The following is a 60296-nucleotide window of genomic DNA, read 5'->3' on the forward strand; positions in this document are numbered from 1 at the left end:
TTAGTGCTTTCAGGCAACCGCGCGCTGTGCAACTCGCCCTGCGGTCGCCCGGGCTCTTGCAATCAAAATTCCGGGGCGGAGTTTTTCTCTTTTTTTAAAAAAACAAAAGGCAGCTCGCCTGAGCGAAGAGAGATGCCACCTCTCCCAATCCGTCACCCGCCTCTCTCTCTCTTTTTTTTTATCTGCAACTGCGAAACCCGTCACTTCACCGCACACCCAGCAACATCACAACAGACGCACACACCCGGAAACCGGCGGCCAGTTTGAGAGGAGAGCGGGGCGCCGGACGAGAGGAGAGGAAGGAACAGCGGCAGTTCATTTTTCCTTTTTTTTTTTGACAGCCCTGCTTCGCCAAGGCTTTTTTTCTGCTCCTGTACACAAACAGCTTTCCTTATAACCGCCTCGTATCCTCAAACTTCCCATCTCCGTACATCCGTGTTTTGAGAGAAGCACGCCCTCCTTATGCCCTGCTGCGGGGACGCGGGATCCTTCAGCCGTGTTCCGAGTGGGGAGCCGTGACAGCGACACGAGCGACAGCCGCAGGACAGGACCCCGGCAGATCCAACGCCCGCGGACATGAACGAACACGTCCGAATTGATTCTTTTATTTAACTCGCCTTGCTCTCAGTTGGTTTCGGAATAAAATCCACCCGCGAAGTTTGGAATATAAATATTTCTCCGTGTGCAGTACGTTTAAAACCTTGCCCGGCAGGGTACTCGTGTTGCTCTGCAATCTGTACTGAAACGCATACGATAACCGATTTATTTCCGACGGAGTCGTAGAGGGGACGAAGATCGAGTGGAAAACTACCCGTCTCCTCACCGGAACAGCGGTCCACGCACGGAATATTTCTCTTCTTTTAAATCTTAGTGTTGTTTTTTTTTTCTTCTTCTTCTTTGCAATCAAAGTTTTGGGAAGATACCGGCCACTAAGCATGACGGTGAAACTGGATTTTGAAGAATGCTTGAAAGATTCGCCACGCTTCAGGTAAGAACAGCGGGAGAGAAAAAAAAAACATTTCCGAAAGTTTGTTAATTTTGAGGTTTGTTAATTGCTGTTTTAACGCTGCGGTTTAAAGGGGGCTCAGCTCGATGCTGGGTATTAGGTTTTGAGTTCGAGGTCAGGAGACGCGGTACTGGACAAGATCAGGGTACCTGGGCTGCCGAGACTGCGGGCGAGAACACCCGAGGTTTTAAAAAGTTTGAAACACCGAAAAGTAGAGGCGTCTCAGCTGCCCAGTAGAGCAGGAAACGATCGCGTCGTGCGCGTCGTGGGCTCAGCTGCTCCGCACCGCGCTGTGCGAACTGGTACTCTCGCCCGCACAAGGTAAGATGAGGTCAAACCAGACGGAGAACGCGTTACAGCGCTGGGCCAGTCTGTGCGCAATTTAGCGACTCTGTGACTTTGCCCGATTATCTTCAAACGCGATATTTTTAACAGCGTCGCCAGCGTTTCCCCTCCAGTGCCCCAGTCTGGTGACGCAGCGCTGCCTTTCGGGCGAGACGCCGAGCCGAGGTCCTGCCTGCCTGGTCCTTCCAGTTCCCATGACGCCGCTTGCAACAGCAAGGGTGTTAACTGCAGTGTCCTGGCTGACCCCCCCGCCCCCCCCCGCCACTCGGGGCTTGAACAGTCCAGGCCGTTACAAGGTCCCTCTTGACTGAAGCGGTGCAGCAGCAGTTTCTCTCGCCTCTATCGGGATGGGCTGTGCGGTGGGGCCGCGGTGCCTTCAGGGAGCCTCTTATGGGATGAAGTGTGAGGAATTAGTATGACTGTCACTGCTGAAGTCCGCTGAGTGCGCAGCCAACATCACAAAAATCTATAAAGGACACCAGGCCCGTTCCCCCCCCCCCCCCCCAGAAAAGTCAGTTCTCCACTTTGTTGAAGCGATTCCTTTCGCTGTGCCCAAAGCAGATCTTTGGAGGGCCTGCACCCAGCTTCTCCTCGTTGTTGGTACTGCTTTGCCAGATGAGGCCGTGCAGGTATTATAGACTAGATGTGCTGAAAAAGTGATGGCTCCAAAATCGCGTCATTTCTGGACGCACCTGTAAACAACACTGGGCGCACTGCTGCTGTTCTGTGAAATTCACACCTGAGTTGTTAGCCTTCGTTTGGGTGAAACGCCGCTGCACGGTGAGTTCTTTTCTCAATCAGTCCGCTGTCGCGGTCCGATGCTTAATTAAATTGTCTTGGCTAAGAGGGATGAGCTGGCCAGCGGTACCCAAAACCTAACTGCTCACCTGGGGGTGGGGGTGGGGGGGGGCCGAGGGGGCACTTCAGGGCAGATGGATCCTCAGGAGGAGGTATAAACCCGCGCCACACTGAAATCGGTCCCCCTCCCCCTGCAGCCCTGACTCGAGCAGTGAGAGAGCCTCCCCACAAAAGCACAGGTTATAGGATGTGAGAGAGTTCACATGACCGAGTTACAGGAAGACGCAGTGTGGTGGGGACTTGCTACTTTACTCTGCTCTGAAAACGAGAAAGTTTCCACGGGTTGACCCCCCACGACAGGCTCCTGCAATCAAAAGGTGAATACATATTCTGCTTCTAAAGCAGGTAACAGTCAAATACCAGATCTTCCAGTGTATTCCAGTACAGGATTTACGTCCAGCCAGCTCTTTGATTACTCCAACACACTCACCTGTTAGAGCCATTTGCCTTTGACACACTGTAGCACCACAGGGTGCCTGACAGGAGAGCTGAGAGAAGTGGCGTCTACACAGGCTTTCCCTGATTGAACTGAATGAATTAGTATACCAACTGAACAATCAAAGAGCTGGCTGGACGTAAATCCTGTACTGGAATGCACTGGAAGATCTGGTATTTGACTGTTACCTGCTTCAGAAGCAGAATATATATTCACCTTTTGATTGCAGGAACCTGTCATGGGGGGGGGTCAACTCATGGAAATCAAGAGTAAGGGTATTTGTGACTGGAAACCGAAGGCACTTCTGTTGCTGCTGGATGGGTTCCAGACTACTGGGTACTTGGAACAAACTGTCCAGCCGTTCGGAGGAATTTCTCTGGCTTTGGGGGAAATTTAGGATCTCATTTGGGCATCACTTGGCTGCAAGCGAGATTAGCCCAAAAGCCTCATCTCATTTCTAGCCGTTCTGGTGTCTTTTCCATAATGGAATGCGTCCCTTGTGTGTTTTTTCGCTTCCGGAAAAAAAAACACAGGAGAGGAGGCAATGCTGGACTTTTCTCTACACACTCAAAATTGCTAAGAGGTGGCCTGAGGTCTTGGCGGCCATGACTGGCGCAAAATTGGCACAGGTGTGGTCACTGGGGGCACAGCAAGGTCTTGGTGAAGATGGGTTTGGTGCACCGGCCAGTCAAGTCCACGTGTAGTCGTAATGTGACCCGGCCGGGCTGCTGATGATCTGGCTCATCCACATCACTGTCACGCAGAGTGAAAGGCCGCCATCTCCGTGCAAAATGGGCCGATCCATTTCGGGCTCTTCCAGTGGCAGGAGGCTCCTGGGCCCGCCGACAGGCCGACACCACACGCTGGATGTACTGATACGTGTTTCTAAGGCGGAAAGGCAGGTGTTGTTCAGGAAGGGCAACAGGTGATGAATCGGGGTTTTTGGGGTGTCTGTGTTCGGTTCAGGGGAAGACTGTGCCGACATGCAGCGTTTGTGACAGCTTTCCGGACGTTCATTTCTTACTGCCAAATATTTGTTCAGTTACTACTGGCTGGACCCGCAAGCCACTCTTGTAAAAAATAAAATAAGTTTACTGGGGCATGTTTGTTTTTGGTGGACTGGGGAGCGGTTAGGCGGGCAGGAGGGGTAAGGGTCCTCTGATTCAGTCATAAAAACATTCTGGAGGTTTTTCATATCGGAAAGTTTGGCTTTCGCAGCGGCGAAGCCCGGTTTTTCGTTTACTGTTCTGGGGGTTTCGAGACCAGGTCGCTCTGCAGCGGTTTGTCTCCGTCTCGACTAGTTCCCTGACCACGTTTTCTCTGTCTGTCTTTCAGCAGACATGAGAGACAAAGTGCTTTCTTAATGGAAGTACAGGGGAGCGATGTTAGCTGTGATCAAGTTCAATAGGATGTGCTCTGATTCAGACATTCACCAATTGACTGTGTCTGTCTTATTCAAAGCTGTCCTGTTAGCTTCAGTCTGGCCTTGTCTTGTTGAAAAAATGTGCTTTATTTGTGATTTTATTGTCACCTCACGCTTTCAGACCCTGGGTTTGATTTAATCCTTGGACATGAGAGGGGGAAAAAAAGAAGGCACCCAACACGAGACAGGCAGGCCTAGAGGAAAGATTCAGGACAGTTCGAACTGCTGCAACACATACAGCCTCCGGTTGCCATGCAACCCTGGGAGGGGGGAGTGATGAGTGAACAGGAAGTCAACAGTTTTAGATGCAGCAAATGATAAAAAGGAGACAGGAAGTTGTGTGTGTGTTGGAGGTGGGGGTGTGATTGCTGCAGTGAGTAAGAGACTCTCTGTCAACGAACAGGTCGAGAGTGAGGTGTCATGCTTGAGCAGAAGCACACCGAGGCCATGACAAAAATAGGGAACAGATTAAATAACCCTTATACCACACACCTCGCACCAGGCTCCTTCTGAAAAACCCCACAGAGAAGTAGAAATGTTCATAACAATGGGAGGTAGTCAGGTAATTACCCCTCCCTTGTCATTGTCTGCCCCCCCCCCCACGCCAGCTGTCTCAGACCAAAAAGTTTCTTCAAATTAGTTTTTTCCCCCTTCCCGTCCTCTGTTATTTCGGGAACCTTCATGTCTTCCGCCGTGCACGGACGTGCGTGGGCCTCACTCTCCGGAACGCGCAGCGTCACCGAGGCCCGGCAGGAAGCAGCTCCGACCGCGCTGCAGAAGGCCCAGCCGTGCGAGCGTGTGTGCACGCAAGCATGCATGCGTGTGTGCGAGCGTGGGTACACGCCCTAGCCTGCGTGCGTGTGTGCGAGCTTGTGTGCACACGAGTGTGCGAGCGTGGGTGTGCGTGAGCGTGCGTGCGTGTGTGCGAGCGTGGGTGTGTGTGATGTGATCTGCGAGGTGCAGAGAGGTTCTGAGCGAATTGTCGGGCGCGGCTGAGGCCGAGGCACCCAGTTCCGCCATTGGAGCTGCAGCCAGCGCCCGGAACCTCGAGCTGGGCTTGATTTCATCCGGATCGGAGCGTGTGGGACCCGATCTGTTTAGAATCAGACCATGGAAAAGGGGGAGGGTTGTACCTCCAGCACATGCAATGAACAGGAATGGGATGGGTGCTACCTGCTGGCTGGAACCTCCTGAGCTACTCTGCTGTGTGGGAGGTGCAGCAGGTACAGAACCTCCATCACCAGTCCAACTGACCAGCCTCTCCGTGACACAGGCCCTTTTCCCTGATCTGACTGCAAGCACATGGGCGGCCCTCCTCCAATGGCCAGCCGTCAAAGCCCAGCCCTGGTACAGCCCAGTAAAGGCAGGGCTGAGCGCAGCAGAGCAGAGAAAGATCAATTACAAACCAGACTCGAGCACAGAGTGGTGTGGGGAAGGATGATGCTATATTGGAGGAATCTCAGGGGGGAAAAAAAAGGCTTATTATTCCTCAGATGTAAATTCTAATCAAAGCCCGTGCACAGTCATAATGATGTAAAGATGAAGTATCAAAATATGTGCTGTACAGCTTTTTAAAATCTTTTCGTTCTTGACATATCTGGCTAAAAATAGACGCAGAACTGATGCTGCAAAGTCACAGAGGCTTTGTTCACGTTCATCCGTTCATCACGGTTTCCTCCTGATAAGCCCTTACACATGGCCGCTGGTTACTCCACCTGATATAGCTAACTACAGTGTCCTTCAGTTGGTAAAAACACACTTCAGTGTTTATATGGATGCTAAGTAGCTTTGAAATATAGTATTTACAAATAAAGTGTCAAAATACTGAATGAAGAGGAAAGATTGAACTGTTCTGCTCAGAAGTGATGAGATTATGGCTTCAGAGTTCTAGAAACAAGTACATCAAACCATAAGGTTTAAAGGACCTTAACCAAACTGTAACCCACTAATTTAGTTAAGTGAGAGCTTGAGTTGAAAAGGAAACAGGAAGACATTCTGCTTCTCCAGGAAATGAGTTTGACCATCCTATTCTGCAGGCACATTGATCAGATTTCCATTGTACAGCAATGGAAAGCTGATCAATCAGCAGTCTGATCCACTCCAGGGTTCACGGTGCAGTTAAACTCCCATTGCACAGCAGTCTGATCCACTCCAGGGTTTACATGCTGTCATTGAAACTCTCATTGCACAGCAGTCTCATGTTCTCCCTTGTTTACAGTTTTATCAGTTAATCCCTTATTGCATGGTAGTCTGATCCATTCCAGGTTTTGTAGTGCTGAAAATCACATTCCTATTACACAGCAGTATGTGGTGATAAAGTCCCATTGTACAACAGTTGCATCCATTCCAGACGTGAAACACCCCTTATACAGCAGTCGGATCCTCTCCAGATTTTACAATGCTTTCAGTAAAAGTCCGATTCCACAACATTCTGATTTGCTCCAGGGTTTACAGTGCTGATTATTCAATTCCAATCGCACAGCATTCAATCTCCTCCAGGGTTAACAATGCAGTCAGTCAAACGTTGTACAGCAGTCTGATCCATTCCAGGTTTTGCAATGCTGATAATCAGATTTCCATTGCACAGTAGTACAATTCTGTACATAAAAAAAGTGAATGTACTGAAGGTTTTATGAACCCTAGAGATCTTGCATAGATGGCTGCTATCTTGTATACTGCTGTATGGCTGTGGGTTATCTCGGGGTGTTTGGAGGATATCGTGAAGTATGCTCTGTAACACAAATAGCTGGCAAGGTGCAGAATTGTACATCGACTCTTCTGAGATATTTTATTACATTGAATAGCTTCCATATAGCATCCCACATCCTTCATTCCTGTTTTCATTCCCCCTTCCTCATTTACGGTTACTGCTATAGCTGCGGTTGATACAGTCGGACCTGCTGTTAGATTTTGAATTGGAACTAGTTTTGGTTAATGAACAAAACCGTGAACCTTTAAACGACAAAACTTTTTTTCCCCCGATTTGCGTGTCTTGGCAACTCAACTTGGTTTAAGCAACCGACACGCAACACGAATCCTCGCTCATTAACACTTTTTTTTCTTGCTGTAGGGCTGCGATCGAAGGTGTGGAGAGCGATGTCAGCGAACTGGAGACCAAGCTCGACAAGGTGAGAGCGATCGGTCGGAGCACTGTGTCCTGCCCTGCTCAGTGCTCCTTGCCTTTTATGCGGTGTTTTTTTTCCACACGTCCCTTAGATTTCAGGGCCTAGTAGCAGGGCAGATCTGCACAGTTCATTCCACAGATGTTATTCTGCATCACTGTGAAAGACTGAAGCCTGTGACGGTAATCTCGGCACCCTGCACTTTTTACAAGCTTTGCTGCCGATTTAATAAATGTAATAAAGGGTCTGATAACTTGTGCACCTTTTTCGTCAGCCTCCTCTGGTTTTATTAAACGTGTATTCATGAGTAAATCCGACACATTATGGTGACACTCTCCTAAAAAGAGATTTGTCTGCGTCAGAATGGGGGAACTTGAATTAAGGAACTAGAGAGGCTTCAAAAGGCTCACCTCACATGTTGGCACACGCCGAAGCTTTTAAGCACATAAAAAGCAGAACCTAGCCTTAACTGACATCCTACAGTAAATCTGTACAGTGTCCTATTTTTTTTTTGTCACAAAGCAGCCATGCCTGGGGGAACCCTTTAGGTTTTACATTGAGAAGCTGCACCTGTTCTTCTCCTGGTCTCACCATCCTTGCGTTGTGCGTCGGCTGGGCTTTGCCAGTCTTTCCCCCTGTGATTTGCATCAGAGAGGTCAGAGGCCGAATGGCTAACCTGCCCATCTTGCTTGTTTGCTAGCCAGCAGCTCAGTGGTTCATGACGAAGCATCCCTCAGTGTCATTCGTGTGCTGGTTTTTTCCCCTTTTCTCTGTCCTTGAACGCTCCTAACCTCCGTTTTCACGTACGTCCCTGGGTCCTTGTAGAAGCCCGTACAGCGGACTGGGTCAGCGCCCAGTTTAACACGTGCCTCATAACGCACAGCTGAAACGAAGTGATACCAGATCCCCCCCCCCCCCGCTTACTTCACAGGTGACCGTAAAGGCCTGTCGTTTCTCTCGCCTTCCCAGAGAGTGGGCCGTGCGGATGGTCCGCCTGTGCCTGAGCTCCTAAATGACTGCCGCTCTGCCCTCTCCTCTCCCTGTGCTCCCTCCTAGCTGGTGAAGCAGTGCCACAGCATGCTCGAGGCGGGCAAGACGTACTGCAACAACAGCCGGCAGTTCGTGACGGGCATCCGCGAGCTCGGGCAGTACTCCTGCGGCGACAGCGTGATGAGGGTGAGTGGAGACGTACCTGGCCCGCGCGTGGCGCTGGCGTCTCTCTGGACAGCAGGGGCGGTCGGATGCCAGAGCGTGCAACGTGTTCCTCAGGGGGAATGTTGCGCAGGCAGCTGCTACAGCAGAGTGATTTGATTGACTTAGCCGATGCCAGCTGGTAATTAACAGTCTTACAACGGCAGACACGGGATTGCTAATGCATCCCACCCCCTTGTCCCGACACGTGCGTTGGGAGTCTGCGATTCAGAACAAAGAGACACAACCTCTGTGAAGCGGCCCGATTATATTGTAAACAAGCAGGCTTGTGAACCCATCTCTTTTGAACCCAATAGAAATATTGCTCTCGATTTCAAGACAGTTTTTTCCGACAAATACTACTTACTTGTTAACTCTGCATGCAGATCACGTTGGAACATTTCCCCGGGGAAGTGTCTGTAGCACCACCCCTGTATTTATTTGCATGTACATTAGTCATCACAGTGACTAGTGAGCAGGAAGGGCCGCTTCACGTCGCAATTCTTGGGAACGCGAATGCGAGTTTGCAGCAGCATTGCGACTTACAGTACTTTCACAAAGTTCACAATTTTGTGTTTAATTCGAAAGCTGCAATTTTTTTTCTAGAACGTCAGTGAATTTCTTTTGTGACTTGAGATGTAATAACCGCTCTGAAAACTGGGCACTGCAGTTCCCCTTTTAAGCCTTATGGCCTGATTCAGGCCTGGGCCATGTTGTTACCTGCCTGTGATGGGGATACCCTCTCTGGAGGTAGGGTGCCACCGAGGAAGGGTGGGTGCCAGTGGGCAAGGGCCCCTTCTGCTTCCTCCTGCGACGGCTGGGTGCCTGCAGGGTGGCGGGCAAGGGCAAGGTGTGGTAAAATGTGCTGCCGCTCCAAAGTCCCACGAGGTGTCGTGGACCTCCCAGCGCGACCAGCCCTGAAAGCCCCGGTCGGACTGGGCACGTTTGGGGGTGCGTCTCCCCGGGACCCCACTTGCACTCCCCCCCCCCCTTCAGCTGGACAGCTGTCACAGCTGGCGATCCCGCACTGGGGTGGGCATAGAATGAGGAAAAACACTTCCCCGAAAGCTCATTTTTTTTTAAAAAGTGAAAATAAAATTGCCCGGCTTCTCGCGTGCGAGCGGTCCCACACTCCGGGGGCCAGGGCGCGCAGAGGCCAAGTGCTAACGAGCTCCCTCTCCGTCCGGCAGGACTGCCTGGAGAAGTTCTCCGCCAAGCTGTCCCTGATGATCGACGCCCACGGGGTGAGTTCACTCCCACTCCTCGACCGGGCACAGCGCCCCCTTTTCCAACGCAGCAGCTCGTGAGGAACGGGCCACCTCCCGTTACAGCCGCGCAGATCCAGGTCTAATTTCGGCAGGGGCAGGCCAGCGGTCTGAGGTGTGGCTTCTCCCACCCGGGTGGCGTCAGACTCTCAGGTTCCAGACAGATTGGAGCGTGCTAAATTTACTCCTCTTACTGTCCACCCCGTTCTTTCCTCAAGACTGAAAATTCCCACACTGCAATTAGAAACCTACAAACGTCTACAGACAGGAACTGAGGTGACAACAGCTCCAGCCACTGTGCTCATTTTTACACACATTTTCAGCCTTTTAACACCGAGCAAACGACAGCACTGCTAGTAAACGGTCTACGTTTCCCAACAAGTCACCACCTCCACAGCCTAGCTGAAACTTCCCCCATACATGATATGTGCTGTGGTGCTAAAAAAAACAAAACAGTTTTAAAGTAAATTCCTGCATGATAAATTTACAGAGCCTACAAAATTGCTTTGTCCAAGTCCTGCAGTCATTTTTTTCCCCCAGTCCGCCTACCCTGGTCCTGGAGACAGTCCGATGTCATCCGGACAGCTCAGCCCTAAGCCCACGCTTTCTAAAGATGTCATTTAACTGTCAGTGTTTCAGAGCTTCAGAGGCTACAGATGAGAGGCCGTTTGGCCTGTCATGCCCATATGGTCCTTTTCGCTGTAGACCCATTGGCAGAACACATGCGCCAATGTGCGGAACCTCTTGAAGCACCCAAAAAAAGGGAGTCTTTTAGAACCACAGTCAGTTAACCCGAGCCTGCATGATTTTTTGGAAAGGTTAGGAAAGCAGAAACATCCGGCAAAACCCCCCCCACAAATATTATGCCCATAGAAACAGGCTCCCCAAGCTGGATTTGAACCTGGGACCCCTGGAGCTGAGAGGCAGCAGCACTAAATTGCTGTGCCACCCTGCCGCCCCAGGTTGCTGCGGACTTCAATCGGTTAAGGTGGCCGGTGAAGTCGGGGCTGGTCAGACGCCGTCTCGGCTGCAGGCCGGGGGGCACAGCGCCTGCGCCCTTCCAGCTGGTCAAGGGGTCAGCGTTGTGGCTGGTCCAGGCCTGCGGTGGACAACAGAGAGGGAGCTTCCTGTCACCGGCGCCCACTTTACTTTGCAGCGTGTGACTGTGTGCGACAGCGTTTGTGTGACGGTGAGTGCTTGTGCATGTGTGGGAGTGTGAGTGCGTGATAGTGCGCAGGCATGACTACATTTGTCAGGCCTAGATTTGAGAAAACGTCGTCTTCAAGACAGGGACTCCTGAGAAACAGGTGCTTGCAGACAACCTTTTTTTAGATGCTAATTGGTGTCTTCTAATTGGTGCCAGATGTTTTTTGGAGACTGCCTTCACGTTATAGAACAATAAACAGAAATAGAGTGAGAGCTATAGGAAGGAAGTCCTTTCTGAAAGTGAGGTTTATCGTGTGTATGAGGACGTGATGTGACAGTGTGTATAAGTGTGCACGTTTGATCATGCGTCACTGTCTTTAGATTTCGAGATTATTTGGCCTTGCTGCCTCACTTACAGGAAGAGCAGCTAGTGCTGCAGATTTATAGGTCTTCAGCCACTCTGTGGGCACAGGGGTGCTGATATTGTGGCTAAACTGTCTGTATCTACATGTCTGGAGTTGCTTTAGAACAGTATTGTTCTTAGGCACAATTTTAAATGAGTTAGAAATATGAACCTGGATTAAACATTTCATTCATTACCTTATTAACAACAACTATAAGTTACAACTGCTGTTGTTATTAATACCACCACTGATTTTATAGCTTCTATGTGTTGCTACTTCTACTACTATGCTGATTGTACTAATACTACTGGTAATGCTACTGTTGTTGCTGCTGCTACTGGTCCTGCTACTGTTATTACTGCTGGTACTAATATTACTGGTCCTGCTACTGTTATTACTGCTGGTACTAATATTGTTGGTACTGCTACTGTTATTACTGCTGTTACTAATGCTACTGGTACTGCTGGTACTAATACTGTTGGTACTGCTACTGTTATTACTGCTGTTACTAATGCTACTGGTACTGCTACTGTTAGTACTGCTGGTACTAATATTACTGGTCCTGCTACTGTTATTACTGCTGTTACTAATACTGTTGGTACTGCTACTGTTACAACTGCTGGTATTAATACTACTGGTACTGCTAATGTTATTAGTGCTGTTACTAATGCTACTGGTACTGCTGCTGTTATTGCTGCTGGTACAAATACTACAGTTACTACTATTTCTGCTGCTTCTGCTAGTGCTACTGTAAGTATTACTGCTGGTACTAATGCTACTGGTAATATTACTGACATTGTTACTGCTGCTAATACTGCTTTGAGTCCCAGTGATATTAGTTCTGCTTCTGCTTCTAATAGTACTAGTACTCGTGCTGCTTTTGATAGTTTCTGACAGATTCCAGCACCACTGGCACTGGAGATGCCAGGGAAGGCCTCAGTGTCACATGTGTGAGCTCTGGCAGGCTGGCTGTCTTGGAAAAAGGCAGGCAGATCCGACCACAGCACCAGGAGGCACTGAGTGTCTCAGTGATGTACAAAACCCACTGTGGTGTCCTGCGGTAACAGCAGAGAGCAGTCTGTTAAAGCTTCAGAGAAAGTGGTAGAGCATGACACGAGGACAAGTGTGGCAAAGCCTGTGTATTGTGTACCAGGCAGCATGGCAACGCCAGTGTATTGTGTACCAGGTAACATGGCAAATTATTGTGTGACTGATTATTGTGTACCAGGTTGCATTGTAAAGCCAGTGTATTGTGTTCCAGGCAGCTTGGCAATCCAGTGTATTGTGCACCAGGCAACATGGCAAAGCCTGATTATTGTGCACCAGGTTGCATTTCAAAGCCAGTGTATTGTGTACCAGGCAGCTTTGCAATCCAGTGTATAGTGTACCAGGCAACATGGCAAAGCCAATGTATTGTGTACCAGGCAGCTTGGCAATCCAGTGTATTGTGTACCAGGTAACATGGCAAAGCCAGTGTATTGTGTAGCAGGCAACATGGCAAAGCCAGTGTATTGTGTACCAGGCAGCTTGGCAAAGCCAGTGTATTGTGTACCAGGCAGTTTGGTAATCAGTGTATTGTGTACCAGGCAACATGGCAAAACCAGTGTATTGTGTATTAGGCAACATGGTGTGAGTTGCCTAATAGGGCAGAGTTTTCAGAGCTGTGGTAAAGATTCCTACATGTGAGGTGTAATCATAGACCACAGTGTGCCTTTTTGTTTAGGGTCCCAACCTCCCTGCCAGCCCTTACCTGCCTACCAAAGCATTTTCTGCTTTACATCAGCATGTGGCACAAAGCTATGCATACAGTACATACTGTACCAGAACTGATCAGAATTAATATGCTAGCTATGTGCTGTATTTCTTAGTTACTAGGATAATAAAATAAAACATAAAGCACAACAAAAATTCTGAAACAATGACATGAAATACAGCTACACTATCTGCAGTAGCACAGAAAAAGTACTGCAACTGAAAAAGGAAGTACTGACACTCGCCAACGTTTGGCACGATCTTCCTTGTGATCTCATGGTGCTGTTGTTTCCATCAGTGTCAGTTTTTCCAAAGAATGTCCTTCTGCAATCATTTCTCTGATTCAAAAGCCATGCAGATTCAGTAATGTCTGTCTGGGTTAGGCACTAACAGCAGGCACACTACAAGTCAATCTGTCGCGTCCGTGTGATTGTAGAGCGCAGGTAATTCTGCACACAACAGGGTGCTCTCTGCCGTTGGTGTGTCCACAGGTGTTCTGCACTGGAAACTCATGCGCCTCTGCAAATACACTTCTTCACTTGGGGCACCTCGTTCATCACGCACGTGACTGGTGTTATAGTGACCTCCTCTGCGGGCTTGTTCCCAGCATCTCTTCTCATGCCCAGTAACATTTTCAACTGTGTGAGCAAGAGACCATTATCAGGATCACTAGCATAAAATCCTGGTGGTGCAGCTCCAAAAGTAACGCTGTGATCAAGTGTACCAGGCAGCGTGGCAAAACCAATGTACTATGTACCTTTTGATCAAAAGGTCAAAAGCACCAATGGAGGTCACTAGTTAGCAAGCTTTGTGATTTAAACTGGAGGGACAGTTGTATATTTTCTTGGTATTAAATGGAAGTTACTGACCGAAGTTCAGGAGGGATAAGGACAAAAAGTCAATGACGCTCAGCTGTACCTAGTCACCATCATTATGAAACTAGCTATTATATAAAAGAAAGACAAACGCCCCCCTTTGCATCCATCTCCAGCATCCCTCGTCTCCCCCATCTCCGCCTGGCAGCTGCCCCTCGGTTCACTCAGTCTGAATGGGGTTCGAGCCTCTTCGTCCTGTGGCCAGGGGGCTACCCATTAGCCAAGCAGGTGAAGCCAAACCTATCTCACCAAGTATTCCAGATATTCCCAAAGCATTCAGTTCTTGGAAGTTGTTGACCCTAGTGAAATAATAAATGTGCTAAAAGCCGGTGAGGCCGTGGCCCAGGCGGCCAGCTCCATATCATGGCCCCTGGTTCTCTGCAACTCCCAGCTGGCAGCCCCACTGGAACTCAGCAGGTGTGAGCCTGGCCAGTACCTGGATGGGAGACCTCCTGGGAAAGGTTGCTGCTGGAAGAGGTGTTAGTGGGACCAGTAGGGGGTACTCACCCTGCGGTCCATGTGGGTCCTAATGCCCCAGTATAGTGACCGGGACACTATACTGTAAACAGGCGCCGTCCTTCGGATGAGACGTAAAACCGGGGTCCTGACTCTCTGTGGTCATTAAAAATCCCGGGGCATTTCTCGAGAAGAGTAGAGGTGTTACCCCGGTGTCCTGGCCAAATTTCCCATTGGCCCTTACCAATCATGGCCTCCTAATAATCCCCATCTATGAACTGGCTTCATCACCCTGTTCTCCTCCCCACTGAGAGCTGATGTGTGGTGAATGTTCTGGCACACTATGGCTAGTCCCCATTAGCTGTAAAGTGCTTTGAGTGGAGTGTCCAGAAAAGCGCTACATAAGTTTTATTATTATTTTCCTGAATACCTGCACACACCCACCCCCATGCTCCATAGCAGAACACGTCGTTTCTTAAGGGTGACGTGTTACACAGAATCTGCAGATTTAGTCGGCATATTCATTTCTCTGTAGAATCTGTAAGACCTTATAAGGCGACTTGGGAGTCTAAATGTAAACGTGGCTCAGAACACGGCTCCGTTTAGCCCGGTGCTCGGCTCTGATGCTATCTCTTCTCCCACAGGAACTCATCGAGAACGTCCAGAAACTGGTGAAGTTAAAGCTACAGAGTTTCGTGAAGGAGTGAGTATCTGTAGCGGCCTCTGTGTGTCTGTATCTGTGCGGGCCCACATCAGCGTGTGCCTTGGCATCTACAGTATGCCTTGGCTTGTGGAAGATTGTGTGTGCATGAAGATGGTGTCATTTGTTTTGTGCGTCTATTCGGCCGTAGAAATGTGCCTGCGCGCCCTTTTGCTGTCCGTGTGTTAAAATGTGCGTGTCCGCGTCTGTGACTGTGTGTGCAAGAGTGTGTTCCTGTGCGAGGGTGTGTGTGTGTGCCTACTGGCAGGTGTTTGGTTGCACAGGCAAGCGTGTGTGCTTGTCTGTGTGCGTGGGGGTGAGGTGGAGAGAGAAGTGCGAGAGGGAGAGAGAGATTCGTGATAAGTCTGAGATCCAATTCCAGCAGCTACTGACGACCCCATCTATTAACACCACAGAAGCTGCGCTGTAGTCTTTTGTACTAGAGAATGCTCCTGTGGTGGTCTGAGTCAAAAGGCCTGTCTTTTTTCCTACTGCTTTTGCTTTAGGATTCTCTGCGCAGGTGTGTGCCGCTCACATTAACTATCTGTTTTAAATAAGGGGGCTGAACGCTACCAGTAGTCTGGCTGCTGGAGATTCCACACCTGCTGGTTTTGTTGCAGCCCAGGTCTCAGCCCTTAACTGAACTGATAAGATACTCGATTTAATATAATGTTTCCATCTGTTCCATCTGTTTCCATCTGTTCCAAAGCTGGAGAATGTGGGTCACGCATAGAATGTATATACAGGTAAAAGGAAACCTCTAACATTTACTTCTTTAAAAAAAGAGGTCAAATGAACATTAAAGGGCTTAATTACATGACTTAGAGCTCGAAACCCTGCAGGTACAGCAGGTTCTCAGGATGAGAACTGGGCACCCCCATCCCATCAGGACCGAGTTTACACCCTCTGCTGATCCCGCCAGACTCCATACGGAAAATGGTGTCAACCCCTTCCTTTCTCCCCGCCCTGGCAGGGATGTGAAACGATTCAAGGACACGAAGAAAGAGTTCGACAAGTGCAGCGAAAGTCTGGAAGCGACCCTGAACCGCAACGCCCAGGCGGCCCGTAACCGCCAGCACGAAGTGGAGGAGGCCAGCAGCTCCCTGCTGACTGCGCGCAAGGCTTTCCGCAACGAGGCGCTGGACTACGTGCTGCAGGTGAGGAGCGCGTCGCCCCCTGGTGGCAGGGAGGTCTCCACTGCTGCGCTGCCGCACATTCCCCATAGAAGAGCCACACGTCCGGTCTGGTGACACCAGTGGGGAAAGGCTGTTTGGCACTTGGAACTTGTGGGATTGTTTTCTCCATTAAGTGCCTTCCTCTCTCTCTTTTTCCCCATTGCTCACACTAAGACTTTTTTTCAGTCATTTCAAAGCCTTTCCAAGAATGAGTAATGTATAGAAGAAAGACTGTATACAAAGTGCAGGGTATGTATCTAAACGGTATTTGTGTTTTCCAGATCAATGTTATCGAATCCAAAAAGAAGACGGACATCCTGTCAGCTGTGAGTTGAACTGGTCTGTTTTGTTTCTGGCGGGAGGGCGAGTAGACGCTGTGTAGTTGGGCTGTTGGATGTGGGTTCTGTGGGGGATGAAATGGGTCCTCTTCCATGCGTGAAGTGCTTTGATATCCTTTGCAAAGAGAAGCGCTATATAAATGCCCCAGTTGTTATTTATTGTAGCAGTGAGATCAGTGGAGGCATTCCGGAGTGGTGTAACATTATTTCACGTAGCGCCAGGCATAAAAGTATCTTACAAAGCTCCACATAAAGCGTATGGAAGTCATGACAGCCAAGTAATTTGTTCCCAGGCAGGACGCTTTTGTTGTGATTTCATGGGTCCTCTTACTGCGGACCCCAGCAGGGAATGGAAGAGCCCACCTGCTCCGCAGCCTGTTCAGCATTAGCTCAGGTCACTCTTGCAGGGGGGGAAGGGGGGGCTGGGGGTTTCGCTTTCGGCGCAACGACCCGGCGAGATCTGCAGCCCGAGCTATTACCACCCAGCCAGCCAGCGAGAAACGGCCTCGCCGGCGACCTTTCAACCTGTCGTGGTGCTCTTGTGCGTTCTTGTGGGGGCAGATGCTGTCGTTGATGGACGCCCACGCGATGTTCTTCGAGCAGGGCCACCAGTCCCTCAAGGACCTGGAGGACTACCGCAGGAACCTTTCTCAGGAGGTGAGCGACCGCGGCACAGAGGGGGCTTCTGAGCGTGCAGGTACCGTGTATAAATACCTGCAGCAGCGCGTTTGCGTGCAGGAGGGTTTCAGCTCTAGTGTGCGGTACATACACTCGTACTGTCTCGTGTGTGTGTGTACGTGCAGGCCTATGTGTGCGTGAAGTTCAGTGGAGAGCTGAGCCGTTCGGAAAGACACTGTCCAGCAGTGTGGCCGAAAAACAGGATGTGAATGCTCACAGGAGAGAGAGAGAGAGAGCAGGAGGGAGAGACAGAGACAGCAGGGGTGAGGCAGGAAGAAGAGAAAGAGAATGGAGAGAGAGATTTCTCTGAAATACCATTACTTATTTTGGTTGGGAGACGCTTCTATCCAAAGCAGCTTACTAAAGGCATAATTTCCTATTTTATTCACACCCAGACACGGGCACTAATTTGTGCAAGTGCCATCTGTGTACAGAACCTTGTGTAATGGAACAACACCTGGGAATTGAACCCACAACCCCGCAGATCCTTATCCGCTGTGCCACACCGCCACCCGTGGAGAGATGGGAAGAAAGAGAGGGAGAGCAGGGAGGGCAGAAGGGAAGGAGGAAATGTAGGAGGGGTAGAAAGACATGTAGCGAGTGGGAGGAAGAGTCCGAGCAAGAGGGAGGTGAGTGAGGCAGTGAGGGACAGACAGTTCATTGTGCGGCATAAAATCTGTGAACAGTTTTTACCAACATTTTACAAGCATGGGGTCTCTCTCAGATCTGTCCCTGTTCTCAGATATCAGTCTGCCTGAACAGGGTAAAATTCTGAGCTCCTCTGCTCCTGTGACACAGCGGCAGCAAGCATTTCGTCAGTGATTGAGCAACAGGTCCTGGCAGCGTTGCTCAAGTTAAGGTTTTGTGCAGGGACAGTGTGGCAGGGGTGCTGGTTGATCCCCATGGCCCAGATGGTGCAGAGATGCTGGGTTGCAGTCTAGGCTCTGTCATGAGCTCCACTGTGACCGGCATTCCCCGCATCTAATGGCACACAACCATCTGAGCGCCACCAGGGCCAGGTGCGCTTGAGTCAGCAAGGGCGTGCCCAGCTTGCCAGAGCATGTGCCCCTGAGGGACTTTCCTAGAGCACCTGTGATCTGGCATTTGTCGAGAGCTGCATTGCTTCTCTGGTCTTTATAAGTGTAGAAAGAACAGAGATGCGGCTGTACGGGCTCTGCAGTTTCCGGGCTCTGCAGTCCCAGGCTGTCCCAGGGAACGGGCCTGTTACCTGGGAGATGAGGGGCTGGACAGAGAGGCAGTTTCTCTGTTCCTAGCCTGACACCTCTTACTGCTCCTCTGAGCTTCCTCTCATCTCCAGGAAATGGCTCAACTTGCCTTTATTTCCTGTGTGAGCAAATGACAGACAGGAAATAGCAACTGCTAGGCCCTGTACCTATTAATATTATTTTATTATGCGTGTGGCTGCAGCCATTCTTATGATTTTGAAGTGTAGCGATAGTGGTTTATTAACAGCAGCAGTATCAGACTTAACAGTAGTAGCTGCATTAGAGCAATAGCGATAGCAGCTGTCACAGTAGAAGCAGCAGTACCAGTAGTACTGGCAACAGTGGTAGTTGCAGTAATACTAACAACAGTAGGTGCAATTGTAGCTGCAATAGCATTATTAGCAGCAGTAGAGGTACAGTGGTCATGCTTAATACTATTTTGCTGATACCTTAATACTTACAAGTGGAGAAACGGTACAGTAAGGGCCAAACACATTATGGGTGCAGGATTGGGTGTAAATTCCACTATCCTGCTGTTAAACTCATGCGGGTTTGGAATCCTCTGTGCTTTTCTGCGCTCAGCTATCTCCCCGCCCATCCCCTCAGTTCTCTCCATGGCCTCTGGAGTGAGCATCCGTGTGTACAGAGGAGGAATGCTGTGATTCCTCCCAGTGCTGCACCCCTCCCCGCAGAGGTAGAGCAGTGATAGGGAGAGGCAGAGAGAGATGAGAGGTCAGAATGCCATCTTGAGTGAAATCAAGAGAGAGCTTCCTAAGGACGGACGAGAGTGGAGTCTTTAAGCCTTGACCAAGATTAAGAGAGATGGAAAGTTGGTACCTTCACTACAGTGTATCTCTGTATGTGTAAAGTGTTGCCTTGAACACATCTACCACCTAATGAATGAAAACCCCTCACCTCCCTCACCCCTGTGTCTCTCTCAGCACACTCAACTGGTCCTGAACTCAGCCCGGGAAAAGAGAGACATGGAGCAGCGTCACACCACCATCAAGAACAAGGTAACTGGCACAGGAAGAGGAAGCTGGGGAACTGGCCTCTGCCACAGGCCTTTGCTTACACAGAGAGCAGTCAGACCACAGAGGGAAACAGAAAGCTGGAGTGTCAGCACTTATGGATGAGCGCTCGCACCTTGAGCGTGCTTCCTGCGTGGTCCTGAGACCTCTGCTGTCCCGTCTGCAGGACATCTCGTACGACGACTCCATGATGGAGTTCACGGGCGACAGCCTCAACGGCATCGCGATGGAGGGCTACCTGTACAAGAGAGCCAGCAACGCCTTCAAGACCTGGAGTCGGTGAGCCCCACCCCCCCACCTGCTCCTCCGGCTTCTTGCTCTTTCTCACTCCTCTTCTTCCTCCCCTTTCCTTCAAGCTCCACTCTAAGTGCTATATTGGCGTGACAGATCAGCTGCAGTGCAGCCAAAGAAAATCGCAGTTAATTACTGAGACCACAGCCCAGCCATAGAAACTGGACACAGACCTGGCTGACCTGGTTGTCCAGGGAGGTCAGGCTCAGTGACCACAGTCTGGACATAGAAACTGGACACAGGCAGACTGACCTGGCTGTCCAGAGAGGTCAGGCTCAGTGACCACAGTCTGGACATAGAAACTGGACACAGGCAGACTGACCTGGCTGTCCAGAGAGGTCAGGCTCAGTGACCACAGTCTGGATATAGAAATTGAACACAAACAGACTGACCTGGCTGCCCAGAGAGGTCAGGTTCAGTGAGCAGAATCTGAACATAGAAACTGGACAGACAGACCTGGCTGTCTAGAGACGACAGGCTCACTGAACACAGTGTGGACACAGAAACTGGACACAGACCTGACTGACCTGGCTGTCCAGAGAGGTCAGGCTCAGTGACCACAGTCTGGACATAGAAACTAGACACAGGCAGACTCTCAACCAATAGTATTTGAGTGTTGTACTGTAAATATGTTGCTGAATGTTATTGCTTTGCAACACTGTAATTCATCTGTCATGGCGATAAAGCTCTTTGCATTTGGTTTAGTTGATCTAATATTAATTTAACCCACTTCCTCTCCCCTCTTCCTGCTTCCTTGAATGATTTGTCTTCCCTTCCCAGACGCTGGTTTTCCATCCAGAACAATCAGCTGGTTTACCAGAAGAAGCTGAAGGTGAGGCTGGCTCGAGGTCCACACCTGAAATGCTAATGTCAAGTGCTACAGTGAGGATAACTCTGGCGCCTGCAGCTGTTTTTACAGGCAGCCCTTCAACCATCAGATCCTGCGTTTTATAAAGGACAGGAACAGTGTGTCTGTGATCAGTTAAGATGGGTGGATTTCTTCAATAAATTGAAGATTTTTTGGAATAGAAATCTGAGCACAATTCGTATCTCAAGGATTACACATTGCATAAGTTAATGAATGAATAAATGAATGAATGACACATTCCCTACACATTTTCCCCAATCTATAGATATACTTTACTTAGGGAGATATCTAATACTGATGCTCTCAAGACTCTGGAGGCCCAGGAATGCATGATTTCCTCCTGTACTGCAAAACCATTATGATGGTACAGTATCTAGAGGATGTTTTTTTACATACCTTCATTTCAAATTTCCCTCTGAGCTTGTAATGATTTAATGAAATCAGTTATTGCCAAAGTTCATTTAGTGTTACCTGGATGTGCGTGACAGGCCTTTTTATGTGCTTAAACAATTTATCGTCACCAGGTATTTGTACTTTAACACACGGATCCCCGGGCTGGGCTCTCCAGTGTGGCTGCAAACCAGTCACAGAGACACTTGCTGTTGCACTGAATCACAGAGCTCAAACTAGTAGCAACAATGTCTTAACCACAGGGCTCAACCTGAATGCTGAGCAATAATTCAATTCAATTCAATTCAATTAATTTTTATATAGTTGGCTACAACAACGAGGAGAAAAAAAACCTTTAGGGGTCCAAGGTCATCTGGTTGCCCAACCTCTTTGGGCATGCTAACATTATAAAATTTCAAAAAAGGAAATAAATGAGTGAGGGTATTAGTCCATCCATCCATCCTGTCTTGTGTGTCAGTACTCCATGCAGATAACAGTGAGCAGGTTGCACTGCATTGCTTGTGAGCCCTGTGGTTTGCATTCGGAGATCAGGAAGTATTCCAGCCTCATCCCCGAGCGGTGCTGTCCTCCCATTTTTGGCAAAGGGAAGAGAACAGAACTGGGCTCAGTATCTCACCATGCTTGTATACTCTGTCCTCGGCTGCTCGGAGGTTGTGTTGGAAGAGTGTTGGACTGTAGCCCCACATTGCACTGCCCTTGCTGTCGACAGGATCCCGTGACGGTGGTGGTGGAGGACCTGCGGCTGTGCACAGTCAAGCCCTGCCCTGACAACGAGAGGCGCTTCTGCTTCGAGGTGGTGTCGCCCTCCAAGTGAGTGGGGAGCAGCAGGGTTGTCAGGCGGGCCGGGGGCGGCTCGCCCTGGCCCTGCAAATCGAAAAGAAGTGAAAAGTGAAAGGATGTGAATTTCGGACTGGCATGTCTTTGTAGGGATGGTCAAGTGAGCCAGTCACCTTGCCGAAACAGATTCCTTGGGATCTGGCCCATACGATGTACGTCCAGAAACAAGATTATTCGCTAATGTGTTAATGTATGTGATGTATGTTCTGAATGATTCCACCTCTTGGTGACTGTGCAGTGACAGTGTCTGTGCAGTAATAGGGTCTTTGCGCAGTGACAGTGTCTCTGTGCAGTAATAGGGTCTCTGTGCAGTGAGAGTGTGGCTGTGCAGTGACAGTGTCTCTGCGCAGTGAGAGTGTGGCTGTGCAGTGACAGTGTCTCTGTGCAGTGAGAGTGTGGCTGTGCAGTAATAGAGTCTCTGTGCAGTGACAGGGTCTCTGTGCAGTGAGAGTGTGGCTGTGCAGTGAGAGTGTGGCTGTGCAGTGACAGTGTCTCTGTGCAGTGAGAGTGTGGCTGTGCAGTAATAGAGTCTCTGTGCAGTGACAGGGTCTCTGTGCAGTGAGAGTGTGGCTGTGCAGTGAGAGTGTGGCTGTGCAGTGACAGTGTCTCTGTGCAGTGAGAGTGTGGCTGTGCAGTGACAGTGTCTCTGTGCAGTAATAGGGTCTTTGCGCAGTGACAGTGTCTCTGTGCAGTGAGAGTGTGGCTGTGCAGTGACAGGGTCTCTGCGCAGTAATAGGGTCTCTGTGCAGTAATAGGGTCTCTGCGCAGTGAGAGTGTGGCTGTGCAGTGACAGTGTCTCTGTGCAGTAATAGGGTCTCTGCGCAGTGAGAGTGTGGCTGTGCAGTGACAGTGTCTCTGTGCAGTAATAGGGTCTCTGCGCAGTGAGAGTGTGGCTGTGCAGTGACAGTCTCTCTGTGCAGTAATAGGGTCTTTGCGCAGTGACAGTGTCTCTGTGCAGTGAGAGTGTGGCTGTGCAGTGACAGGGTCTCTGCGCAGTAATAGGGTCTCTGTGCAGTAATAGGGTCTCTGCGCAGTAATAGGGTCTCTGCGCAGTAATAGGGTCTCTGTGCAGTAATAGGGTCTCTGTGCAGTGACAGGGTCTCTGTGCAGTGAGAGTGTGGCTGTGCAGTGAGAGTGTGGCTGTGCAGTAATAGGGTCTCTGTGCAGTGAGAGTGTGGCTGTGCAGTAATAGGGTCTCTGTGCAGTGAGAGTGTGGCTGTGCAGTGACAGTGTCTCTGCGCAGTGAGAGTGTGGCTGTGCAGTGACAGTATCTCTGTGCAGTTATAGGGTCTCTGTGCAGTGAGAGTGTGGCTGTGCAGTGACAGTGTTTCTGTGCAGTGAGAGTGTGGCTGTGCAGTGACAGGGTCTCTGTGCAGTGAGAGTGTGGCTGTGCAGTGACAGTGTCTCTGCGCAGTGAGAGTGTGGCTGTGCAGTGACAGTGTCTCTGTGTAGTTATAGGGTCTCTGTGCAGTGAGAGTGTGGCTGTGCAGTGACAGTGTTTCTGTGCAGTGAGAGTGTGGCTGTGCAGTGACAGTGTCTCTGTGCAGTGAGAGTGTGGCTGTGCAGTGACAGTGTTTCTGTGCAGTGAGAGTGTGGCTGTGCAGTGACAGTGTCTCTGTGCAGTAATAGGGTCTCTGCGCAGTGAGAGTGTGGCTGTGCAGTGACAGTGTCTCTGTGCAGTAATAGGGTCTTTGCGCAGTGACAGTGTCTCTGTGCAGTGAGAGTGTGGCTGTGCAGTGACAGTGTCTCTGTGCAGTGAGAGTGTAGCTCTGCAGTGAGAGTGTGGCTGTGCAGTTATAGGGTCTCTGTGCAGTAAAAGGGTCTCTGCAAAGTGAAAGTGATGTTGAATATTCCCTGTGCTGTAGAATGTGTGCAGTGACTGCGGTGCTGTGTTAACAGGAACTGCCTGCTGCAGGCAGACTCGGACCGGCAGCAGCAGGCCTGGATCCTGGCTGTGCAGAGCAGCATTGCCTCGGCCTTCCAGGAGCGGCGAGAGGAACCACAGGGCCCGGTGAGCCACACAAACACACGAACATCCCAGAGTCAGCTAGTGCACATGGAGCATCTTTCTTTCTGGTTCATTTACTCATGCTTGTAGGGTTGTTGACAGCACGGCTACCACGTGATGATTGATGAAGTGCTGAGCAACGTAGTGTTTTACACAGGGGCTGACTATCCTGTGGTTCTGTGAGGGCTGTATGTGGTTTGAAGCGGGAGGGAGGGAGTGGGAAGACAAAAGTTGCTGTTCGCTAGAGGTTCCCTGTGTCCTCTAGTTCTTGGTCCAACCAAGTTCTTCAACCCAGGCTGATTGATTTCCATTTTCTATCTGAAGCCTGTTTTTTCAATCTGCCCACAGCTCGTGGAGTTGAATGGGATTTAGAATTGCTTTGAGCTCTGTGCCCCTCCCCAAGCAGCAGACTTGCCCTCACTCAGGTGTGCCAGCTGGACAAGTGGCCACCCGGGCCTCCAGACAAATAGAGGCACCTTCTTTAGGAGCGTGGGGGACCACTTCACTCCCGCTATCCATTTAGCAGAAACTGGTCACCTGTTGAGAGCCACTGAGACGGGAATCATGGAGAGAACTCTTATGTAGCAAGTTGAGACGGCACAGAGATTTGGAGAAAGGACTGAGACTCATTAATGGGTCGACAGAAGTCTAAATGGGCGAGCAGGTCAATGAAAGTCATCAGTTAGCACCAGAAATAACCAGCTGAGCTGGAATGAAGACCAGTAGACGCACAAGCCCCACAGGACCAAGGCTGGAACCTCTGCGTACTAACTCTTGTAAGACACGGGGGTCAGATGGGAACACATTCTACACGAGCTGCTCTGACTCTTTTCCTCGGTGTGTGGTGTCTCAGAGGGGCCCGGTCCGCACCTTATCGACGAGCAACATGCTGGATCCGCCCCGACCGAGCGTGGACCAAGCCGCCCTGGAGCAGGTGCAGAAGATCCCTGGGAACGGGCAGTGCTGTGACTGTGGGGAGCCCAATCCCGACTGGGCCAGCATCAACCTGGGCATCACCCTGTGCATCACCTGCTCTGGCATCCACAGGTAGGCCCCGCAGCACTGCGGCTACAGCTCCTGCTCTGAGAACAGTTACAGCTACTGCTATCCACTCTTTCAGAGGTGGACAATCTCTGTCCAGGACAGCCTTAACTAGGCAGGTTCACCAGAACACTCGGTGGCTGTGAATTTCTGAAGTCTTGAGACAATTGTGTTGTGAGCATGGAAGCATTTGATCCGTTAAGTAGGGTAGAGATCACCACTGAACTGAAAATACCAATGCCCTGTAGTTCTCAAGGACCACAGTTAACCAATATTGATTTAATTAGTCCATGTCATGTACTAAATTGATTACAACTCAAAGGTTCCAGATGGTTACAGTTTGGAGATTTAAGAGTGTCCTATAAGACCTTCTAACCACCTCTGTACTATTACTACTGGTACTGAAAAGTACCACTGTTCCTGCTGCTGCTACCTAATACTACTGTCAGTACTGCTGTTACTGCTGCTACTACCTATTACTACTGTCAGTACTGCTGCTACTACCTATTACTACTCTTAGTACTACTGCTGTTACTGCTACTAGTCTTAGTACTATTGCTGTTACTGCTGCTACTACCTGTACTCTTGGTACTACTACTGTTACTGCTGCTACTACCTATTACTACTGTCAGTACTGCTGCTACTACCTATTACTAATCTTAGTACTACTGCTGTTACTGCTACTAGTCTTAGTACTATTGCTGTTACTGCTGCTACTACCTGTTACTACTCTTGGTACTACTACTGTTACTGCTGCTACTACCTATTACTACTTAGTACTACTGCTGTTACTGCTACTACTACCTGTTACTACTCTTAGTACTACTGCTGTTACTGCTACTACTTCCTGCTACTACTGTCAGTACTGCTGTTACCGCTGTTACTACTGTTAGTACTGCTAGTACTAACTAAAGTGCGGTTACTACCTGTTACTACTGCTGTTACTTCTATAAAGAGAACTGCTGCAAGTGCTTTTTCTACTGCTTTTATCATAAATAATTCCAGTAGTCATTTAACAGACACTTCCTTCCTGTCCCTCTCTGTTTCTCAGGAGTTTAGGGGTCCACTTCTCCAAAGTACGTTCTCTGACTTTGGACTCTTGGGAACCAGAGCTGATGAAGGTACTTTTCCGGGCGTCTCCGTCCTGCTTTGTGGGATATTTCTCTTCAGCTTCCAGTGGGATAAGCCCCTAGGTGTCCCCTCTTATTTCAGTGCCAAGACAGAGCCTGTACCTATACATCATTACATGGGCATATTTTGAAGAGTTCAAGGTGGGGACAACAGTGCCCTCCTCTCGTCATGGGAGCAGGGGTGGGGAGAGATTGTTTTGCAGTGCAAGTGCTTTGAGATCCCTCTCATTTCTCCCATACGACAACATTTGTGAGTCTGCAGAGGTGCTATTTTGGGGACCCTGTTTCCTAAAAGTCAGTCGAGCACCTTAATTTATTCTTTTTCTTTAGTGAAAAAAAAGTCTAAGAAGGGCTTTTTTGCACCTTCTCTGGCCTTCCCAGTCCTATCTCTAAGATGTACAGTAAGAAGGGACAGAATATTCACCTGTGGATGTGCTACTCACCTGGCATGGTTCTGTGTCTCTCCCTCAGTTAATGTGCGAGCTGGGGAACACTGCCATCAACAGGATCTACGAGGCGCGCATCGACGAGATCACCCTCAAGAAACCACATCCCGGCAGTCCCAGGTCTGACAGCAAGGTTACGGTGCACGATCAGTGAAGTGCAGTTCAGCCCTGTGAAATCAGGGTAAAAGCTCAGTGAAGTGCAGTACAGCCCAGTTAAATCAGGGTAAAAGCTCAGTGAAGTGCAGTACAGCACAGTGAAATCAGGTTAAAATGTCATTGAAGTGCAGTAAAGTACAGTGAAATCAGGGTAAAAGCTCTGTGAAGTGCAGTAAAATACAGTGAAATTGGGATAAAAGCAGAGTAAAGTGTAGTAAAAGAATGTAGTAAAATAATGAGTAAAAAAAGTGAAATAATGGAAAATCACAGTAAAACACAGTTAATCATGGTAAAAAGACAGTAAAATGCAGTAAAGAGCAGTGAATCTAAGATACAAACACAGTGAAGAGTGGTAAGCCACAGTGAAATCCAGATCAAAGTGAAGTAAGGATTAGAGAGACATGGTAAAACACATCAAAAACACGGAGAAGTCGCAGCAAAGCCATTGGAAATGTCGGATGAAATCTACAGGGGCTACTCTAAATAGGGCATGCAATTCACAGCAGGACTGATTCCGAGTTTTATTATAGAGCCCGAGAAGCATCAGTGCTGATTGCGATCAAGCCCCTCATGAGAAGGTGTTTCACACGGCGAGAATGTTTCCTCTTGTGTCCAATTACTTGAGTTCCCTTTCATCCCCAAGTATCAGAGTCAGTGTCGCCACGGCCCATAGAATGACGTTGCGGTTCAGACGTGGGCCGTTTCAACTCTTCATCCTCCCTATTTATAATTACTGTCTGTATATACAGGACAGTACACTCAACACAGTGCACATGAAGGTCGTTTGTCATTTGCATAATTAGAAGTGGTGTGACTTTTAATACATACGTTAGATATAAAGTTACATGCGTGTATAGCCTGTCAATGATTAAAAGATCACTCAAAAGCTTTCGTCACTGCGACCTTGGTTTTACATCTCATCCGAAGGACGGCACCTTTTTTACAGTATTGTGTCCCCGTCATTATACTGGGGCATTAGAACCCACACAGACCGCAGGGTGAGCGCCCCCTACTGGCCCCACTAACACCTCTTCCAGCAGCAACCTTAGCTTTCCCAGGAGGTCTCCCATCCAGGTGCTGGCCAGGCTCACACCTGCTGAGCTTCAGTGGGGCTGCCAGCTGGGAGTTGCAGGGTGATATGGCTGCTTACACCCCGAAATGTGCAAAAGAGGGGTAAACGCCAATTGAATGACGTCGATTGACATGATGCACTTTAAACTATTCTCATGTTGAACCACGTGATTGATGGAGCGAGTCGAGCGACCATCCCTTCCATACTTCTAGTTTCTAGAACAGCCGCTAGAGAGCGTGTGATTACTGATGTGGAGCACCTAGAGTCAATCACAAGCGTGTCGTTTCAGCCTGTTTTTCATTAGTCACTAGTGTTTCCCTCCTTCGTAGGTCCTAAAAAGTTCACAGGCCCTAGGCACTGTGTCTACACTGTGGCCTACAGTGCCTCATGGGAAATCCGGCACTGGGTTTAGCTACAGGAATGGGTGTCCCAGAGGGTGTCTATCTTTTTAGTAGGGTTGCCTGCTTCCTAACATCTTCTCTCCTCTGTCTTTCTCCCCCTGCCAAGCCTGACAGGAAGCTGCGCAGGTAAGGGCGTGCATCGGACAATAGCGTCTCCAGCGGAAACGCAGTGCGTGACCGCGTGGTTCTGTGTTGCAGTGTGCCTCAGCACATGCCTGCAGCTCCTGATCGCAGCATGGTCTGTGATTTTAAAGACTGTGACGTGCCGGGCATGACACTCAGCCCTGGCTCTATTAATATATAGTACACTGCCAAACCCAGAAAATGAGAAAACGCCTCTTATAGCGGGCTGGTTCACCACCAGGGGCAGTTACAACTGTGACCGATTACAGCAGCAGTTCCACCAGACCAGGGCTCTCAGACCCAACACCGTGGAGTTGAGTCAAGTCATGCTGAGTCACGTTTTCTGGTTTTTTGATCCAACCTGAGAAGTCAATGAAAACAATTAACCTAACTATTTCCCTATTTAGACGGATCACTCTAGGATTTTTCTTAAGGTCTTTCACAGTACGTATCTGAAAAGGAGCACTTCAATAAGCACACTATCCTGTAAAACACCTTTGAATCTAGTTAGATGTGCTAAAAAACTATGCTGTTAATTAAATAATTAGACGAGCCCTGTAACTGAGAGCTCAGATGGAACAAAACCCAGAAGACACCAGGTCCTCCAGGAATTGAGCAATTGAAGTGGACACCCTAGCTCTAGATGTTCACAGACTGTTCTGCCAATCTTTTGACACTTAAGGCTTTCTGGAGTGACCAGTTAGCCAGGTTTGCTGTTGCCTTCAGTGTTGCATCAACCCGGCCTCTTGTGATGTCACATCCACTGACCCTCTTTTAGCTTAGCCCAGCACACCGAGGACCGCAAGAACCATTATAAACGAGAGGAGGCCACTCAGCCCATCTGTCCCATTGGGTTTGTTAGTAGCTCATTGATCCAAGGGTCTCATCCAGCTGTTACCTGAAAGAAGCCAGAGTATCGACTCCAGCAACATGGCTGGGTAGCTCGTTCCCAGCTCCCACATCTTAAATAAATCAGCGGGTTGCAGGGTAGTGCTGCCCTGTCTGATCTCTTCCCCTCGTCTCTTTCTTTTCCCCTGCTGTGCATCTGTCTGTCCCCCCCGCCCCCCACAACACTCTCTCAGGCAAGAGAAGGAGTCGTGGATTCGCTCCAAGTATGTGGAGAAGAAGTTCATCCAGAAGCTCCCGGAAACGGGGCGCCCCCTCCGCCGCTCCAGTGCCCGGAGGAACCGGGGCAACACTCTGGAGAGGACCACCGCCCGGCCCCCTCTCAAACCCAAGCCCAACCGCGCCACCCTGCCCCGGCTCACAGGTGATCACGCCCGCACGCACAGTGGCACTCGCCGCCGTCCACGAGAGCGCGGGCAATCGGGGGGCTGAGGGGAGGGGCTGGCTGTCGGGGGTCCGCTGTAATGCTCTGCCTCCCGCCTCCCCCCAGGTCTCACCCTGAGTGATGTGAGCAACGCGACCTTCGGCAAGGACTCCAGCACCCTGGCAAGCTCCCAGAAAGGTGAGAGGGCTCACCCAGTCCTTACAAAGCCCAGCTGTGAACTGTGGACTGTGTACAGACTGCTGTAGACAGTGACAGTTTTGAATACTGTATATTCAGGGTAAGCGTAGTGCTGTATACAGTATTCAGTGACAGTGCAGTGCTGTATATACAGTGACAATGCAGTGCTGTACACAGTATTCAGTGACAGGGCAGTGCTGTATATACAGTGACAATGCAGTGTTGTATACAGTATTCAGTGACAGGGCAGCGCTGTATATACAGTGACAATGCAGTGCTGTATACAGTATTCAGTGACAGGGCAGTGCTGTTGTATACAGTATTCAGTGACAGGGCAGTGCTGTATACAGTATTCAGTGACAGGGCAGTGCTGTATATACAGTGACAGGGCAGTGCTGTATATACAGTGACAGGGCAGTGCTGTATACAGTATTCAGTGACAGGGCAGTGCTGTATACAGTATTCAGTGACAGGGCAGTGCTGTATATTCAGTGACAGGGCAGTGCTGTATATTCAGTGACAGGGCAGTGCTGTTGTATACAGTATTCAGTGACAGGGCAGTGCTGTATATACAGTGACAGGGCAGTGCTGTTGTATACAGTATTCAATGACAGGGCAGTACTGTATATTCAGTGACAGGGCAGTGCTGTATATACAGTGACAGGGCAGCGCTGTTGTATACAGTATTCAGTGACAGGGCGGTGCTGTATATACAGTGACAGGGCAGTGCTGTATACAGTATTCAGTGACAGGGCAGTGCTGTATGTACAGTGACAGTGCAGTCTTGTCCCCAGACGAAGATGAGGAAGATGACCTCAGTGGGCTTCACCCTGGGGCTCTGCTGTACCGGGCTGCCGTGATGCAGAACTTTCCTGTGATGGCCGACGCTCTGGCTCATGGCGCTGATGTCAACTGGGTGAACACAGGCGAGGAGAGCCGTACCCCCCTGATCCAGGCTGTGTCCTCTGTGAGAACCCCCCTCTCCTTTTTCTCTTCTCTCCTGTCTCTTGTATCTCTCCCTCTCCTCTCCATTCTTCGGCTGTTCCCTTCTCCTCTGTCTTATTGTTTGTGACTCAACTACAGCCACCCTGTCTTGGTCCTCCTCTATCCCAGGATTCCCTTGTTGCCTGTGAGTTCCTGCTTCAGAACGGGGCGAACGTCAACCAAACCGATGCCAAGGGAAGGGGCCCCCTCCACCATGCCACCATCCTGGGACACACAGGGTACGGCTGTGCAGACAATGACAGGCAGGGGGCGCTACACCCACTGGTAACAACAGTGGGAGGGGTTGGCTTGGTTCCCTTCGCTCCAGACGGTTCACAGTTAATTCTTTAAATGAATGTGTGTGTCTGTGGGACAGTGCCTGAAAACAGCTTCAGAAAAACCAACAGAGTTCATTTTGTTTATTATTTTGCTGATATGGGATCAGCAAAGAACATGTTTTTCCAGAATGCTGATGATTATAGTGATGTCGACAATGAGAAGGTTTAATGCTGGGATCTACTAGCCCTCACTCTGGTGGGCGTGTGTGTGGGCGTCTGTGTGGGCGTGTGTGGGCGTGGGAGTGTGGCAGTGTGGCCGTGTGTGCCCGTGTGTGTGTGTATGCGCACCCTCATCTCTCCCCCTCTCCGCCCTGCAGGCTGGTGTGTCTGTTCTTGAAGAGGGGGGCGGACCAGAACGCCCGCGATCGGGATGACAAGGACCCCCTCACCATCGCGATCGACAACGCCAACGCCGACATCGTCACGCTGTGAGAGCAGGCCGCGGCCCGCGCCGGGAGGGGGAGGGGCTGGGGGTACAGGACTAAGCACGAGGGGGGGGTGTTGCAGGAAGAGCGATTTCCTTTTACAGAACAGTGTCGCGAAAGTGACAAAACAGGGGCTCTATGGCGCTCTCCCTCTTGAGCCCTGAGACCCATCCCGGTCCAGCTGAGACCAGGATGGCCCAGCTCCTGCCCTCCGTGAGCTGGATCAGGGCTGGAGTTAATCCTCCAGAGCTCTTTCTCTGCAGCCCAGCCAGCACAGCCAACGGCAACTTGACAGACGCTTTACCCTTCCAATCAGAGCTCACGGTGGAGCTCGCAGCATGTCACAGAACGAATGGCTGCTGAGGTGGGCGTGTCTTTGTGTCCACTCTCTTGCCACTCTCTTGGGCAGGTGCAAAATAAAAACAAGAATCTTGTAGGCATTAGAACGCAGTATAAAAATGAAGATTCTCCATGAAATACAGTGAGTTATTTAGGGACTGGAAGTGCAATATGTTCTCAATGCTACTGACAGACATGCATGCTTTAATGAGGTGTGATTTCCTGAATTTATCCGCACCTGTGCAGCTTGTGTGGATGTATGTTCCATCTGTGGTTGTCAGATGAGGGTTTGGAGCCCCTTGAGATCCTCAGAAACTAAGGGAGATGTTTTCCACCAGTTGTTACCAGTGTGGGAAACCAGCACACTCATGTTGTGGATTGGCTCTGACTCTTCTTAAAGTGCTTAAATGTTTTAACTTGAAATTCAGTCTTTGATACTGGATAACAAGTAGCAGCTTTATTGATAACAGCTATTTCACATACTGTAGGTATCACGTTTATTTTGAGGGCTCCTTATTGATAGCAATGTCTTGGAGCTTCTCTTCCCCTGTGTCATGTATATAGTAAAGAGGGCTGGTTCTCAAACACTGTGTGTTGTGGGCGTTACCCTATCACAGTGGCCTTGTTGACTGGTGCTGTCTGACTCCACCCTCTCTGCCCACAGGCTCCGCCTTGCCAAGATGAAGGAGGAAATGATGCGGGAAATGGAAGGCGCCTACGGCCAATCAGGTCAATGCAGGGAGAGGGAGGTCCCTTCAAGCGGTGGGGGCGTGTCCAGGAAGAGCTTTCAGGCCTTCCGGAACCATTTGACAGGATGGACCATGGGGGGCTTGAGCAATTAGACTTTTACCTCTCTGCTTAGCCCCACACTCCCACAAACACCTCTGTTCCCCTGCGCCCTCCTGAAACCCTCAGCTTCCACGTGCGCATGCTCTGAGCAGCTTCGCATCAGTTAAACACAACAATCTCATCAAATCCTTATCTCCACGAACAGCTGGGAATCCCCAGCTCTGACTCTTGTGACATGCAGCCCCTTCTAGAGTCCCGTTCTCACCATTCACAGTGATCATTTTTAACGTGAAACGTTGTTACTCCACTTGTGACATCAAATCTCAGAGTTGGAGGTCAAATCACTTTTCAGGAAACTGGCTAATTAGTTGAGTCTCGGTTGACTGAAGTAAACGAGACCTCAGTCTGCAGATGAAAGGGAACTTGCACAATCTGGGGTCAGGGATCAGGGTCACGATGACCTGGATGTGGCGATTTAAATTTAATGATTTAATGAGTGAGTGTTTAAGTGTTTAAAGTCCAAAGTCACCTCTGCTGTGGACTCAGAGCTGCCACATGGCCTGATCTCTTCAGGCTTTTAAAAGCACTTTCAATGCATAAAGTTGAGCATTAATCCTTTGAGAAACTGACAGTCCTACATAGCAGGAACGGACCCACAATGCTTTGCTGAAATAGCACAGCTGCCGAATGGCCAGGGGGGCAGCAGTAACGTCTGAAACATCTAGATGAGAAAGAAGAATCGCCCTGCTTTTTCCTGCATGACGTGCTGCTGCCTGCTGTTCATGAAAGTGTCCTAGTTCCGGCCCACTCACTCGGTGGGTGGCAGGAGCCTCTGAGGAACAAGAGTATTTTAAAAAGCATTTCTCAAGTCCTGGGCTGATTTTTTTTTTCTCCCGTTCAGACGAAACGGGGCCTAACCCGTCCAGCCGCTGTGCGGTCAGCTAACACGGTTACAGCCGGCCAAGGCCTGTCTCTGGGGTCAGGGCTGGTCAGCCTGCCCGCTGACCTCTGTTCTGGATGTCCTTGCTCGCAGAGCAGCAATGCCAAGTCCTGCCCCAGTCTTGGGAAACTTACTTTGCACTTTTGAGAACGTTTGAGCCCACAATCCATTTTGCACTTTCTGTAAAAGCCTTTGTATAATATTTATATAATAATGACCAGCTATGACACTAAGGGCATTTGCAAAGCAGTTTGAAAAGCCTGTCTGGGATAATGCTGTTTCTGATGCTGTACTGTACTGTCTGCCTGAAGCTTTCCGCTCTGTGTATGGCCTCATGCTGTCACGAACTTTAACCTGAACTGCCTTGTGCTCCTAGTGCACTGCAGCTCTGCACAAATTGGCCTTTTGGTGGCACACTGACACACTACTTCATTGCTCACATGATTCCTGTAACACCTCTGCCCCAACACTCTCCTTTTTACCGGACGGTGTTGGGGTGTCTCCCTCCTTGAAAAAGGACGGGGGGGGGGGGGGGTGGCCTCGAATTTTCACCGGGTGCCCCAAACGCTTAGTAAATGCTGGATCCCTAAAGAGGCAGGTCCCATGAGATTCAGTCCTGGCTTAGACTGCCACCCCAGGGCCCCAGTTTCTAGGGATCTGGTCCCTGCATTGCTGTTGTTTGGGTTCCCTACTGGGACTCAGGATGGATCCATGGGCGCTCCTCGTTCTCCTCCCTGTCTCAGACAGTGGGTGGGGGGGCAGCGTTGTACAAGAAGCACCCCCAAACTATAGGTGCTTAGGCTTTAACCTTCAGCATTTGGGCACTTCGTAGGATCCCTGATGCAATCTGGGGGGCTCTCCCCCCTCCCCTGCTTCCCCTTGCCTTGTTAAGAGAGTTTTGGACCATTTGAAAAATAAGGGCGTCCATGCAGCGGAGATGCACATGTGAGCCACTGTGTTACTGCTTCCTGTTACAGCAGCGCTGTTCGGAGGAACGAGGAGCCTCTCGCTTGCCCAGCCGTGTCTGCTGCCTGCCAGCTTTCGCTCACTTATAAAAAATGTGTTCTGCGCCTGTAACGGATTTTCCTTACGTGCATCTGCAGCGCGCCGTGTGCAAACAGCGGCCTCGATCTCGCGGTGCTACGTGACGCTGTGGCGCTCATTATTGCTGTCTGTGTGTCTTGTCCGTCTGTCCTTGTGCGTCCGCCATTGCTGTCGGCGTCGCCGCCGCCGCCGTCCTGCGAGATGTCTGCCGGCCGCAGCACTCGTGAGCTTCGCCATCGCCACCCTGTGTCCTGCGTCCCGAACAGGTAACACTGCGCTTGGCCCCGCCGCCCCGCGACCAGCGCCCAGAACAGGTGCCACGCCGGCTCTGGCCCAGGTGGAACAGCTCCCCCGTCAGCAGCTCGCCAGCACTGTTTAAGGGGGGATGCTGACCTAGAGGTGTTCAGTCATAATCCCACAGACGGCTCTTCAGCCAGGCAGAGACACCAAATGTCTGAACCTGCTCCTCCTCTCTGGTACTGAGCAGGACTGCCATTGCAACAGCGCCTCCTCAGTGGGGTAAAACTAACCTGTCTCACGACGGAGACGCCCGTCTCGCTCGTGTTGGAGCGTTCAGCCAGCCTAGTGCCCGTGCCCCTGTTCGCGCAGAGCCGCAGGAAATCAGTCACCTGGTGCGCCGCTTTAATAACCAGCGACATCGCTAAAGACCCGCAGACGTAAACTAGACACTGTACCCTCGGGAAGTCCTGGACTGCCGGCCATGCTTGTGAACTGGGCAGAAACATGGAAAAACACGGCCGCTTTAAACATGGAAACCCTTTACCGGAGGGGCGACAGAGAGCACATCATGAACGCGTGCCCTAGCATTTGTATAAAAAAACCGTACAATTGCATATTCACAAATAAATTCGGCATTAGTGTCGGAGTCGGCAAAGGATGGGTTCCTTACACTGCGGAGACAGTGGGAGTATCCCGCCCTGCCTCGCTGTTCTTCACCCCTGGGCTGCAAACGTCCTCACTCGCCAGGTGAATCTGTTGAATCTCTGTTGAATCTCTCCCTTTCTTGCTCGCAGGGGACGAGACGTACCACGACATCTTCCGCGACTTCTCCCAGATGGCCTCCAACAACCCGGAGAAACTGAACCGCCGCAGCACGGACCTCAAGACGCCCTAGCCCGGTTACGTGTGTGTGTGGGGGGGGGGGAGGGGGGTGTGTGTGTGTGTGTTGAAGGTGGGTGGGGGTAGAGGCGGGGTAGAGGTCGTTCTGATTGGACGGCTGTCAGAGGTCTCCTGCTGATCAAACACCCCTACCCCTCCCGCCCTGTGTCCGTGGCAGGTGGTTCAGATTGCTGGGTTTTTGGTTCAGATTCAGATGTATGGCCCCGTGGGGTGCAGGCGGTGGCTGATCTGGGCTCTTCCTCTTCACTACATTGAGAATTTGTCCCAGCTCCTCTTCTGGAGGCTTTGGAGATCTCTGATGCCCAGAACTGTGAACCAGAGGAGCCCCCGTGGCCCCCACTGTCAAAATAAAGGCTTCATTATTAGAACCTCCCCCCTCCCTCTGGTTCTGCTGACTCCCTGTGCCACCCCTCTAACCCCTGTTATCACATACACTCCAGCAGAAGCTCATATGTATTAGATGACTAATTAATGTTGATTTAGGATCAATTATGCAAATGGAGCACAGGCTGAAGTCCTGGAAGAGAGAGGAAGAGCCCAGCTTGTCTCACCCTGTATGTCACGGGCTCTGCCAGCTCTGAGAGCCTGCAGGTTGGAGCCGTGTGTCAGCTGCTGAGTGTTACCCTCGAACACATTCTGTACTCGGGAGTTTTTTTAGTGGAAAAGTTTGACGCCGTAGCAAATTAAGGACTAGGATTGCCTGAGTGGGACCAGCGAAAGAAGATGACATTCCAAAAGATGCTTTTTAACAAGAGTGGACACATGGAGTATGCAGCAACAAGGCATTAGGATTTTTAACGAACAAACCTTCTAAATTCTTGATATTTTTCATCCTGTCCTGGAGAGCCACAATCCTACAAAATTAAGACTGGTGAAAAACAAGCGAGTTTATTAAGCGAGTTCTGCACTGTATACTGTATATACATATCAGAGTTCTGCTGTTTTTATTGTTGTTGTTGTTGTTTTCAGGTTTATGCAAAGAGAATGAAAGAAAACACAGGTGTTGTTGCACTGTTCTGTAACGTTCAGAGTGCTAATGGAGCACCACTGTTCCGTGCTGCTGTGCTGAGATTGTCGTAGTACAAGGCGGTTTGCTAGGGTTAAGGTTCATTCAGGGCTGGAAACAGCCCTTGCTGTATAAAGGGAGCACTGTGCTCTCACCTCCCTATCAGAACCGTGAGCGTGGCCTGACTATCTTGACAAACAGCATTGTTTTAACTGTCAGCTCTCTTCCTTAGGAAGCACGAGGCCCAGATCTTCTGGTGAGTAATTGCACGAGTTGCTGGGAAGGTTAACTCTTTCCAGACGACTGAATCAGGTAATCGCTGAAAAACAGGAACGTGGAAGAAATTGAGGAAAGGAGAATCAAAGGGGCCTAAATGCTAACTTTTAAAAGGTGATTTAGTGGTTTCATGAAATTAGGATAATTGTGCGCTGAGCTACTACAGATGCCGTCAGGGCCTCAGCCTCATGGATGAAAAGCTGTCCCGGCAAGGAAGACTGGAGCAGTTACATTTTTCTGGGTGTAAAGGTCACAGAAAAACAAACTGAAATTGTCTCTTAAAAACTGGAGAACTGAGATTGGAGTGCGTACCGCGAAGTTCACATGGATTCGTCTGGGACCAAGACCTCACTGTCTCCCATCGACCTTCTCGTGCTGCGGGCTTCAGGGCCTAATTGATCCAGAGTAGCTCGTAATGTTCCGAATTAGGTCACGAGGGTTGGTTTGGAATGACCAACTGTGGCCTCTCCGGGATCGAGAGTGGACCACCCTGTTTTATAGAACTAATAAATGACACTGTTGCCCCATGTCTGCCATTTCGGCTCCACCGACGTGTGTATGTAGTAGGAGCAGAGTACAGTATGAGCACCCTGCCGGAGCCACAATGGCGCCAGTTCTCATATGAACTCAGTTCGGTTGATCATTGTATAGTTCTGCTGATTTATTTATTGTCTGTGAGCTTTACTGTCAGTTTTGTTTTGTGCATGTACATTTTTTAAAAATAAATATTTGCATTTATGGCCAGTCTTTCACTGTGTTTCGCTTACATGCAGTCACTCGTCCGCCCCTCTGCTGAACTGCCCCCGTCTTCCACAGCTTTGCCTACTGGAAAAAGGTCCAACGGCAACACGAGACTTAACAACCGTCAGGTTTATTTTCTACAGACACAGTAAAAAATACGTTTACAAAAGGTAAGAAGTCACTTTTCTGGATGTTTTTTTTCCTGCGAGACCCTAATGGCTATGGAGTAAGAACACCCATAAGAACAGAGGAAAGGTGACGAACAAGAGGAAGCTGGTTGGCTCGTCTGACCAAACTACTAGCTAATTGATCCAAGGATCTCGCACACACCTTTCCTGAAAGGCAAAGAATTGGCTTCAATAACATGGCTGCGTAGCTTGTTCTACACTCCCACCACTCTTTATGTAAGTGCTTCCTGTTCCTGGTTTTAAATGCACTGGCAAAGAAAGAATGGAGGCTGCACTGGGGCTTGAACCCAGGTCCATCTGTGTGTAAAGCAGACATGATCACCGCTACACCATGGAACCTCACTTGCACTAAGGGGCTGTGGCCACAGGTAGTGGCATCCTTTTCGGGCCACAGCAGCTGCCGGAGTTCTCTTGTTGTGGACCCTACAGCCGCGGGGCTGGCTGATCTCTCCGGCACGGATCTGGTTCTGTGAATTCCTGCTCTGGGATTCAGACAGGGGCAATTTTTTTTTAAAACACTACTGCACCAGCCCCGTGGCCCAGTGCACCTTCAGAGAATGGATGTAGTGTTGGTGGGCCGCAGTGCCCTTCTGCCAGTGATGGAGAGCACCAGCTGAGTCCAGACATCCTGCTGCAGGAAGTATGACCCTGTCCCTGCTGTAATATTCCAATCACAGTACTGTCAGTTCTGAAGCTTTAGAACAGGACTTGCACCTCCATAGCTCTTTCACACCATCATCAATACTGTGCTGAGTAATCCAGGGTTTAGCTAACTGATTTTTTAGACCCTCAGTAGCAGGTAGAAGCCTCTCCCTGGCCCCCCTCCCCCCACTAGAATATGAGTTTGAACTAAGGACATCACCGCACCTACAAGCAGGGTACAAACTGATGACATCACATAACCACCATCCAGCCAGCAGTAAACAGGCATGGCGATGCATACGTGTTTGCTCACGTTAAACCAAAACAAAATACCAGACAGACCAGTCACATCTTTCCGAGGTCTGCTAGGTAAGTGCTGCATATTGCAGAATATTTTTTGTGGTAAATGGGATCTTTATAAAGGCTGTACCACAGCAGGAAATAAGACAAAATGGAAACGGGCGTTTTTTCCCAGGAAGTTAAAGAGCAGTCAGTTTTCAGACATCAACATATCGTCGCGCATTCCCTCCTCACTCGACGAGAGACAGTCTGCTTCTCTTAAGGCTGAATGTTCGCCTGTAAACACTTAACAGGAGGAAAGGACACCACCCCTTCCAGAGAAAGCACAAAAACACCCTTCCCAAGAGGAAGCAGATAGCTGGGAAAAACATTGGGCATAGGGGCTTATTTATCTCAAACACAGGAGCCCTGAGACAAGCCTCCAGTGTGAAAATTGCACCCCCCACACACGGAAGAAGATCACGTTGTTGGTGGAATTGCAATGATGCACACACTATGTAGAGAGAGAGCGAGAACACGGACGCCTCTCGTTTCAACAGCTGTGACGTGGTACGGAGAATGGCCGAACCAGGGGTGCGAACAGGGGGGGCTCTTCCACTTCGATCCACAAGAAGCTCAGACACAGACGCAGAAACAGACTTCATAGTGCAATTATTCAGTGCTGCATTAGTCGCCCCCTGGGATTAACGTTCCTAAAATAATCTTTTTCCCCCACTCGCCCCCACCAAATAATGAAACACCGAACCCTGGTTTGCACTGCTCTCGCATGAGGTTGTCCTTCTCGTCCAGCAGTCCTAAACTGCTTTCCTGTTCCTAAAGTGCTGTAAAAATCTACTCCCCCTACCACACCACACAACCCTGTCTACAAATATCAAACCTGCTTTCCCCTCACATAAAATCTCTTTATAGCCCCATTAAAGGACCCTGAGTAGTTGACGAGCTGTTCCCATTGGCTCTTTGAGGGAAGGGAGGGCTGGGATTGGCTACTGGCCCTGCATAGGTCCTGCCTCTGATTGGCTGACATCATCAGCAGTTCGCCTCTCCACCGAGGATGGCCCTGGTCGTCCCCTGGGCTTCGGCCAGCCCGTCCTGGCCCTGGTGGTTCAGGAGGTCCACAGGTCGCTCCGGTTCCGAGGCGTTCACGAGGCTCTTGGGTTTTGTGACGGCCGGTTCCGTCTTCCCGTGGGCGGTCCCGTTGGCCTGAGACCCGGGCTCTGGACCTTGGCTCGGCGGGTTGGCGCAGGAGAAGAACTGGGGCAGCGTGCCCATGATCAGCGTCCCCGCCAGGAGGAACCCCCCGGCCACCAGGAAAGATATGACGTAGCTGCCGGTGACGTCCTTCAGGAAGCCTGTGGAGTCAAGGGCAACACAGTGCCGCCATCAGGACAGAGCCGCACTCTTCCAGTCAGGACAGGCAGCGCGCAGCTCTCATCTAACATCTACATGCACTCGCTTTTCTGTGTCGGACCCGCCCAGTCCGCTCTGCTCGCTGCTGCGGCGCCTGAGCTCTGCCAGCGAATGGTCTTCGGACGCGGCCCGCGTCTCGGCTGCCCGCGCTGCGAGCGTTTCAGCACCCCGCAGGAGAGAGAGGGTGAGCTGCAGGGGCGGCGCTCTCTCATCGAAGCCACCGCAAAATCACGGTCACCCTGGGCGACTCGCGCAAACCGCCGAGCACAAAACCAAATCTGATCACTGGCCTTTTTGTTATCTCTTATGCAACTGTGCCTTTAGGTACATTTATAATTAATTTGTATGTGCTTTAACCTTATTTTTTTGTAAAAGAGTCCTGTGTCCGCACAGTGCCTTGGGTCTCTTCAGCAGCAGGCAGATGGACAGGTAACTGCATTGGAACCAGGGTCACAGCACCTGCCAGCTGTGGCTGAGCTTCTCATGACAGCAGTAATGACCTGGATCAGTGCCACTAGGGTAGGGCTGTGATTGATCTGCTCTGCTCTGATTAATCTGAGACACCCCTGACACCCCACTCCTCCAGTCAGGATCGCCTCTCCTGTCAGGTACTGGAGCTCACATTGTGTCAGTGAGAGACACCCCACTCCTCCAGGCAGTACCCCCTCTCCTGTCAGGCGCTGGACAGCTCATAGTGTCTCTGGGAGGACAGCATTACCGACGAGCAATTCTGCAAATCCTCCTTCTCCCCATGCAGTGCAGGAGTCAATGGTGTGAACAATTCCAAACTGGGCGAGTACAGAGATTTAAAAACCAGGTAGATATCCTCCAAATGGAAATTTAAACAGAGATTTATCTCAACTTTAACTGCACACCACCCCACCCCATCGCAGGCACACCTGCTTACCTGACAGTGGGGGCCCCAGGAGCCCCCCGACGCTCTCGATCATTTGCAGCAGCCCCAGCGCCCCGAAGAGGCGCTCCATGCCCACAATCTCGGGCACCACAGAGAAGACCACGGGCGTCATGGCGCCAGCGCAGAAGCCGTACAGCAGGCTGATGGTCAGCAGGGCCGGGTAGGTGGTGCCCAGGGGGATGGCCGCCATGGAGAGCCCCGTCAGCCCCGTCCACAGCGCCAGGATGTGCGGCAGCCGCAGGCGCCCCAGGTCCGAGACCCAGCCGGAGACCACCCTGCCCACCAGGTCGGTCACGCCCGTGGCGGAGACGACGAACGCCGCCTGGTACTCGCTGAAGCCCACCTGCCGGCTGTGGGCGACCAGGTGGACGTAGGGCACGAAGTAGCCGGCGTTGAAGAGCGTGACGGCCAGGGAGTAGCAGAGGAAGGGCCGGTGGCGGAGCAGGGAGAGCTCCAGGTAAGCGCGGGCCTGGGACAGGCAGCCCCCAGGCGGAGACGCCCTCCTCTCGGGGCCGCCCTGAAGACAGGAGACAGGAGATGCGTGACATGACGGGGGCGCACCATCGACATGCGATCTATGATTGATTTTTTGGCTCTTCTGCACCTGTGGAACCAGGGACCGTTCTGTTCCTCACATCTGGGCTTTCTGCAGCTGCACCTACGAAAATCCTTTCACTGGTAATTTAGACAGTGGCGCGGGGCTGGACGACTGCAAATAGTGTCCGCGTTCCCCTTCACTACGTTTACACGCGATCGAAAATAAAGCTTTTGTTCTACTTATTTTCCCTTGTGCTCTGCACTGTGCTCTGCTTGTCCGGGGCTGTATGTGCTCCGAGACCCTGCCGTCACAGCTCTGGTGTTTCCCCGAGAGGTTAAAAAAACGCATTTGCAAATTTCAAAGTCATTTTAAACTTCGGCCACTGTTTTGCCCTGTTGGCTCCTCGATGGCTTTGGATCTCCTCCAACTGATTCAAGATAAAAACGGGCTCGAGTCGTGCTAAACAAAACGGACAGGGACACGGAGCCAGGCGCTCTCGGACACGAGAGATCCGCTCCACGCTGGGTCAGGACTGGATCTGGATCAGGCCAGAGGCCGGATTTCACGTTCCAGATGCTCAAACCTTCGCCAGATCACACAGATTCTGAAACCCTGAAACCCAAAGACAGGTTTCACAGGGGAAGGTATCAGTATTGCTAATAGCTATGATTACGGTATCCAAAAAAAATAAAAAACATTTAAGTAACACTGTCGATAACCTGCTGACAAGGTAAGCTAGCAAACATGTTGAAAGTGCGTTACGTGGTCATTGGACGTGAGACACGACTCACTAAGCACTAAGACTGCATCTCCACTCGCACATCCGCTCTCTCTCCTTCACAAGGGGAACAGCAGTACCTCGTGGTTTACACGTCGTCGTACGCTCTGGTTGCACTTCTTCGATACTCGGGGATAATCTCAAGAGGATTCCTGTCCTACGTGGATCATTTACTGGTCACTTTCCATTAGCATCAGGGGATAATGTTTCTGTTGTTCACAACAGGAAGTGAGCGGGGGGGAAGGACTTTGATGGCGCACACCATACCTTCCTAGCCCTGCAAGCTCTGCAAGCTATCTCCAAGCTCTGTTTAGTTTGGTATAGTAAGACAGGAAAGGAACAGTTATCATGGCATTAAGCTAACCCCACACTTCTCTGAACGGTAATTACCCACACATCCCTACCCCTTGAGCCGCTGAACCCACTCATTTTAAGAAAAATGTCTGCAACACGGTGCCCTGGGGAACGCCAGCCCCTGCTCGAGGGCCCCCTGATTCTCATCTCCGCCTCCGACATTAAAGCCTTTTAATAAACGAATTGTTAAACCGGCAGCTCATTGAAAAGCGCCTGTGAAACCTGCAGGACTGTGGCTCCTGTCTGCAGTCGAGCGCGCGCGTGTGCGTGCACGTACCTTGCCGCCCTCCTCCCGGAGCCTCAGGGGCCGGATCAGGGCCCCGCAGGCCACCATGTTGAGGCAGAGCCCTCCCAGAATGAGCAGGCCCCCCCTCCAGGTGTAGAGCTCCACCAGCAGCTGGAAGAGGGGGGAGAAGGCGAAGGAGGAGAGGCCTACGCCCGTGAAGCCCAGGGCCATCGCCAGGGAGCGCCGCCGCTCGAAGTACTGCATCACGGAGGCCACCGTGGGGGTGAACACCATGGCCCAGCCCACGCCTGGGAACAGGAGCAAGAGACGTCATTAGCACCACAGAGAGGGAGGCGAAGGGAAATCCACCACCATCCCCAGGTCCGGGACCTCACGCGGAGAAACACATCGTTGTCCAAGCCTGGACAACGGGGCAGACGCAAAGCCCTGGGAGCAGATTAAACTGCTGCACAGCAGTCTGATCTTCTCCAGCTCTGAAAGTGTTGTCAATCACACTCCCACCACAAAAAAAGTTTGATCCATTCAGCGTTTTACAGAGTTGTCAGTTAGTAGTAGCGTTACCACCTTCTAGCATGATCTCATTAGACAGCAGAGATCGCTGCACTCTAGTGTGTTGGTGGGCCAGTAGGGGGCGCATCTCCATCTGGACCAGAATTTACAAACCGACTCCCCAGTACGTTGACAATCATTCCTCCTCCTGGATTTAAACCAAAAGCTGGAGGTCTCAAGCTTGCTGTCTGTCTGAGAACCACTGAACAGGCGTTTAAAAACGCAGCTGTTCTACTGTCTTTCATCAGGACAGGCATGTGACTGGTACAGCCTGAAACGAGTCCTGGGATCGGTTTCGCTGGCCTGGACAGAGAAAGGCCGCCGCTCTATCCCACGACCTGCCTATGCTCTCTGCCTCCCGCAAGCAAAATTCACACTGTGAATCAGGGCTCCAGAAAAATCTGTCTCAGAGGCTCTTTTTCAATCATCATATTCTCAGCCTTCATCTCTGCCAGGGTTCAGTGATACACTGGCCTCCCTAAAGGTCTCGCCAATACATGGCTTTCTTGGGAGGTCTCTCATCCCAGTGGTGGCCAGGCCCAGCCTTTACTGTGCCTCTGAGGTCAGGGGTCATCTGAGGGAGAACGTCAAGAGGACTGTCCCAGTGGTGACCAGGCCTAGCTTTTACTGCGCCTCTAAGGTCAGAGGTCATCTGAGGGAGGTCAAGAATGCTGTCTCACCTGAGACGATCCCCACGGACAAATAGAGGTGGACGAGCGTGGTGGACAGCGATGCCAGGATCATGCCCAGTCCCGACAGGAGGCCACCCACCATCACCACCAGCCGCGGCCCATAGGCGTTGCACAGAGCAGTGGCCACTGGACCTGACAGGCAAGCAAAACAAACAACAACTTCATGTCAGACACTGCCGACCCAGAGCAGCCTGCAAGGCTCTGCACCTGTGGCTGGAAGGTTGCCGGTTCAAATCCCACAGCTGGCAGAGGAATCCTACTCTGTTGGGCCCCTGAGCAAGGCCCTTAACCCCAACTGCTCCAGGGGCGCCATACAATGGCAGACCCTGCGCTCTGACCCCAGGCTCTCTCCCCGTCTGCGTGTCTCATGGAGATCAAGCTGGGATATGGGTTGCTGCTGGAAGAGGTATTAGTGAGGCCAGTAGGTGGTACTCTCCCTGCGGTCTGTGTGGGTCCTAATGCCCCAATATAGTGATGGGGACACTATACTGTAAAAAGGCCCCGTCCTTCAGATGAGACGTAAAACTGAGGTCCTGACACTCTGTGGTCATTAAAAATCCCTGGGTGTTCCTTGAAAAGAGGAGGGGTGTTACCCCAGCGTCCTGGCCAAATTTCCCCCTGGCCTTTACCAATCATGGCCTCCTAAAAATCCCCACAGTACTGGCACACTATGGCTGTTGTCACATCATCCAGGTGGGGCTGCACACTGGTGGTGGTGGAGGGGATCCCCATTACCTGTAAAGCGCTCTGAGTGGAGTGTCCAGAAAAGCGCTATGTAAGTGTAAGCAATTATTATTATTAAGCAATGTAACGCGACATCCAAGCAAATAAATACAGGTTTTGCAGCAGAAATGCTCCAATGTGGTCTGCAAGCAGAGTTAAGAAGTAGTATTTGTCGGCAAAACCGTCTCAAAAGTCGAGAGCAATACTTCTATTGCATTAAAAGAGATGTATTCACAAACCCGCCTGTTTACAATGTTATAGGGCCGCTTCACCTCATGGGAAGTTTTGTTGCCTCATTCTGAATCGCAGACAATGACAGCATACCTCGAAACTCTGGTCTATTTTATGACGTACCCAGCAATGTGTAAAACCTCCAATTTACATTTAGCTTTCATCATGGTTTGAAATGCGCTAGGTGCCGATTCTTTCTAACCCCAAAATATTGAAATAGCATTGCAGTTCCTCTTTAAAGGGCCGCCCTGTATCCTGAAACAAGACCTAACAGGATACACGACTGTTCCAGTTTCTTCCACCAGACGCCGAGCTTCCACTAAGGTCAGGCAGGGAATTCCAGAACCTGGGAGAGTGACCTCCGGGTGCCCCGTCATTCCGAAAACACAGTCTGGAATCCAGGACAACTAATAGACCGGCCTCGATGGCATGAAAAGACTGCACAGCAGTTCGATCCACTCCATGTTTTCCTTTTGTAAGCCCACACCAGTTACTGGAGGCTTTAGGCTGTTTACGGTTCTTAAAAGGCCAAAACAATAATCTTCTGACAGATTAAAAGGCATTCGAACAATCTGAAATATGTTAGCCCCGGCTTTCCTGTGTAACGGCCCGGGAGCTGATAAGCCTGGGAACCTGTACCCTGCTGAGCGTCCGGGAGACGGAGACATGGGAAACGTGAGCCGGGTGCTGATGTCAAGGCCATGCAGAAGGCCAGTGACGAGCTCTCCCGCGGCCTTCGCCCGGCCCGATATCCGCACCGCGGCCCGGTGCCCTCTCTGTTGCAGCAGGTAGCGGGGAACAGCCAAGCCCAGCCATCCCGCCGCCCCAAAACACAGACGGGACCCTTCTTTCCTGTTCTCCCAGCAACACGTGACCTTCGCTGTTCCTTCTGTTCTTCTTAGTGTATTCACATTGCTTGACATTATTAACATTACAAACTGCAGACACATATACAATATAACTGTGATTAATGTCTGCCCCCAGCCTCCTCTGAAGTCCTGTTACAAACGGGATCATTTAGGACGTAAAATAAAATCCCTAAATTCCCTAGGATTCTCCCTAGATTATTAATATAAGGGATTTGGTCTTCCTCCTCTTGTGCCCTAAATGGAATACAATGCATCCTTCTATGTATCCATCCATTATCCATCCGCTCTCCCACTTTCCACATAAGTTCCTGCAGGTGACCCGCGGTATTGGCCTCTCTGTTCATCAGACCTTCACAACACCAGGAGAGACACAGGTGAAGGGAGGCCCTTCAGCCTCCAGAGCTCCATTGGACTATAATTCGTTATAGTCCTACAGGACTGCGAACAACACCAGCCTCCCCCACACCAGAAAGGGCTTACTCAGAGGGGCCAATGAAGCCAAGCCTGTGTGTCTCGGAGAGGTGGGAGGCTAGTTTACATTTAAACAAAACTGTTGCAACAGCGGCACTGTATGCTGTGGTTTCCTCCCAGAGCACAAAGACTGAACGGGCTTCTGGGAAAACTGGAAAAACTGTTGTGAGTGTGTGTGTCTGCCCTGAGGTGGACTGGCGTCCTAACCAGGGTGAGCCCTGCCTCGTGCCCATTGCTTGCCCGAATAGGCCCCGACCTCCAAGCGACCCTGAACTGGATAAAGTGGTGAGAAAGTGGATGGATGTTGCAACGTGCTGGGACTCACTCCCCCTCCTCCCCCACCCCACCCCCCCAGACGCCGCACACTGACTTGCGAGCTGCTGTACGGAGACTCCGATGGAGGTGATCCAGGACACGGTGCCGGCCCTCTCGTCGAAGTAATCCACGAGCTCCACGAAGAAGACGCCGAAGGAGCGGATCACCCCGAACACCAGCGCCGACACCACGAACAGCGCGCCCACCACCACCCACCCCCAGCCTCCGTCCGGGGGGGCCTGGGGCCGCACAGCAGAGGGCATCCCCTCCCTGCCGGACAGACGGAGAGAGGGAAATCGAGGGCACAGGTTCACCCACTGGGACACAGCGAGAGGGAGGTGGGGAGGACAGTGCCTGCGAAGCACCGGCCTGCTGCTGGCGAGGAGAAGGAAGAAGGCGATGGTTGAGAGAGAGGGAGAGGGAGGAGGGAGAGAATGAACAGCTTAATCTCAAACCACCAAAACAAACCTGTTACCTTTTTTTTTTGGTGTGACTGTATGCCGAAACCGGATTTAGTCTGATTAAACAGCAGAGGTGGGCAGTCCTGGCCCCGGAGGACTGGTGTGTCTGTGGGTTCTTATTGCAACTCATCCTTTAACCCAGATAAACCAACTTTATAGAGACCTGGGGAGTCTACAGACACACTGACCCCTCCAGGACCGGGACTGGACAGCCCTGACTTAAAGAGACATGGAGACACTGCAGACACACTGACCCCTCCAGGACCAGGACTGGACAGCCCTGCTTTAAAGAGACCTGGAGACACTGCAGACACACTGACCCCTCCAGGACCAGGACCGGACAGCCCTGCTTTAAAGAGACCTGGAGACACTGCAGACACACTGACCCCTCCAGGACCAGGACCGGACAGCCCTGCTTTAAAGAGACCTGGAGACACTGCAGACACACTGACCCCTCCAGGACCAGGACTGGACAGCCCTGCTTTAAAGAGACCTGGAGAGACTGCAGACACACTGACCCCTCCAGGACCAGGACTGGACAGCCCTGCTTTAAAGAGACCTGGAGAGACACACTGACCCCCTTGACAGCCCTGGATGAAAATGGTTCTCACCGATTTGGGAAATCATTTATTTAACTGCTCTAGAGGCAGACTGTGATTAGGCTGTCAGGGGAGCCTTCGTGACTTGAATTGAAGAAGTTAAAGATAGCTGTGTGTGTGTTGCCAAATTAAATGCAAGAGCTTTGATTTTTTCCCAGATGTCTTGTCGGTTTTTATCTTTATGTTTATTTGAATTAAAACAACCAAACTGGATACCACGATCTCAAGCCTCCAAGCCATTTTAAGACCCACACGACGATATCTGTCACATGGGCCTACACGCGTTTTGAGGTGATCATTCATCTGATTAAGGAACCGTCACACCCTCTGCAGCCAGAGAGCGCTCCTTCTCTGTCCTGTCCCTAGTTTCTTGTGCTTTGCTGTCCTTCCAGTGTCTCTCTCTCTGGGACTATATATTTCCGGGTCACTCATTCCCCTTCGCTCAGCATTGACGTTCGGATGTCCCGAGACCCGCCGAGCACCAGGTCGCCGCTCCGTCTGTGGCCTGAGGGCGTAGGTTTCTATATGGCAGTTCCTGAACTCCTGCTCTGCTGAGCCCGGGCTAACTCCCCGTTCCGCCGCCTCGCATAGGGTCTTTCTCTGCTCTTCTGCCATTCCACAGTTCGTCTCTTCCAACATCCGTGACAGAATGCTGAGCCATCTCCGACCCCGCGAGCGGCGCTTTTTGTCTTTCCACAGCTTTTTCTTTTTTCGCTGGGCTTTTTTTTCAGTTCTTCTATTCTAATTGTGGGATGCTATTCCTGACTTCCGTGCCTGTGAGCGGGTCATTCAGTGGTATGCCGTCCCGACATCCGCTTCCGAATACCTGGCTGTCCTCGGGTTGTCTCTCCTCATCCATGATTGAATGTTGAGCTGGCTCTCCTATCCTTATTGCTGGATATCACTCCGGACATCCGTGCCTGTGAGCGGGCTTCATGCCTGGCTCTCCTGGGGTTGTTCACTCCGATATCTCTGATACAATGATAAGCTTTTTTCCGTTCCTCTATTCTCATTGCTGGATATCACTCCAGATATCCGTGCCTGTGAGCTGGTCTAGTGCCTGGCTCTCCTTGGGTTGTCTATTCCGATATCAGTGATAGAATGTTGAATGTGTTTTGCCCGGTCTGCGGTATTTTTCCCGGGTTTTTGTATTTTGTTTTTGCTTGGTGTTTTGATTTTTCACTTCCTGGTTTCCCCTTCTCTCTGGTCCCCCTAACCTCTGTGTCGTGGAACTTTTGGTTCCTATCTGTTTTTTGTAGTTTGTCACCCTGGTCTCCAAGGTTTATTTTTGTGGTTTGTGCTTGTGTACGTCTATTTTTTGTTTTAAGCCTCCGGAGCTCTATTTGACCCCCCCCTTCCTCTACCCAGTAAAGGTTTTTACCCTGGAGGAGGGGGCAGCTCTTAGCCGTGGACTCCTGGAGGTTTCCTTTCAGTTAAATGAGGTTTTTCCTCCCCCCAGTGCTGTGCAGCTCATTTATTTGTATGGGCGTCAGGAGCCGCACATGAAGGGGGGGGGTACTGTCACGCCCTCTGCAGCCAGAGGGCGCTGCTACTCTGCCCTGTCCCTTGTTTCCTGTGCTTTGTTGTCCTTCTGGTGTCTCTCTCTCTGGGGCTATATATTTCCGGGTCACTCATTCCCCTTCGCTCAGCATTGACGTTCGGATGTCCCGAGACCCGCCGAGCACCAGGTCACCGCTCCGTCTGTGGCCTGAGGGCGTAGGTTTCTATACGGCATTTCCTGAACTCTTGCTCTGCTGAGCCCGGGCTAACTCCCCGTTCCACCGCTTCGCATAGGGTCTTTCTCTGCTCTCCTGTCATTCCACGGTTCGTCTCTTCTAACATCTGTGACAGGAACAATGAATGGACTGTGCAACTTTTTGTGAAAAACTTTTTATGAAACCAAAGTTGCACATTTAATCCAAATCTAGCTTTAACCCAGTTGAGTTAACCCAGTTAAACATAAAGATGATCACTTGCATTTACATGTTCCTTTTCTTTCATCAGAATCCCAAGAATACTGTAGAGCTGGGTGGGGGCTCATCTACTCCTTCACCCAGCAGACTAGTTGGAAAAAGTACTTTGATTGAACTGGACAAGACACGTCTGACATGGACAGACCGAGAAAGACCCAAACTGAAACCTCTACTCAGTTCACACAAGCCTATGGCCCCTTCATTGCCTACAGGAAGTCAGGACCTCAGTGCAGCATCTCCTCTTGCAGATGGGCTCCTCTTACAGTGTTCCCAGTTCCTCCACTCAAGTGCTGGCCTGGCCTTCCTGCTCTTGTGGGAAGAGTGCCACCTGCTGGTACCACTGCAGACCAGTGCATCCATTCGCATGACCTGCAGTGCAATACCAGAGCTAACGCTGGGCTAAAGAATCAGATGTTTTGTGGCAGTGGATTAAATAAATAAAGGATGGGCTCTGAATCCCAGTCCCTCTCCGGCTTTTGTCTTCAAACGGTTCTTTACTCTCCACAGCCGTTGCAGCTTAGCAAGGATATGAATCGCCTGTTAACGGTTTGTCCTTTTACACCCGGCATCAATTCGACTTCACTGCCGCCCTCGTCCAAGCCCCAGGGGAGGTGGCTGGGGGCGAGGATTGTCCACACTTCAAAGAAGGATCTTAGTTCTGATGCTTTGCAATCTATGGGCACTTGGCGCCATCTGGGCACACTGGAGGCACATCAAGCACAGCTGACACTCCGCTGTGACTGGAAAGCGGGTTTTGTCCTGATCGGTTTCTTATAGCCTCGTTTTCTGCTTCCCCTGAGAGTTGAACCACCCGCCCTGTACCTGGTACCTAAAACCATCACTATCAGCGGCGCTTGGTTGCACAAAGGCACAGAAAACAGAAAAAAGTTGACAAGACGGGACTCCGGCCGCACAGCTACACAACTGCAGCCGCTGTCTGTCCTCTGTCGGTGGTGCTGCAGTGTCCTTTACAGCTCAACCCACGGGAGCAGGGAGCTTCAGTTTGATCGGTGGGACTGGCGAGTTGCCCCCGACAGTATGCAACAGCATCAGGCACAACATGTCCAAGTGCACCAGATTTCATCAGAACAGAAGAGAGGCGAGAAACGAGAGGAGGCCAATGGGCACATCCAGCTCGTTTGGTAGCGATTAGTTAATCGATCCCAGGATCTCATGCAGCCGTTTCTTGAAAGAAACCAGGGGATCGGCTTCAGCATCACGGCCAGGTAGCCCACCACCCTTAGTGTAAAGAAGTGTCTCCTGTTCTCGGTTTTAAAAATATACTTCCACGTAGTTTCCGCCCCTGCCCTCCGGTGCGTGTTTCACTGCTCTATCTGAAGAAATCAGACTGGGTTGAGTGTACCAGCATCATTGAAGATTCTGAATTACTTGTATCGGATCCCCTCATAATCTTCTCTGTTCACGACCTAAAACTTTCGGCACCTTCAGCCAATGCTGACCGCCTGCTACAGTACCTTCCAGACAGAAAGGCGTTATTATAACGGGCTTCTGGGTGACTCAGGGAGCAAAGACACCCACTCGCCTACAGTGCAGCTGTCTCTGGTTACAGCCAGGCCAACGTCAGCTAGGACGACTGGAAGGGCAGTGCACAACTGTGCCGAACACAGCCTGGGACAGGTCATCCCCGCTGTGAGCCATCACCTTCCCTCCCAATGTTAATTAGCAATTAGCAAGACAAGCTTAAGAAAGGTCTTGGGGTTTGACGGAGTTACCCATGGTCTAGGAAACGACACTGTGTGTGCTCAGAGCCTGTGAGCGACTGGGTTCGAATCCACTGTCTAGGGAGCTGGAACGGTGCGCGTGCTGTGCGTGCTCAGAACCTTGGAGCGACCGAGTTCAAATCCGCTGTCTAGGGAGCTGGAGCGGCGCTGTGCGTGCTCAGAGCACAGGAACAACCGGGTTCGGATCTGCCGTCTAGTGAGGTGGAGCGGCGCTGTGCTGCACTGAGAGCCTGCGAGCGACCGGGTTCAAAACCGCTGTCTCGGGAGCAGGACTGGGCTGCACTCGCACTCATCACACTTCCCAACAGAAGAGCAATGGAGGGAGGGGGGGGAGCTGGGAGGGTGTCTGCTCAGCCACATGGCCCACGTCATTTGCACTGAACCCTCCGAAAAACAGCTGGATGAGATCCTGACATCAATAAGCTGCCAATCGATGACTGTCCAAATCACCACTTCTGCCGAGATTGTGCAGGCCAGAGCAGAGGTGGCATCTCTGTGTCAGCAGTATTTCTCACTCCTTACATAAGAAGGATCTTAGGACCGCATGTGGCAAATGAGCCATGTACAGTAGGTTTTAACCTTGACAAAGAAAGAGGCAGATCGATGCTGGTTCCCTCAGGCAGGCTGGGTCAGGCCCCATCCAGCATGTGACCGATTACACCAGTGCAATCCGCACACAGACTCGAGACTCAAACCTCGACTGCCTGTCCTGGCTACTCCCGGGCTCCGAGTGACCATGGCGCTCTGCGGCTGGAGTCGGACAGCAATCGGCACGCAGATCGACAAGCTGCTGCGACCCAGACAAACACGGCTGTCCAAACCGCTTCTTCTCCTTCGGAAACTTTTCACACTCCAGGCCAGAGGGGAAGTGACATCTCCGCCGTCAGCAATGTCTCTCACTCCTTACACAAGGAGTGTCACAAGACCGCACGTGGGAAGACAAGCAATGTAGGCTTTAACCTGTGTTTTCCCTGGGGCAGCCATGTAACTGCCAAACTGTCAAAACCGCAGAGAAACAATGAGGCAAAGACAAAAAAAAAATAGAAGGAACGAGGAAAACCTCTGGAACACAGAGCACACGGTGTTTCCAAAGCTCCGCTTGTACTGCCCAGCTCACATCAACGAGCAATTCAATCCTTCACGCTTTCGGTTTCGGCAAAGTCATTGTGACTGCGTCTGCCTAGGTTGAACACAACAGACTAGTGCAGATAAGCTGCCTGCTATGTCTAGTCATGCCCTCTGTAGGTGCCAGCGCTGTGCAGCCCAGCACTACATGACTAATATTTTCTTTGGCTTTGCTGCACTTTCTTCTCCTGCTGTTGGCTGTGTGCTTTAAGATGTTTTTTTTTATGGCATCTGGTGTTCAGTGCCCGGTCTTGTTCTGCTGTTATCGCACTTTCAGTCCCTCCACGCCACGGTCTCCTCGGTCTCCACAGACGTTGGTCCAGTTCTTTACGGTACCGGCCGCGCGAGGCCGCGCGAGGCCCCGCTCCCGCGCAGCGCTGGTTCGGGCTTTTTCTCCCAACGCCGTTTTGCCAGCCTTGCTCGAAGGGCACGGGCTCAGGTGGCGAGCATCGCAGTGCAATCTCCTCTGCCGGTTTACTAACGGAGCACCCCGGCCCGTCGGCTGTCACGGGCGCTGCCCGCGAGAGCGGGTGCATCATGACGGCTGGGAGTCGTCCACTGGAGCCCGCAGCTCTCAGACTCAAGGTCCAGGCCTCCGCCACCCCCCCGCGCCTCTCCACACTCCGCTGAGCTGCGCCAGGCCCCGGATGGTCAAAGCCTTCCTCGCTGTTCTAGCCGACGTTTCGGACTCTCGTCGGTCCTGGTCGATCAGCCCAGAGCTGGACGTGGGGGACGGAGGAGCCCGGCTGTTATGAGGGAGCTGTTTTGTTCAGCTCGGACCTGATGATGAGGCGGGATCCGATGCTCTTCGCCCTAGAGTGCAGAACACCGTCGCTTTTGGCAGCGCCAAGACCCCTGTGCACCTTGTCCCGCGACCCAAGCCCGTAAACCGAGGTTTCGTCATCCTCCTGTGAGGAGCTGGCTGGAGCCACACGAGCGAGTGTTGCGCACTTCCCAGGGCCAAACTCCACCGCGCCGTCATCGCTGCTCGTGTTTACAGTGTCCAGCGCCAGCCTACACAGAAGGAGATCTTTATCTTCTGCCCATCCATGACCCTGCCTGCCTGGCACGCTAAACATGATTATTAGGCTTCTTCTTATTATTATTATCATGCAGAGGAACAAGTAAAGGTTTATTCCATGCTGAAAAGAAAGGAGACGCAGCTGTGGAGCCTTCTTCAGGTGTAGGTACCGTGCTGACAGAGCTACCTACCTGAAATAATAGTGATATTCCAACTGCTTCATCCACCTCAGAGCTGTGGGGAAGCCAGAGCCCATCCCAGTATCCCAGCATGCAAGTGGCACAGGCCCTCCATCTTTGAGGGAGACTGCAGGCGCCGCTCTCAGACCGGCTCACCTCCTCCGCCCCCTCTTCCTTCACTGCCGCGGCACCGCGGGGTCAAAGTGCATCCCCTTTAGGGTTAGAGCTCGGCACCGCCTGGCGCTGCGGGTCCACAGCCAGCGCCCGCTCCCTGTGGCTGCCACCAGCCGGGCCGGCCCAGTGCCCACCTCTCGGTGGCTTCTAAGTGTCAGGGGCCAACGAGCGCTGTTTAAACGAGAAACTGTTCGCGCCACTTTGGGCAACAGTGGATCGCCTAGGCTCAGTGAGCGAATGAGACGCACTAGCTCCGGGCGGAGAGGTGGCTCTGTGGCTCAGGATCTGCGCCTGTGGTTGGAAGGTTGTCGGTTCAGATCCCGCAGCTGGCAGAGGAATCCTACTCCGTTGGGCCCCTTAGCAAGGCCCTTAACCCCAACTGCTCAAGGGGCGCCGTATAAATGGCTGACCCTGCACTCTGACCCCAAGCTTCTCCCCCTATCTGTGTGTCTCATGGAGAGCAAGCTGGGGTATGTGAAAAGACAAATTCCTAATGCAAGAAATCGCATATGGCCAATAAAGAGATCTGATCTAACGCAGTGAGAGGAAGTGTAACTGCGCCCGTGTCTCCTGCTGTTCCCACCTGTCCTCTCCATGGCTGAACGATGTTGACGTCTACCGCTTTGCCTGCCGGTGCCAGAGACTCCCCCTTCTGCCAGCACGTACAGCAGTAGCGCTTATTTCGCTTTTTGTGCGAGCGTCCCGCTTCACCGGAGCACGGAAAGTAAAACGGATCATCGTATTGCTCCGTGCTGCGCCACAACCGGTATCTTTATACATAAAAAAAAGAGCCTCACGTAAATCTCGGGTGAAAGCGAGCAGGATGTACCTTTCAGCGGGAACAAGTTACAGACCTGTCGTGCGTTTCGCCTGCCCGCCCGCCTCCTCGGTCTCGGTGCTCCGGCAGCAGGCGTGCTGTAGCCGGCAGGAAGCTGTCCCGGTGTGCCAGCGGCTCTGTTGAACTCTGCTCCCTGCCAGCGCTTCACCCGGAGCCCCTCCCCCAGCCGCAGAACCGACCAACCGGGTGGCGCAGCTGAACTCGCGGCCACGCCCCGCAGTTTGTTTTTGGTCGATCACTCGTGCTGTGATAGGCTGACCGTCCAGAGCTTTTTAAGGCACGCCCCCTGACAACAAGCGCAAAGCCATCCCACTGTTTCCCCGCTTCTACAACCGTTCAGACCCCTCGCAATCGAGAGGAGCACAGACATCCAAACCATTTTTTAAATACAATCAAAATATATCTGAGGTGAAGACAATAGGGACCAATTGACGACTGAGCGTTTCAGCACAGTGCCCTTGTGCTGCAGAGTCTTTATTTTCTGGACTAGCATAACCTGTCCTGCTACCTTGTTATGGAGCTAGTGACCCATTAAACCGCGGGTTCCCAATCCTGGTCCAGAGCCCTTGAGGAAATTATCCCAAAAAAAAAGTGAAGGGTCCTCCCCCCAGGTGACTGGGTCAGGGAAGGAGGCCACCCCAGCGCAGGGTGGGCTGTGTGCCCGGGGAGCCACGGGTTCGAGCCCGTAAGAGCCCACTGTGGTTTCCCAGTCCTGGTCCTGGAGGCGCACGCACGCACGCACGCACACACACACACACACACGCCTCCCGGGTTTGGTTCCAGCCCACGTCCCACTTAATCCCACAATTATTCTTAATAAAAGCATTCTTTACCACCAGCTGCTGGACTGCTGCCAGCTCTGACACGCGCTGGGAGCTCACCTTTGGACAATCGCGTTGCCTAAGTAGAAGAAAATCGTTTTCTTCTACGTTTGAAGAGAAAACGGGCACAAGGGTTCGAAAAGGGCTTCTTGTTTGTAAAGATTTAAACGTTTCTTTAAAAAAAAAGGATGCGACGCAATAAAACGATGCACATTTCCTCTTTTTTAAAAAAAACAAAGGATGCGATAATGTGTTACGCGGCTCTGCTGGCGGGTCCCGTTCGCTCCGGCTGAGCCGAGCGCGTCGCCGTCGCAACCAGAACCACCCTCGCTCGATATTCCAGGTGTCCGGGCCCGTTCTGGTTGTTAAATCAAATGTTGCGGCTCATTTGCTAACCCCACTTTTCCCCAGTCTTCAAGCCTGGGCGCCGTGTGCCCGGGCTAGCCACCCAACAAGCCAAACCTTCCATCTTCTTTATAATAAAAACACCGCCCGACTGCACACGTTCGCAAGCAGGGCTGCCTGAATGCCACTCCAGCTGCCCGGGGCACTCGCACGCCTTGTGGGCTAAAGCCCTCGCCCGCCCGCACGCACCACGGTCGCTCGCCATTATTGTTCCAGACACGCCAGACGCTCGCCGCCCGGTCACCCCCGTCTCCCCCTTACCTGTCTGCGCGCCTGCACCAGCGGGGCCGGCGGCCGCAGCCAGCCGTGAGAGCCGAGCCGCCGCTGCTCTTTCACACACAAGGTTTGCAGAATGAAAGAGGAAGGGGGTCACGTGGGCCGGTCCACGCGTTCGCTCGTGATATTGTTCTGAAGCTCGTCACAGTGTGTTTGGGTTTGTTGTTTTTGTTTCTTTCAGAGGGCGACTAGGGTCTTTGGCAGCGGTAGGTCTCTTTGTAAAATAAAATGTAAAAAAAAAATAACAGGGGGCCACTTTCACGGCGTTCACGACAGCTTTTAACCCCCCGAACGGGCTTCGCGAGCCCCAACCGGCGCCTGATGCCCGTGCGAGCCCCGGCCGCCGCGCGCTCACGAGCCGTGTTTGCGCGCTCGCGAGTGCGGAATCTGCGAGCCGCTCTCGCGGAAACCAGAGGACACTGGCAGTAATGATGCGTTTTAATTCATCGGCCTCTTGGTGAAGGGATGTAAAACATTCGGGTGATGGGGTTCGTCGGAAGTACTTTTCGTATTCCTAAACCCGTAAACAGCGAATGGTATAAAAAGGTACAACGAATTAGTTAAGTTAAAAGTTCTATTAGTAACCGTGTCTAATATTATATTTTCGCTTCCTTCTGGAGTGTTGTTGGAGAGTTTATGTATAAAAGCACAGCAAAAGTCTTAGTACTGTACGTATATGTCCCTGCTTCTAATGTATGTAATTAAACGATTGAAATACTACAATAAATCGTCTTCGCATCAGTGAATCCATCAGTTCAACAGAACGCGCTGGAACAACAATGAGTTCGTCTGCGCTCGGCTTATACCTCCGCAGCGGGACTGGATTTCACTGACGGACAAAGAGGCTGTGAATATTGACCAGGCTGGCCGCTTACAGCTGCTGTCCGAGAGCTGTAAGTTCGCGCCCGGGCCGCTAGATGGCGATGGAAACACACGTCCTGGCAGCCCGGCATCCAGCATATCTCCAGCACAGTCCGCCCTCAGCTCACCAGCTCCCGACCCCTCGGGAACGGATCCGCCTGGGCCGCTCAGGCGAGTGATCTGCTCAGTCGATACAGTCCGTTCAGAGATCGTGTGACACAGAAGTCCCCAGCCCCTGTCGCAGTCAGGGGCCTCAACTGGCTGTTCCTGGCGTGACTGAGCCACTCGTTCGGCTGTTCCCCCCCGGTGTGTCCGAAGTCTCCACAGCCTGCAGGCCCTGCTGGACGGTGGCTCACAGGGACCAGGGGTGGTGTCCTCCTTGTCTTATTGCATGAGAGAGGAGGCTGTTCGTCTTGCTCCTGCTGGCCTCACCGCTGGGCAGGCACTTTGTTCCACACCCCCACCACACTCTGTGTAAAGCCAGCTCACAGAGAGGGCTTGGTGGAATGGGGGATTGGGGGTGTATAGTTGACTGTAGGGACAGCTGCGTTACCAGAGAACCCCCGAAGAAAGAGCTGAACGAGATTATCAGGTGCATGAGCTAGGAGCAATCCAGTCCGACCAGTGGGCCCATCAGAGCTCTTCTCTTTTGTAGTTTGTCCATCAGTCCATGTTTTAAAACTCTTTTTTTCCAGTTCCGGGTGGTGGGGGAGCTGGATCCCATCCCAGCAAGCAAGGGGGCACAAATCCGAGTACACCCTGGGCGGGACGCCAGCCCATCGCAGGACACACACACTCGCACCAGGGCCGGTTCTCCGAGAATCCAGTTTATCTGTCATCATGTCTTTGGACTTGTGGGAGAAAGCTGGAGCAAAAGGAAGAGGAAACCCACGTAAACACAGGGAGAACATGCAAACTCCCCACAGACAGCAACCCTGGTGTCAAGCCCAGGTGCCTCAGTGCTCAGACACTGTGCCACCGCGCTGCCCGTTTGTAGTTTGTCAGTCACATTTCGTTCTCCTTCGTAGCTCATCAACACTCTCAGAGTTCTTCATGTGGGCCTCGGTGATGCTCTGATGTGGAACACGGATGTAAAACTTCCCCTCTCTTCTGTGAGGACACGAAGGCGTCAGCCGACAGTGACTCCACGGCTCTGAGAGGCTGCGCTCCCCGCAGCCGGTCTGGCCAGGGTGGGCTGTGCTGGATCGGTCCAGTGGGCCTCCTGACATCCTGTTCCCAGCATGCACTTGCACCTCCTTATCCGTCGTCCGCCTAGGAAGCAGGCGTGAGGTCATCAGACCACTGGCCAGTGGGAGCTTCCTCCTGCCTTTTTTTTTTCAAATTAATTTTCACGCCCCCTCCCTCCCTGTCCTTGTTTCCTGCCCATTGTGTACAGGGTGCCCTCAAGGGAAGCAGGCACCATCCCAGACACACCCCCAAGGAACACGGTAATGATGATGAACTGATGTTGTGAGCGAGCGAGGTCGATACCGAGAGGTCCGGAGAAAGAACTCTTGAGCGCCCTTTTTACACACGTGCAAATTCCCAAACTGAACTGGAAATTTGAAAACAAAGAAAAGGTCAAATCTACTTGCTAACCCGTACAGCTCACGGCTCACAGGGTACCTTCAGTGTCCCTTGGTTACTTAGTTAACCTTATGTTAAAAATAATAAACAACCCTGACACTTACATAGCGCTTTTCTGGACACTCCACTCAAAGAGCTCTGCAGGTAATGGGGATCCCCTCCACCACCACCAGTGTGCAGCCCCACCTGGATGATGCGCCAGTACTCTCTCCACACACCAGCTCTCAGTGGGGAGGAGAACAGAGTGATGAAGCCAGTTCAGAGAGGGGGATTATTAGGAGGCCATGACTGGTAAAGGCCAATGGGAAATTTGGCCAGGACACCGGGGTAACACCCCTACTCTTTTAGCCCTGGGATTTTAAATGACCACAGAGAGTCAGGACCTCGGTTTTACGGCTCATCCAAAGGAGAGCCTCTTCTTTACAGTATAGTGTCCCCGTCACTATACTGGGGCATTAGGACCCACACAGACCGCAGGGTGAGCGCCCCCTACTGGTCCCACTAACACCTCTTCCAGCAGCAGCCTTAGCTTTCCCAGGAGGTCTCCCATCCAGGTACTGGCCAGGCTCACCCCTGAATATAGATATGAACTGATCAGCACTTCTCAACATGCCAATGGCCCCCTCTCCATTAGTCCTGTTATTGTTGAATTCTTGTCCTAAGGAACAGGGTGTCCTTGTTTCCCCTTCCACAGTTAGTCAGTCTTCCCACAGCCCAGAGGCGTTGCAGGAAAAGTCAGTGTTCCCACACAGCTCTGGAACAGCCAGCAGGATTGTGCGTCACTCCTGGACACAGACAATATCCAGGAAGGAGCTCCAGGAACTGCCATTTATTTTGTTCCTCCCAGTTTGGGTTTCATGGGGATTTTCCAAGTTTCCGTAAGCTGACCACTCGTGCCAGAGGAGAGTGATGAGGGGGATCGGAGCCGGTGGTGGGGTGGAGAACTGGGGTTCACCCCCAACCCCCCCCCCCCCCATCATCGCTGCACCCCATTCCTGAACAGGACCAACCCCCCCGCTCCCCACCACCCAGCTCTGTATGATAAAACTGCTGTCCTTTGTTTGTGGGGTCTCCTCCCACTGGTGTCCTGTAACTGAATTGGCGATCAACCCTGTCCCATCTTTCTATATTCCCAACCGCTTGGATCCTGGGTCCCGGCCCTGCGATCTGATGCCAAGCAATCCCGTGGCATCCGGACCTGGAAGGACTGTGGAACGCAAGGACCACTCTCATCCGGCACACAGCACAGTGGGGAGCGAGGGAGCTGGAGGAGAGGATCCTGGCGGACCTCAGAGGGTGGACGAACGGCGACG

General features: G+C 51.4%; 2 protein-coding genes and 1 non-coding gene across 7 annotated transcripts; 1 reads left to right on the forward strand and 2 right to left on the reverse strand.

Moving 5' to 3' along the window:
* Positions 1–256: 256 nt before the first annotated feature.
* On the forward strand, positions 257–37704 carry acap1 (ArfGAP with coiled-coil, ankyrin repeat and PH domains 1). 2 transcript variants are annotated; one of them, XM_088910037.1, is made up of 24 exons: positions 257–988; positions 7139–7196; positions 8247–8366; positions 9572–9625; positions 14924–14982; positions 15953–16136; positions 16436–16480; positions 17054–17149; positions 19338–19412; positions 19594–19706; positions 20499–20550; positions 21707–21807; positions 23734–23845; positions 24696–24889; positions 25935–26004; positions 26485–26579; positions 29294–29481; positions 29608–29679; positions 30474–30646; positions 30793–30902; positions 31319–31429; positions 32430–32494; positions 34475–34804; positions 35573–35745. In XM_088910037.1, the coding sequence occupies exons 1-24, from the start codon at positions 936–938 to the stop codon at positions 35671–35673; spliced, it is 2631 nt and encodes an 876-aa protein (XP_088766163.1). In that variant the 5' UTR covers positions 257–935; the 3' UTR covers positions 35674–35745. The 2 variants fall into 2 exon arrangements, with proteins under 2 accessions (XP_088766163.1, XP_088766161.1); XM_088910035.1 differs by lacking the exon at positions 34475–34804 and having other exon boundaries at positions 35573–37704.
* A 111-nt stretch (positions 37705–37815) lies between these two features.
* slc16a13 (solute carrier family 16 member 13) lies at positions 37816–56874 on the reverse strand. Of its 4 annotated transcripts, none has more exons than XM_088910038.1 (6): positions 56521–56874; positions 46977–47191; positions 44301–44444; positions 43102–43358; positions 41146–41671; positions 37816–40180 (listed from the first exon to the last, which is right to left on the reverse strand). In XM_088910038.1, the coding sequence occupies exons 2-6, from the start codon at positions 47182–47184 to the stop codon at positions 39858–39860; spliced, it is 1458 nt and encodes a 485-aa protein (XP_088766164.1). In that variant the 5' UTR covers positions 47185–47191; positions 56521–56874; the 3' UTR covers positions 37816–39857. The 4 variants fall into 4 exon arrangements, with proteins under 4 accessions (XP_088766164.1, XP_088766165.1, XP_088766166.1 ...); XM_088910039.1 differs by lacking the exon at positions 56521–56874 and adding an exon at positions 55050–55128 and having other exon boundaries at positions 46977–47293; XM_088910040.1 differs by lacking the exon at positions 56521–56874 and adding an exon at positions 55050–55106.
* trnav-uac (transfer RNA valine (anticodon UAC)) lies at positions 38156–38228 on the reverse strand. Its single transcript has one exon. It is a non-coding gene; the product is annotated as a tRNA-Val (tRNA).
* Positions 56875–60296: the final 3422 nt, after the last annotated feature.

Source organism: Atractosteus spatula, chromosome 3 (assembly GCF_055471065.1).
Source record: "Atractosteus spatula isolate fAtrSpa1 chromosome 3, fAtrSpa1.hap1, whole genome shotgun sequence".
Classification (NCBI taxonomy): Eukaryota; Metazoa; Chordata; class Actinopteri; order Semionotiformes; family Lepisosteidae; genus Atractosteus; species Atractosteus spatula.

Excerpts from the sequence above, each read along its gene's own strand:
- acap1 (XM_088910037.1), top strand. The coding sequence starts at position 936 with ATGACGGTGAAACTGGATTTTGAAGAATGCTTGAAAGATTCGCCACGC. Across the intron at positions 19,413-19,593 it reads ACACCACCATCAAGAACAAG|GACATCTCGTACGACGACTC; the intron begins GTAACTGGCACA and ends TCCCGTCTGCAG. Across the intron at positions 19,707-20,498 it reads GCCTTCAAGACCTGGAGTCG|ACGCTGGTTTTCCATCCAGA; the intron begins GTGAGCCCCACC and ends TTCCCTTCCCAG.
- slc16a13 (XM_088910038.1), bottom strand. The coding sequence starts at position 47,184 with ATGCCCTCTGCTGTGCGGCCCCAGGCCCCCCCGGACGGAGGCTGGGGG. Across the intron at positions 41,672-43,101 it reads TCCGGGAGGAGGGCGGCAAG|GGCGGCCCCGAGAGGAGGGC; the intron begins GTACGTGCACGC and ends TCCTGTCTTCAG. Across the intron at positions 40,181-41,145 it reads CCTGGGGCCCCCACTGTCAG|GCTTCCTGAAGGACGTCACC; the intron begins GTAAGCAGGTGT and ends TTGACTCCACAG.